Consider the following 67,500-nt stretch of genomic DNA (forward strand, 5'->3'; position numbering starts at 1 on the left):
GGAGGGAGACGAAAAGGTTCCAGAAGGGTGGTACGTCGGATCTCCACTAAATAGGAACCAGCCTTGCCTCTCCTCTTTTGAGTTAGTGGAGATTCCAAGGACCCCGCTTTACCAATTTTACAGCCTTAGCACCAGCATCGATCTGACCGGTGCTGACTCTGCACTCAGCACCCCTGTGTATTTTTGTACCTGACACACGCAAAAGGTTGGAGTTGTTTATAGTTCCTGGAAAAGAGGAGCAAACATTCCTCCTGTTTCCAGTCCTGGATCCTGAGCACTCTCTGGCCCAGCACAAACACCTGTTGAATGAGGGAACGCCCCGCCGTCGCACCTCTGAACCCCTCCCTTCCTCCTGTCTTCTTGGCTGGGAAGCAGACTGAGCAAGGGGCTTCCCCTAGGTTTCCCTGCCCTCTGTCCTGCTTTTGTTTAGTTCCGGGGCCTCCCCCTCCAGCCTGGCCTATCAGCTGACCTTGCAGCCGAGAAACTCCACCAGGGGGCAGGGTGTGACCAGACTTGGTCGGCTCTGTCTTGTCTTCCCAGGGGCCCTCTGGGCCCAGTCCTCGGTTGTCTCCCAGACACCCCTTCCCATCCCCCGCACCTGGAAGTGGAGGTGGCAGGATGCTGCCCCCACTCCTTCTTCAAGGGCCAGGTGCTCCCTGTCCTAGACAATTGAGTGCTGGCTGCCCAGGGCTCGCCGCTGAGCCCGTCTGGAAGCATTTGTGTGACTGTCCCATGACCGACTGGTGCTGGGCACCCAGGCCAGAGCGGCTTGCTTACATTTAGCAAGTCTGCCGTCCAGGCCCGCTCTAGAGCTCCTGCGCATCCCCCAGCACCCTTTCTCCCTGACCATCTTCCTCGCTCCCTTTGAAAGCCGCCGTACCCAAGTCTCCGTCTAGGAGTTTGTTTCCTGGGGAGGGAAGATAGCTTTACATGCAACTTGTTTACGGCCTGTCCCCATCTCCGGGCTGTTGTTGCTTTCCTCCACAGCTGAGCCAAAGTGCGCTTTCCAAACTCAAGTCGTGTCCCCACTGAACACCCTTCATAGCTTCTCGCTGTTCTCAGGACAAAGCGCAGGCCCTTCGCCCGGCCTGTCTATCAGCTGGGCATGCCCTGCGGACTCCTCCAGTCTCACCTGTTACCCCTCTGCCCTACTTCCTTCCTTCCTCTTTAGTTACATTGATCCCCCCATCCCCCCCCCCCCCCATGAAGAAGCATGTCTACCTCTCTCGTTTTTGTTTGTTTGTTTTTTGCCTCAGCACCTTTGTGTACACTGTTCCTGACACCTGGAGTCTCCCTCCTGGCCACACTTCCAGCCATGGCCAGCCTCAGTTTCCTGAGACTTCCTTAGGAATGTTGCCACCACTCCTCCCCCAGTCTATTAGGATGGACCTTCCAAAGAAAATGTAGGCCCTTTCCTAACACCCGTAAGACCTGGGACAAGAGTACAAAGAGAGGTCCACCCAGCTTTTGTTTTAAATATTAAAAACAGACAAATCCAGCGAACAAACTGTTACATATACTCTGCACTCCGACCTTGACAAGGGGACTGTCATAGTGTTCTGGAAGGGCAGGTTGAACTGTGGATTTGTCGTGACATTCTGGCCATTCTGAATCAGAATGTGGTATGGGGACACCAGCCGTTGGCCACTGGCCCTCAGCTAGGCCCCCCTTTTCTCCCTTCCTGGATACCACCTTGAATTTCTAGTGGCCTTCTGTGTAGTCATGTGGGCTTCCTAGTTTGCACATCTAGCCTTTGTCTGTAACTTTCTGCCAATAGCCTTCTTTGGGGTTACGGAGTGTAGTCTGCCCTTGAGAGGACAAGCCAAGGGAAGGGGTCCATGAGGACCGTGGGAGGAGTCCCTTGGGCAGGGAGTCTGCTCCCGGCAAGAGGGACATGCTCAGAAACACCAAGGGGCAGTTCTACTTGGTCTTCTATGGGTCTCTAACAATCAGAGCAGACTCAGCGGCAGTGGGTGGTCAGATGTGGGTGTGGTACGGGTGTGGGCGGAGGAGGGCTGGGCTCCTCTCCTCATGCAATGGGGTACAACCAGAGGTGGACCAAAGTGGAACCTCCCCAAGCATAGGCCCCAGGGCAGCAGCCCCTCTTGCCTGGGCCTAGGGGCAATACTGTGATGCTGCTCTACTCCGTGAAGGCAGAGCCAATGGCAGTCTGTTTATGGAAGTATCCTTAATGCCTGACACAGTGGCTGGCACAGAGCGGGCGTTTAATGAATAGTTGTCAGATGAATGCATATGGTAAACCAGGAAGAGGTTTGAGGATTTGGATCCACTATGGAAGATCTACATACCCCAATCCTGGAGTAGGAATGAGACTGCTCTGAGAGTGTTCTCAGAACTGGGGGTATAGGGTTGAAGAGCTGGACTGGCATTCTGAATGCTGACTCTGCCTAATCGCTTCTCTTTCCCATTCATTTTCTGCCTGTGGAGTCGCCATGAGGCGGCATCGACTTGATGGCAGTGAGTGGTTCAGCGGTTTGAAACCACCAGCTGCTCCGTGAGAGAAAGATGAGCTTTTCTACTCCTATCAAGATAAACAATTTCGGAAATGCACAGGTGCAGTTTTACTTTGTCCTATAGGGTCTCTATGAGTCGGCATCGACTCAATGGCAGTGAGGATGGCCCTCTGAGCATCTCTTCCATGTGCCCATGTTCCCTCTGCCTCTTTAAATCCAGGACACTGTCCTCACTAGTTCCCCAGGCTTCCTTCCTCTGTGCAGCGTGCACCCGGGATTCATCTTTTTCATTCTCATTTCTCTGTCCCCAGATGTCCTTGAGTAAGTACATTCCAGTATCCATTTCCCAGCTTCCGAGTTCCCACTCTGGGCTGACCTCCACCTCCCTGGTCCCTGCTGGCTGCCGCAGCCTCTCCTCTCTGTCCTTGGCGCTTTCCTCCGGCTCTGTCCAGCTCCTGCCTTTACTCTCCACACTCCGTTCCCTGCTCAGCGGCACCTGGCCTGAGCCTCTAGCCACACAATTGGCCTGAGCTTGTTTAGTCTCACTCCTTTAGCCCATTAGCTGCTTAGCTCTCCCACCTCCCCTAGTAAACAAGAGGATCAGCCCCGGGCCTGACAGCTGCCGGGCAGGGGGCAAGTGTCTGACCACCTGGGCTGCACTGGACACTCCCCACCACCCCCAATCAGGGAAGTCCTGGGGTCCCTGTCCTGAGTGTCTGTTTTGGAGCAACCGTGTGGCCTTCCTCATTCTTGTTTCGTGACTCTGCTCCCAGACTTGGGGGTGTTGATTTTCCTGAGGAAACAGCATTGGAGCCAGGCGTTCGCCGAGACAAAGCTTCTACCTGGACTACACAGATAGATGGGTTGAGCTGCCCAGAATGGAGAGAGTGACATCATTGGCACTCACTCACCATCTTCCCGTCAACACTGACTCATAGTGACCTGAGAGGACAGGATAGAACTGTCCGTGGGCTTCTGAGACAGTAACTCTCTATGGAAGCAGAAAGTCTCATTTTTCTCCTGAGGATCGGCCGGTGGTTTCAGACTGCTGACTTTGCGGTTAGCAGTCCAATGTGTAACCCACTGAGCCACCGGGGCTCCTGCTATCTGATGTAGGTCTTCTTGTGTGCTCCAGAGATAGCATGCACATGTGTGAGCACACACACACAAACATGTGAATGTATATGCACACACCAAGAAAAATTGAGTTGGCCGTTGGCATTCATATAATTAGTGGGTATCCGTAGTGCCTGGAAGGCTGAGTCAAAGACAGATCTCAGATTCAGTAGGTTTGTCGTGAGATCAGAGTATTTGCATTTCTCACACGTTCTCGTGGGATACTGGTGCTGCTGTGGTCTGGGGACCACACTTTGAGGTGCCTGTCTTAGATGACCTGCTTCTTCTACCAGCTCTTCACCCAATACCTGAGGCTAGGCTGACCCCAGGTTAACGTGTGTATTAACTGGTGGTGACCAGGATGACAGACACCCAGGGCTACCGCTCAGTGAGTTGGGACTGAGGACCTGTTAACTCGATGGGAGTGTTTGGGTCAGGTTGGGAAGAGACCATTGTTCCCGGAGTCCTGCTCTAACACAGGCCCTAGTTAAACGGCTTCCGACAGGTTTAAACATCTTGGCTAATTCCAAGTATCTCTGTTCCAACTCCTACTTGGAGCTGATAGCTCTAAGAGGTGTTAGGGGATTAGGCTGCATATGTAGGTCATTCCCCAGCCATCTGGAAACAATGAAGAGAGAGGAAGAGAGACTGAGATAAATATGAGGAGATGGCAGGAGGACGCTGAGGGCACCCGAGGGCAGTTACAGAAGTGGCTGGGCTGGGTGGGTGGTGGCTGGATTTCAGTGTCCTGCAGTGTCCCGGAGGGAGGGAACGGAGCTGACCAGTCTATCTTCTCCTGCTCCTTTCCCCAGGTTGGGCTCCCAAGTTGGGCTGGACCACCCTGAGTGGGAGAGGCTCAGGAGAGGTTAGCCTAGTCCTGGGGGATTCCTATGGGGAGAGTTGCTCATCTTTCAGGTGTGATGGCTAGAAGTAAGCACAAGGCCCATCGGGGGAGAGTGGAGCTGGGTATAGGAGAGGCCAACTGAGAATGAACAGAGGAAAACTGGTGCTTCCTTAAGACTCCACCCTGGAGGATGGGGATGCAGGGAGCTTGTCTGGTACTCTTCCCCAGGCCCAGGCATCAGAGAGCCAGGAGTGTTCATCTGGAGAGGCAGTGGTCAGGAGCCAGGGAGGCTCTGGGTACTGATCAGCCCATCACTGAGAAGCTTTGTTGGGCAGGAGACCAGCCTCTCCTTCCTGGAGAACACCCATACTTGGCCTCTTGTCTCTTCTAAATCGCCCTACCCCCACCCCAGTCAATCGGATATGCAAATGATGCCCTTACCTCATTGGCTGGAGGGCAGAAGAACACAGATGACCTCAGTGTGCTGGCCCTTTAAGAGTGCCCTTTGGGCTCTGTGCCCACAGCCCCTGGTCCTGAGGAGAGAGGCACCAGGCCCTGCTCAATGGGGCCTCCAGTCTCAGGGGAAGCTGTGCCTGCCTGCCTCTGACACTGACCACATCATCTCTGCCAACTTTGAAGTGAGTATGTCCCTAGGTTCACCTGGGCACCAGGTCTCTCACCTAGTGATCTTCCTTGTCTCTGCTATTTGCTTTCTGCTCTGGGATCTTCACACCATCCCATTCCCACCTACCCTGATGGTCATCACATCAGAAAGATAAAGATCCCTCCCCAGGTACCTTTTCCCTCACACCCATTTCTCCCTGGGCACCTCTTCCAGGGACACTTAGGTCAACGTCTTGCCATCTCCTTCCCCACCGAGGACAAGTTCCTTAACTTGCTGTCTTTGTCCCTATCTCCCCCTGCCCCCACAGTGGGCAGCAATATTTTCTTGGGAGAGGAACAAAGACCTTGTGCGTTTCCCCACTTCCCTGGGCAGAACCTGGGTAGGAAAGGGGGCTAGCTAGGCTCAGGGGATGAAGATGGAGTCAAACCCTACACTCTCGGGATGGTACTGCCTGCCTTTGTCCCTTCTGGGGATGGGAAGGAGACTGTTGGGACTAGGAGATGGGGCCAGAGCTTGGGGTTTCCAGGCCGGGAAGCTCTCTGAGTCCTCTAGCTGGAGGGGTCCCAAGCTGTCCTCTGAGCACATGGTTGCTAACAGGAAGAGAGCTCGTTGGGGACAGGAATTTGAGACCGTCTGCGTTAAAGTGAACGGAGGGAGTTCTCAGACGAACACGCTGCCAGTACCTGGTGAACAGCTAAGCGGTGGGCATGTAGTTGTTATTAGGCACGGCTAATGAGTCGCTTCTGACTCACAGCAGGCCTACGGGCAGCGGAATGAAACACCGGGACCCTGCACCGTCCTCCCAGTCGCTCCTCTGCTTGAGCTCAGTGTTGCAGCCACTGCGCCAGTCCCTCTCGCTGAGGGTCTGCCTCTTCGCTGGCCCTCAGCTTTACCAAGCATTAGGACGTCCTTCTCCAGGGAACGGTCAGTCCCCTGCAACATGTCCACAGTAGGCGGAAAGCCTGGTCGCCCTCACTGAGCAGAAGCAAACATTAGGATCAGAAGGGGGAAGGCGATCTGCTTAGGTTCACATGACCAGCAGGATTGAAGAGGAGAGGGACAAATCGTGGCAAGTTGCCCTTGAAGAGGCTGGCCGCGGGCTCGATGGTCACCACGTAGTGCTGTCTTTCAGGAATGCGTCTTGCTTTCATTGGAAAGTCTCTTGCTTTTGGAAAGGGATTCCCTGCCTGGTCCAGTCACTGGACAGAGGCCTTCTTTTTGGAAGGCCCTGACCGCGTTTTCCGAGAGACAGAATATGGGCAATCACACAGTATCTCTGATAGCCCGACCTTCATCACAGCGATGCCTTCCCACCGTCCTAAGATACACACGAGCCCGTCACCGTTAATTAAGCAGCATTTTTTAATTGCTTGGAAATGGAATGGTACCTCTTGAGATGACAGAGTGTCTCAGCATGGCTCAGCACCAGCACTGGAAGCATGCCTTACCGCTCATGTTTTCATAGACATTACTCAGTGGGGCCGGGGGCCATGCTGCCTTCTTTCTTGTTCAGGTCTTTGGGTTGCTTTGCCTCTGCCAGGAGCCCCTCTTCCTCCAACAGTATGGCCCCGCCCCACCTTCTTCCTGAGCCTGGGGGTGACTCCATAGGGAACCAGGCTGCTCCTTCACTGACTGCAGCACCCTGGCTGCAGGGCCTTGGGGAAGTCTGTTTGGTGAAGGTGGCCGGCAGGCAGGCTCCGGGTGCTCCAAGCCTCTCCTCTGTTTTCCAGGAGCACCGCACCCAGCCCAGTCTCAGAATGGCACTGCCCCCCAGCCCCCTGGCCATGGAATATGTCAATGACTTTGACTTGATGAAGTTTGAGGTCAAGCGGGAGCCCCCAGAAGGGCGAGCTGGCCTCCCCATGGCCTCGCTGGGCTCCACACCCTACAGCTCGGTGCCGCCTTCACCCACCTTCAGTGAGCCAGGTGTGGTGGGGGCCCCCGAGGGCCCCCGGCCGGGCCTCGAGGAGCTGTACTGGCTGGCCACCCTGCAGCAGCAGCTGGGGGCTGGGGAGGCCCTGGGGCTGAGTCCTGAGGAGGCTGTGGAGCTGCTGCAGGGGCAGGGCCCGGGGGTCCCTGCTGAGGGGTCCCAAGGCTACTACCCCGAGAGCCCAGAGGAGCCGGGAGCCCAGCATGAGCAGGTGAGTGAGTGAAGGTTTGAGAGGGAGGCAGGCTGAGGGAGGAGGGGTGGTGTCAGGCCAAGGGGACAATCAGGGAAGGGAGGAGCAGGCAGCAGAAGGCAAGAATGGCCTTTGGAAGAAATGAGACTAGTACATTCTGTTTCTCTCCCCTGTCCGTGGGCTGAATGGCAGGGGGTGGGGGAGCGTGGTTAGAAGGGGACAAAACGGGGAGAGATTGAGGACTGAAGGGCACAGGGAGCCCTGCAGGGGAGGTACGGAGGCTGGCTGTGTGTGATGACCAGGGAAAGGCTGTGTGTGGAAAGGGCCGGGGTTAAGACTGTGGGAACCCAAGGGAGGGAGGTCTTTCCAAGACAGGATGCTTCCTCAGCGGCTCACCTTCTCAGGAGGGATTGGGAGTCATCCTATTAAGTATAGACACAGATGGGGGGCATTGAGGGCATTAGATAGGCTGTAATCCAGATCCTGTGAGGGTCACACGGCTGTGGCCTTAAGGACCGGGAGGGCTGGGCGGCAGCCTGTGTGACCTCGGGAGCCGCTGGGCACCCTTGCCCAGAGCCGCAGCTGCGCACTGGAGGGTGGTGCTGGGTTCAGGTGGTGGCTGACACTACAGCGAGGGGTGGGCCTAAAAGGACACAGCTTGTGGTGATTGCCAATGGGGCGGGGCGAGCCGGGGCCTGGGGAGGGGTCCGGACCGCGGGATGGACTGGCCAGGCCCGGCGCTGACCGGGTCTCCGCCCTGCTCTCTGCAGCTGGCCGAGCGGTTTTCGGACGCGGCGTTGGTGTCCATGTCGGTGCGGGAGCTCAACCGGCAGCTGCGGGGCTGCGGGCGCGACGAGGCGCTGCGGCTGAAGCAGAGGCGCCGCACGCTGAAGAACCGCGGCTACGCGCAGGCCTGCCGCTCCAAGCGGCTGCAGCAGCGGCGCGGCCTGGAGGCCGAGCGCGCTCGCCTGCTGGCGCAGCTGGACGCGCTGCGCGCCGAGGTGGCCCGCCTGGCCCGGGAGCGCGACCTCTACAAGGCTCGCTGCGACCGGCAGGCGACGAGCGGCCCGGGGGCCGGGGACCACGCCCCCTTCTTCCTCTGAGCCGCAGAGTGCGTGCGGGGCGCGTGGTGGGGGTTGGGGGCTGGGGGGGCGGGGGGACAGGGGCGGGGACGAGCACCATCCAGGAGGCGATGACTCTTTGGCCTGCGTCTCTGGGCACCAGGCACTCTGTGGTTGACTACACAAATGTCCCCAAACTTCCCGAACCCTTGGGGAGCGTCCCAAGTTAGAAACTGTCGTTTGCTGGCAGAGCCGGTTTTCTATGCCTGGAGCAGGCTTATACAAGGAACACGGCCCCCACCCGCCCTGCCTTTCCACCCCGGGACCAGACAGGTCTGCAGGGGTCAGTCCCAGACTGGGCAGCTAGACTGAGGGTGGTGGTGGTGGGAGGTGGCAGGGGTGATGGAGTGACAGGTGGGAACTCCACCCTCAATTTGAAATGGCACCCTGCAGTGCTGCAGGGCGGCAGTTTGCAAGGAGGCGGTCTTTTCACTGAGGGTGGCCGGCTCCCCTCGGAGGACGGCTGTACCGCATTTTCAAGAGCTCAGCTTCCCACAGACAGGCAGACTGTATCCAAGAGGGCCCTCCCGCATCACCGCAACAGCCTCCAGGGCCCATAGGCTCAGCAAAGGCAGAGGCATCGCCTTGGGGGTGACAGGTGCGACTGGAAGAGAACCCAGGTGGAGTCTGGAGACTGGTGTCAGCCCCCAGCTGGGCCACAGGATCACCCTGTCACCTGGAACAGATAGGTCCCTTTCTCGTGAGCCTCAGTTGCCTCACCCAATCCTCCTTTGGACTGGATGACTCCTGACCAGTTCCAGTTCTGGCATCGCCTGATTCTAGGGCATGGATCCTCATGGCCCTCCTAGAATGCACCCCAAGGCCTCATCCAAAGGACCCTCAACTGTGCTCCGGTTTCCCGAGATGGCCGAGGCATGGGGAGAGTGGTCCCAATGAGGAAGCCCAGGGACTTCGCTTCTGCTGCTTCACAGCAGACCGGAGTCAGGTGTCCCCAGGACTTTCTGCCTCTCCAAGGGCTGAGGTGGACTCTCCCCAGGATGAAAGAAGCCGAGAGAGCGCAGCTTTTGTGAAGTAAAGCTTGAAGCTCAGGTGGATCGCTAATGCTACTGGCTGAGTGTTCTTATGATTAAAGAAGCATTCATCCTTTAGCCTGCTCTAGGCCAGTGTCTCTCTCTCTCTCTCTCTTTGTGTGTGTGTGTGTGTGTGTGTGTGTGTGTGTGTGAGAGAGAGAGAGAGAGAGAGAGAGAGAGAGAGAGAGAGAGAGAGAGAGAGAGAGAGGAGTGGGAAAGACTACCTGGTGTTGGCTGTTGAGTTGCCACCTGAGTTCTGGAGTACCAATGAAAATGGGGTGGCATGGTAGAGATGGGACCAGATGGAGAGCCTCCCCCCTCCCACCACCACGTGGTAGCTAGGGAACAGTTGCCCAGCCAGGCCTTAGTGGCTATTTGAGAGGCCTCATGGTTGTCATGGCAACCCAGCCCTCTAGCTCTGCAGCCTAAGGGGAGAAGGGTGAGTGAATGTCGCCGGCAGGCACCAAGGTGGAGCAGGCAATGAGCTGGGAACAAGCACCTCCCCAGCTACTGACTGATGAACGTGAGTGTGTATGTGTGTGTTGGGGGGGAGGCTCCCATATGCTTCCCTTCCTTTCTGTCCCTCCTACCCACGCCCTCTTTCTTCTACCACCCCAGCTGTCTCTTCTCTCAGTACACTTCCTGTCCCTTCCGCCTCCTTCCCTAGCCAGCTCAGGCCCCTCCACTCAGGAGCCAGCCCGTGAGGGGTGGTCCCTGCTCCTAGCCTCTCCTCTACCTTCCCACCACATCTGCTGCTGGCTCTGGATTCTCTCTGAGGAGCTCACAGCACTCTTGTTGCTGTTGGGTGCTGTCCGGTCGGTTCCAATTCATAGCGACCGAATGTGCAGGAGAAGGAAATGCCTCCCCGTCCTCTGATGGTCCCCGTGTTTGAGCCCATTGTTGCAGCCCCTGTGCTAATCCATCTCCTTGAGGGCCTGCCTGTTTTTTGCCGCCTGCGTGCCTCCACTTTACCGAGCATGAGGCCCCTCTCCAGGGACTGGTCTCTCCTGACAACATGTCCAAAGTACGTGAGAGGAAGTCCTGCCATCCTTGCCTCTCTGGAGTATTCCGTTTTGTACTTCTTCCAAGACAGAGCTGTTTGTACTTTTGGCAGTGCATGGTGCTCGCTCGATATCCTTCACCAACACCATAGTTCAACCGCATCGATTTTCCTTCGGTCTTCCTGCCTCCAGGTCCAGCGCCCACGTGCCCGTGAAAGGTGGTTGTTAGGTGCCATCGAGTCAGCTGCGGCTCGTAGCGACTCTGTGTCAGCAGAGCACTGCCTGCTCCATCCTCACAGAGCTGGCTGGGTGTGGGCCCATCGGGGCAGCCGCCGTGTCCATCAGTCTCCTTGAGGCGCCTCCTGGTTTTTGCTGACCTTCTACTTCACCCAGCACCATGTCCTTTCCCGGGGACTGGCTCCTCCACAGCACCTTTAGAAATCTGCTTCGTGTCCGTCCCGAGCTCATGGTTGAAGGGAGCAGCTGGGGCGGAGAGGGCTTCCACCCGCAGCCCAGCTTTTCTTCCCTCCATTGAATTGTACCCCCGGCCTCGCCTGTTCTCTGGACCCACTACTGCTTTTGCACGCCTTCCTCATCTGGCTGGGACTCTGCATGGCACACATGGCAGTGGAGCCCAACCACAGACAACTCCCCCGAACACACAGCTGGCACAGGTCTATAAAACATGTGGGTCTCCTGATGAGGGTCACGGAGGTCCACCTTAAACAGAGTGTGAGTCTACGCCTGTCAATTCTTTGACAATGGGTGCATTCCAGTTGAGCTGTACTCCCTTTGTCTGGGAAATGGGGAAATAATGGTACCTTGCCAAATGGACTGAAACCATTGAAAGAACTTACACAAAGCCTGACACAGGCTAAACAGGGCTTGGTGTCGGTGTCCACCTTAAGAGTGCGCGACTGGACTTCCAGGCCCATGGCAGCCACCCTGATGAAACTTCAGGGTTGATATGGACATCCGAATTGTCACCCATGTGAGGCAGGCTCAGAAGACCCCAGGGCCTTTCTGTGCCCGGAATTCATAGCAGTTGAGACCTGCTGCGTGTCTCAGGGCCCCAGACACACCCTTTCCCAGCCCGCCCCACAGCTGTGTGGGGGCTGGGTTCAGCTCCTGGGGTGGGGGCTCAGCTGGGCTTCTCTGGAGATGGAATAAGCCTGTGCCCCTGACAGCCCCTCATTACACACCCCCATGTCCTGTAATTAACCCCCATGGGGTCTGGACTCCCTGGGGTGTGCGTGGGGGCTCCTCAGGCTCTATCAGCATGTCATTGGGGGAGACTGTTGAGGTAGCAGCTTGCCTGTCGGAGCAGCTCTGTCTTAGATGTCAAAAGGTGCTGGTGTGTTTGTGTGTGTGTGTGTGTGTGTGTGTGTGTGTGTGTGACTGCAGATGGCCCACTAGACAGCTGACACAGAGGGAGAGGAGCTGAGGTGCTTGGACTGGTCTCCTTTATTCAAGACCAGAAAGGAGGATCACAGAAGGAAGTCACCAAGGGGCCACAAGGCTTAGGGGCAGGAGGCCTGGGGAGGCGGGGGCAAGGCCCACCGCTGGATCCCAGAGCCCAGAGGAGCACAGCTTGTCCAAGAGGCAGAGGCACTGGTCACTGGAGTCACAAGGGTAGGGACAGGCACCTGGGAGGGAGACATGCCCTCAAAAAACGCCCCTGTACTGCCCCCAGCCAAGGGCTCCACTCTCCACCCCCTCTGCCCCCAGCCTTCCCACTCACTGAGAGGCTGTGGGAGAGTCGGTCAGGTCCAGCAGTGGCATCATGGACTAGGACTGGGTGTGGTGGCCGGTGTGCAGGGCCTGGGAGCCCCAGGGCTGATCCCTTGACTGGCATAGTACTCCACCACCTGCCGGGGCACCTCAGCCAGGACGCACTTAGCTAGAGCAGAGGGTGGGGTCTGGGTATGGAGAGAGAGCTTGGGTTAGCCGCTGGCACGGGGGAGGTGAGGCCAATGAGGGTGGGGAGGGGAAGGGCAGTTGGGCTGCAGGGCCATTGGCTGGAATCAACCCGGTGGGAGGGACAAGGCAGAGTTGGAAGGAGAGAGGGGCGCTGAGGAATCCATTGGTCGGGAGGGGGCAGGGGCCCTCACATCCTTGAAGTCCCGGAAGGGCACGAACTGGACGATGTCTCGGGCGGCGGGCACCCCTCGGGGACACCGCAGGGGGCCGTCGTCTCCGTCCAGCAGCCGCATGTCCGAGAAGTCGGCGTTGCCCACACCCACGATGATGATGGACATGGGCAGGTGGGAGGCGCGGACGATGGCCGTGCGGGTCTCGGCCATGTCGCTCACCACGCCGTCCGTGAGCACCAGCAGCACCGAGTACTTCTGAGTCGGGCGGGAGGGGAGGAGGGGTCGGCTCGGTTTGAGGAAGGGCTTTGGCACCCGCTGTGCCCAGGTCCTGGCGCCCACCCTGGCCGCCTCACCGTGGCTTGGCCGGTGCTCTGCTCCCGCTGCGCCGGCTCGGCCACTCGGTTGATGATGGGAGCCACGTTGGTGGGCCCGTACAGCTGGATCTGGGGCAGGCAGCGGCGGTAGGAGGTGATGACCCCGGAGATCTCTGCGGGCAGATGGAGGAGATGCTGATCCGGACTCCTTCCCGCGCCCCCTCAAGTCCTCTCTCGGGACAGCGGCGCCATCAGAGTGAAGGGCACCCGGTGCACTCACTCATCGTGTTCTCAACCCCCAGACCTGTCAGTCAACCCCTCTGCTGGTGGGCAGATCCCCCACCCAGGCCCGCCCCCACGCAGGGCCCCGCCCACACAGGGCCCCGCCCCTCACCATCCTCCCGCGATCAAGGCAGAGCCTAGCCCCGCCCACCTGCCCCTAAGTGACTGGTGATGGGGAATGGTGGTGTGAAGTCATCACAGTGGGAGTGGGGAGGGAAGGGAAAGGACCTTACGGGGTGATAGGTGACATTAATCCTAGTGACCCCTCTGCTTGGTGGACTCACCCCCTGTGGCACCCTCCCACCTGCTGCTGTCCCTCCCTAGGATCATTTTGGAGGGTTCCCCCCCCTCTGATACTAAGGGGATGCAGTCAGTAGTTCTCCCCTCCCCATTCCTGTCTAGTTACACCCCTGTCCCAGGGATCCTCTCCCAGTGCCTCACTGAGTGGCAGAGAGGTGGGGGTGGGGCTGGAAGTCTTACCAGCTGAAGACAGGCTGTGGAGGGCCAGGTAGTGGTGGTGGTGGCGGTGGTGGCGGTGGGTGGGGGGAAGGGCCAGAAAGCATGGCCTAAAGGACTCTGGCACAGAGTGTATGCCAGGCAAGGGCAGCGAGGTGTGTGCGTGGCAGGTGGTCAGCCTGCCCACTTACCTTCACATTCAGGATTTTCTGGGTCGAAGTTGATGGCAAAGTCATGGGACACCTGTGAGGGTGTGGAGTGGCAGTGGCAGGTGTCTCTCGTCTCTGCCTGACTCTCTGCCCTTCCTTCCCCTCTCACCCAGCCTACCTCAAAGTTGGGAGGGATTCTCGCCCCAAAGCCAAATGCTGGGAATCGTTTATCACTGGGGAGGAGAAATCACTGTGGGAAGCCCATCGGCCACGTCTCCCAGCCAGGTGGTCCCCAGCCCCTCCTTCTACCTGTCATAGTCCTGGCAGATGCCGCCAACTGCCCGCAGGGCCTGCAGGTAGTGGTTGGGCTGGCGGGGGCTAAGGCAGTGTAGGGACTGGCTGCTCCTGGGGTCCCCATTGGAGGCAGTGAAGTCAATGGCCACCTGGACAGGGATGGGGGCAGAGGAAAACCAGGCCCTAGCTGTGAGGGCCATCACAGGCTAAGCCAGACCAGAGGCCATATAGGGAGGACTGAGATGTGTCTGGGGGCCCACAGGGAAGAAGCCATGATGTAGGGGTGCAGGCTGACAATATCAAAGCTCCCAATAGAAGCCTGCATAGGGGCAGTGGGGCTTCCAGGCCCCTCCATTTCATCATGGGTTCAGTCTCTCCTTCTCCTGCATGTCTTTACCGTGAAGCTGATCTGGCAGCCGCCCATGATGTAGTCCAGGAAGGTGTGCACTTTCTCCACCTGTGGGATGGGGTGGTCAGGGGCGGGGCGGGAAGACAAAGTGGAGGGCAGGTCCTTTAAGAGGGAGCTGGTTGGGGCTTCTCTGGGGAGGTAGAGACTTTGAGGTGGACTTTGGCGGTGGAAGAGGGCAAGAGTTCCTGCCCAGTTCCCAGAAGCAGAGAGAATGGTGTTTGAGGAGAGGTGAGGCATGGCTCTGAGGTGGGGGCGGGGCAGGGATGGGGGCGGAGGCAGGAGCTGGGGGCAGGATTGAGGGTTACCGTGCACTGGGCCAGCACTACGGTCCCTGAGCTCTTGTAGTTCTTCTTCTTGTCTCGGTATTTGGGGTTGATACAGTCCCACTGCATCTAGACCCCCCACCCCACAAGCCCAGGGTCACCAGGCCATCAGGGAACTCTTCTCCCCACCCACCCCTTATAGGGGCAGGCAGGGTTCCCAGGACTTTGTCCTTAGGGTGAGCCAAAATGCTTCCAACCCACTCCCACTCCGCCTCGCCTCGCCACCTATGGCGGTCTCTGCAAGATCACCCTCAGGATTCTCCCAGGGATTTGGGTGGGATTCCTTGTGGCACCTCTTGCCCAGGGCTTGCTGTCCTTTCCTGCATCTCCTGGAAGCTGCTGGTGAACTCGCCGATAAAGTCATGCTTCCCACTGGAGTCATAATCATACACCAGGAACTGACAAGACACAGAGGGCCAGAGTCAGGGTCAGGGGATGCTTTGAGGGGGTTCCTGTTGGGATGGCAGGGGGGGCAGAGACTCAGGGAAGGTGAAGCCCAACGGGGTCCAGACAGACTGTCCCAACCTCGCAGAGGGGCCAGCTCATGAGCTTTGTTCTCGGCTCCATCTGGCAGGGCCTTTGGCCTTGATAAAGAAGCTCAGCCCTGAGCTGGGACGGTCATTGACCCCAGAGTGGGAGGGTCGGATCACAGGTGTAGGGGCTCAGTTGGGGGCTTCACCTTGAGAGGCCGCTGGACGTCACAGCTGCACAGGGAGTGCAGGGACAGGCGGAATGGCTCCCAGCTGGGGTTGAGGTTGTTTTTCACCACCTTGGAGAAGCATCGGGCAGCCGGTCACTTGCTGTCCCAGCGTTCTTGCCTCAGCTCTCCCTCCTTCCAGACCCAAAAACCCCAAGCACCAACCTCGGTCCTCCAGACCAGCTGGTCATTCTGATCCCCATTGGTCTTATAGATCTCTAGGAAAGGGTCGGACTTGCTGAACAAATCCTGGGGAGACATGGGGTGGGGGGTGCTCGTGGGTCTGGTGAGGTCTCCAGGGAGAGCCAAGAAGTGGATAAGCACTGGTAAGGGGCAGGCTGGGATCTCGAGTGGGGGTCAGGACTGGGGGTTCCCAACCTTGTTGTCCAGTTTATGAGCTCTGAAGGTGAGCTGTACGTAGTCATTGGTCCCGGAGACTTCCTCAGCCACGATCTGGGAGGAGGACACAGTGACAATCTCTCCCCTCCCCTCCCAGCCCCCATTGCCACTGTGCCCTCCTCCCTCTCCAGTCTCTTCCTCGAGGTCACCCTGGATTTAAAAATCTGGGGTCACCGGACGGCTGGGCAAAGGGTCTAGGTGGCTTGCCTACCGTGATGGTGGACTTGCCCGCCGTCTTCCCGTTCTTTAGCAGCAGTGGCTTTGTGACCTTGGTTTGTGACACAATCTGGGGAGAGAGGTGAAAGGAAAGCCAGCAGTGACCCTCTCCATGCTTGGACTGGGCTCCTGGGCTCGGATGGATAGAACAGTTAAGTGTCCTTTGAGGAGCCACCAGGCATTGGGTCTGGTGAAGGAGCCCTGGTGGCATCGTGGTTAGATGCTGGGCTGCTAACCAAAAGGCCAGCAGTTCAAAGTCACCAGCTTCTCCATGGGAGAGAGACGAGGCTTTCTACCCCCATAAAGAGTTACAGATAGGGGAACTCACAGGCCCTATAGGGTTGCCATGAGTCAGCATCGGCCCGGGTGACAGTGGGTTTGGCGTTTTGCTGGAGGGTTTGACTTGATTTCCACAGCAGCCTTTAAGCATCGTGAGATTCCCATTTTCAGATGAGGAAGGGGAGACTCCCAGAGGGGAAGTGTTTTTCCCAAAGCCACAGCACAGCCAGTGTGGTGGAGAGAGGCTCTGAGCCGGCCAGCTGAATTGAGCTCCAGAACGCAAGCTCGCTCTCACTTCAGGTGGAAGGAAGCTGATGGGCGCAGGGTGGGGCTGGGGTACCGACCTGGCCCAAGGTGCACTCCGTGCAGCCCAGGAAGGTGTCGTTCCGGGGGCTGGTGGAGCCATCCTCGGCATCAAACACGTGGAACTGCAGTGGCTGCTTCTCCTCAAAGAAGTACTCGAGGGCCAGTACCCGGGAGAAGACGGGGCTGGAGCAGGAGCGCAGCACCTCCGTGCGCTCCACCTGGGGTGCAGGCGGAGAGAGGGGTCCGGCGAGCACCTCTGGGGCTGAGACCACCTTCCACCTCCTGGACCTCTCTAGGCAGGCCAACTCTTCCCCAGGGGTGGCAGGAGGAGGGGCGCATCTTTAGTGACTAGCTCATCCTTCCCTAGGCTGGACCCCAGCTTGGCATTGCTGACCTACCAGCCCACCAGCCTTCCGAGGCCCTCATAAGACCCCGGAGCCTCCCAGACTCTCCCTGCTCCTCAGGACCCTTTGAGATGGTGGGCCTCGGAAGCTGTCAACCAGTGTGTTTTTAATGACGGCACGGCTATCTTCAAGGTTACCCACAAGCCCCAGAAGAGAACCCCCACCTCCCACCCTGGTGCCCTCTCATTCCCCATGAGGCTGGGTCTCTCTCACTGACCCACCCATCCTCGCTTCCTCCAAGGCCCCCTCTCACCTCTACCCACTGCTCATCGGAGCAGAGCTTGAGCAGCACGCACGGGTGGGGCTTGGTGAGTGTGTCTCGGTCCAAGAGGCCATGGCAGGAGACCCGGAGCTCCACCCTGGAGGCCCCCAGCGTCATGGCTGGGGGCTCAGGCACCCATCCCATTTCGGGGTCCGACATGTCACCGTGGGAGCAGAGCAGAAGAGACACCTATGGGGAGGGATTGGTTCTCACTTCTGGTAGGGATTCCAGAGACCTGGTGTGGGGTAGGGGTGTGCTCTGGGGCTGTGCCCTGCCCCCCTCCTTTGCCCTCCTTCCTAAGACCTCTGCTTCCCGGTTTGGCACTGGTGGGGTGTGGCAGAGGACCCAGGTCTCCCTGCGCTTCTGTCACCTACCCTCTTGGCCTAGATGTGCAGGAAGGGGGTTGGGGAGGACTCAGAGATCAGGGTGGGGGGTGTTTCTCGCCAGACCTGGCTCCTCAGGCCATCGATTGATTCCCTGCTTTCTGCTGGCTCAGCACCTTCCTCTTATTTCCCGACTGAGGTTTGAGCCAGCCCTGCACTCAAGCTTGGCAGCAGGGAGCTGAACTGGGGCAAGGGGGTGGGGCTGGGGGGTGAAGAGTCCCCTGAACTGGGGCAAAGGGGGTGGGGTGTGATGAGGAAGAAGGAGTCTGCCTAAGGTAGGAGGTAGGCAGGAAGGATCCCCGCCCTCCCAGCTGGCTGATGGAAAGGTGGGGTGGTGGACTTTGGGTGGAATTAGGGGTAGGGGCCCTGTCCCTGTTGACAACTCCCCAAGCTCCTGGCTGGGGCTTCCACCAGGACTGGCGTTGCATCTCTCCCTCCCTCCCCACCCCACCCCCACCCGTTCTCACACTTCTTGGCAGTAGCCCTGGCACCGTCTCTTAGCGACAGGATTTGGGGGGAGCCACGGCCCCCTCTGTGCTGCCTGTGGGATTTCACTCTCGTCCCCCTCCCCCAGCAGTGGGACGGAGCCTCAGGCAGCAGCCGGCAGGGGTCTGCCAACCTGGGCTCATGGCTGGTCAGGGTCAGGCTACCCGTCAGCATCTGTCCACATCTCAGGGGGAGGTGGGCTCCGCTCAGTGTGCCTCTCTGAGGAGCAGGTGCTGGTGTGTCTCGGTGCCCCCACCCTGTGTGTCTGTCCTCCAGTCATGCGGCTGTCTTCCGGAGGATGTGTTCGTTTCTGTCCCTCAGAATGGGGACCCCTCCCTAGTTGGGCGCCCACCTACTAGTAGTGGACTCTTTCAAGGCATGCGAGGGAGGGCCCAGGGTTGGGTTGGGGGTCTCTGCCTGCTGCAGTCAGGAGTCTCCCAGGAGTCTCCTAGTGTTCGTGGGATCCTGGAGACAGGCGGGGGCTAGGCGGGGCTGGGGGGATTGCTGGGGGGGGGGCGTGAAAAGAGGTACGCCTGGGCCAGGGAGGAAGGGTGGGCTCACCTGCACTCAGTCCGGGCTTCTCTCTCTGGCGCTCCAGCCCTGGCCCTGGTTTCCCCGCTGCTCCAGCCGCTGGCTAGGCTCCGGCTCCAGCTCTGCTGCTATTTATGGGGCCTGGATGGGAGGGGTGGGGGGGCCTGCAGCACCAGCTCCCCCCCCACAGCCTGGGTGGGAGGGAGAAAGGAGAAGAGGGGAGGGGCGGGGCAGCTGCCTGGGAGGCAGCCACAGAGCCGGGGGAGAGGGGTGGGCTGGGGGCAGCTCTGAGCAGGACCCCGAGACACAGCGACACAGTTCTTCCCTTCACCGCACCCCACGCCCAGAATTAGAGATGCTCACATTGCGGTGGTTCATGCGCGAGCACACTCTCACACACACACACACTCACACAGTCACACAGAAGATCGGTGGAGACACAGGCTCCCACGACTCACAGACTCACACGAACCTCAACACGCACAGGCGTCAGTACATAAACTCAAGGTGGCACCCGACACTCACAGCCCCACAGAGGCGAACACACCCAGTCTCCAACCCCCTCAGCATGGAACTTGTGAGGGGTACTCACAGCCACACTGTAAAGAACCTGTGCTGTGCTGGTCTCTCTCTCTCTCTCTCTCTCTCTCTCTCTCTCTCTCTCTCTCTCTCTCTCTCTCTCTCTCTCTCTCTCTCTCTCTTCCAACCCAGAATACTACAGGGTGTATGCGGATCTCCACGGATGCCTTACAAACCATCATGTGTCAGGCTGAGCCTCCTTATCTTTGAGAACAGAATGATGCCCGCTTACTTCCCCAGCCCCCTTTGCTATTGGGAGACACCTGTAAGCAGATCCAAGGGCTTAAGGACACACACTCTCATACCTTGGTCATGAAATTCCCAGAAGCGTGTGCTGTGGAGTCCCCTGCGTGCCCCCCACCCACCGGCATGGGGGGGAGGGTGGGGGAATTTGCATCTTGCTGGTGCCCACAATGCCTGCCCTCCCCATCCAGCCCATATGGGCACATCCTTGCGGGATGGGCCGTGCCACCCACAGAGCTTAAGAAAATAAGCTCTCTATTCATTCCTGATGGGGGCAAGGGAAGTGAGCGATTGCCGGGGTGCTGCCAGCCACACGCAGACATTTGACGTGGTGATGTGGGATGAGGGTGGGAGCCCTGCCACCAGGCTGTCACCATCCCCCCCACCCCAGTCTCTTAGCGGTTCATACCCCATGGGCGTCGGAGTGCAACTGTGCTCCATAGATTTTAGGTATCTTTTAATTAACTTTTTACTGTGAATTGGGTACAGGCTTGCAGAGCAGCTCACCCTTGTCCATTCAACAGCTCAGGCATCTTCTGGTCCAGCTCATCCATGCCCCGCCCCCCTCAAGGGACCATCACTTCTCCCTCCCTCAGCCTCCGAGTTTCCCATTCCTCCTCCCTCCCAACCATCATCCTTGCCTCAGTGCCACCTGCCCCCAGGGTCTCAAGTGACTGGTGTCTTAAATGTGGGGTTGAGTTCCCATGGACCCCGACCGACTGGGAGGGGAGGTGCAGAGCTGAGACACGGTCTGTCAGCAGTAGGTCACCAGGTGCCTATGAGTGGACTCGAACTGCCAATCTTTAGGCTACCAGGCAAATGTGGTAACTGCCCTGCCCAGGCTACTACAATTGGTAGCAGCCATTGATTATCTCCAGGGTGTCAGGCACGGTGCCACATCAAGACCACCCCCTTAGGGGGCTGGGGGGGAAAGGGGGGAAGGGGAGGCGAACTTGTTGAGTCCACACAGAGAGGTAAGAGGGCAGCACACAGTATCCTTTAGTGTGACTGATGCAGGGAGGACGCACTGGGACACCGTGAAGGAGGTGTAAGTCGGACAAGCAGGGCGAGAACATCAGGAAGGGCCTTCCCGTGACCAGAGCCTTGGACACCCAGGTGGACTGTGCTGGTACCCCGAGGGGGGATGAGCTTCTTGATCTTCGCACGCCACGGCCACTGCTGCTTACCTACAGGCCACTCGATGGCAGGGATCTCTGCGTACTGATGGTGCTCCCAGGACGGGACAATCCGGTCTACCGCGAGCACATGTGCCCGGGCATCCCGCCCCCCCACCCCCCGCCCCCTTCAGCTGCACCTGCCTCCTCATCGGGCGCTGGAGCCCGCAGGTCAGTACCCTTTCCATCTGGCACTTCTCTGGGGGCTCTCCTGAAGGCCCAGGACAGGTTCCTGCCCGGTGGGGCCGGTCTCCGCTCCCTCTGACTGTGGCCAGGCCCTAGGGGCTTGTGGGAAGAGGAGCAGATGGTGAGGGGTGGGGACAGTGAGTGGGGAAGGCAGCAGAGACTGGAGGCAGGTAGTGATTTTGTTTTTTTATTCTGTACAAGTGGGGAGCGAGCCCCCTGGGGCTAGAGGGACAGAGATCCGCCCCTCTACCCCAGGGGAGGAGACAGGCCCCCACCCCAAGATCTCCTTGGAGTGAGACAGTGAGCATGCCTCTCTCCAGGTTGCTCCATCCCTTCCTGTTTCCCGTCTCCCACCCTCCCTGAGCTTGCTCTGCCCTTGTGGAGCATGGGGGCTGACAGAGAAGCCCAGGGCTGCAGGGGTCCATGGGGAGGGGGTTGCTGACTGCTTGTGAGGCACATGTAGAGAGGAGGGCTGGGGAGGCTGCCGCAGCTGTCAGTCTGTTCCAGGCTCGCTGGTTCCTGCTGGGGACAAATTCAGGAGTGGGGGAGGCTGTTTCCAAGGCAGGGAGAGTCAGCCGTGTTTGGGAATGACAGGTAGATGGATGGGCAAGGGACCCCCGTCTCTCTCTCACCCTCCCCACGGCCACCTGTGGGGTCAGGGGGCCGCCTCCGATCAGGTTCTAGCTTGTCACAGGACTGCGCGCGACGTGTCCTCTTGGGCTTCAGTGGGGCTGTCCGGCGGCCCAGCTCCAGGGGCACTGGAATGACAGTCATTTTGGTGGCAGGCCTGGCACGTGAGTGCCTACCCGCCACTGAGACACTTGCTCCTTCCAGGCCCCTGGGCTCAGCAAGGTCCTGCAGGTGCCCTGAAGCGTCCCCCCCGCCCCCAGCCAGGGTCCAGACCTTGAGCTTCCGGCTCTTCTTGGTCTTGCTGGGATCCCAGCCCCAGTCGGGGTTTGCTCCCTCCGGGGGCTGCACTCCCCACCTCAGGCTCCTCCCTGCCCCCTGGCTCCTGGGGAGGCCGGCGGCCCCTGGGCACAGCCACTGGCTTGGGGGGGCGTGGGGCTGGCGGGGGCTCCTGCAGTCAGTGGGCAAGGCAGACGTTGGGTCAGTTAGCCGCTCTGCCTGCCTCTTGTATGGGTGCCTTCCCCACGCCCCCTTTGCTGGCCCTCACCTTGGCGTTCCTAGCTGGCACCGTCCTCTCAGGGCACAGGGCCCCCTCCTTCTCCTCCCCATCTCGGGAGGCTGGACTGGGGCTCTGGCAGCTGTGGTGGGGAGCACTTTCCTCAGCTGGTGGGGGGATGGGAGGAGAAGCTGTAGGAAAGGCATTCTTACGCAGCACCCCTCCCTGCCCACAACCTCCAGCGGTGGACACCAGGACTCCGCCCCTCCAAGCTCACATGCTCCCACATCTCAATGCCTCCTCATCCTCAGCCCATCATCTCGAGGGGTCTGGGGCTCTGGCCTGGATGTAGAGCAGAACCCCAAGTCCTTTCTTTCTGGGACAGAGCCAGAGCTCAGGGCCTCCTGGGTCCACAGGCAAGGCTGGCCCATCCAGAGCAGCAGTGCCCTGGGCCCTGCCAAGGCTGACTGCTGCATTCCCAGAACTGTCTGCCAGTCTGATGGAGATGAGGGGAGGCTCGAATGGGGGGGGGGTGCCCTGGCAGCATCTCTCCCTTCCACTCCCATGACTTTATGCAATGAATGTGGGTCCAGTGACTGACACCGGAGTGTATTGTCCATGTGCACCTGCGGGCTATGTGAGAGAGGCATGGGGTGCTGACAGTAGGGGGGGGGTGCAAGGCCTGACTACTGTGGTCTTCTGAAGGCTAGGTGGAGTCCTGCCGTGGAAGGCCTGGCCACTTTCTGGGTGGGATGGGAAGCTTGGCCCTGGTGCTCCAAGTGCTGAGTTGGCCTTGGAGGATGGGACAGCAGCATGGGCACTGCCAAGCCTGGTGCTGTACCCAAGGGGGCAGTTCCATGGGGAATATGTAGCCCAGGCCCGAGGCCCAAGGTGAGCTCCTCTCTGAGCTCACCCACTCTGGCGGCATGGCCTGGGTGGGCGGTAAGTGGTATGTGTGTCTGCAGGGGGGTTTCAGCCAAGCCAACAGCCTTGGAAGGTCTCACTCCAGGACGTGTGCATGGGACGGAAGTCGATACCGGACTCGGCCCCCCACCCCCATCCCCCAAGCTGGAAGGAGTTCTGAAGCCAGCAGCCGAGGAGGATCGCCACACTGGAAAGAATCCTCCCTCCCCTTTCTTCCTCCAGGGCCAGGAAACCAGAAATGACGTGATCTGTTTACAGTGGGGCTGGCCTGGGGCAGATGCTCAGCGTTGCTGATGGTCAAGCCAGGGCTCATGCTTGTTGGCGGTGCCCTGCCATCCTCCCCCCCCCCCCCGCCCTGCTTTGAGGGCTCTGAGGACAGGCTGGGGAAGAGGCCGGAACACTGAGGTGGGCATGGTGTTGACGGCACTCGCCAGTCTCGCTGTGGCCAGCCTCTTAGTTCACAGTGGGGCCGCTCGCGGCAAAGTCGGCAGTTCCAAACCACCAGCCACTCCTCTGGAGAAGGATGGGGCTGTCTACTCCCCTTGAGAGTTACAGTCTTGGAAACCCACCAGGGGCAGCTGGCAGTGTGTCGGGAGTGTGTAAGGTGCAGGGGGAGCCCTCTTCATGGGGAAGGCTCTCTGCTGACGGTGAACCACCAAGGGCATAGGCCCAAGAGGGGCCGTCCCTACAGTGCAGTGGGGAGGCAAGGCGAGGGCGGGGCCCCTGGTGCTCCGGAGCCCCGCCTTTGGCTTGGGCTTGGAGTTCTTCTAGCTGCAGCTTTCTAAGCATGCCCAGGTATTTTCACCTGGCTGTGACCCCCCCACAGCAACCAGTGCAGGGCCATGGCCACACTAGCCTGTGAGTGCTGAGCCCCTCCCCCCAGGAGGGGCTTCTCATACCTATGTGCCACGTGGCCTCTGCTCGGCGCATGGCACTGAAGCCTGGCTTGGAACTTTGGGGTGGGGGTGGTGGCTTCCAGGCTCCAGGCCCTGGAAGTGGGAGTGGAGAATGGAAAGGAGGGAAAGGCAATTTGGGGTACCCCCCCAACCCCCAGAGAGGGGATGGCTGGCAGGGGAGTGAGAGCAACCATTCTTACCTGCGTCATCGGAAGAGCGCCGTTTCTGCCAGGCCTGGGCACTGCCCTCCAGGTCTGGGCCCAAGCCCTGGAAGGAGCGCGGACTCAGAAGGCAAGTTGCCCCCCGCTCTCCGCCCCTGGATCCCATGAGCACAGTGACCCCCAATGTTCCACACTGACCACTAGATACTCAGACTGTGCTTTCTAAGAGGGCCGCCAACCAGCGCCACCCGAGGGGCACAAGGAACGATGTAAATGGATTCATTTAGTGGGTGTGCGTCTGTTTATGTGCAGTGGATACAACACAACACGCACACACCACACGTTCTGCCGGTGTGAGGAAGACAGTGCTGAGATCCAGACCGAGACTGAGTTAAAGTAAGAAAGACAGACAGACAGAAAAGGAGGATGTCACGAGAACACGGGTGGGAAGTGGAAAGGAGAAAGACCAAGCCACTGTTTGGCGTGAGGCCGCCTAGAGGTATTTAGGGGGCGCATTGACAACAGGTCACGAGAGGCTGCACCGGTAGGGAGGTGCATCAGGGACCTCAGCATGTGTGACATGGCAGGTGAGCTAATACCTCCCCATGCCAAAGCCTCGCTCTCCACTCAGCTGCCACCCTGGGGGCCGGACCCGGCAGACAGGGGCCCGCGGGCTCCTCACCTCTCGTTTCCCGTCGAAGCTCCAGCCCTTGGCTCTCCCCAGTCCCGGCAGGGCAACACCGTGGACTCGACTTGGCTGTTGTGACATCCCAAGGGCAGGCACCCCCTCCCCAGTCTCCAACACCTCTGTGCCCTGGGACAAGGTTTCAGGGTGACTCGCAGTCCCAGTTGAGTAGGACCCCCCCCTAGCCCGCTGGGCAGCAGGAGGCCACCCCACTGAACTCCCAATCCCAGGGGGTGGGGTCGGAGGCCCTGCCCAGACCACCAGACAGCGGCCCCTCCAGCCATCCTCCTTTGCACATCGCACCCCCAGCATGCTCTGGGCCACAGCGTGGTATCAGGGTGACGCTCATTCTTTGCTTTGCTCACACATTACGTTGGGTAGGAGTCGGGGTGGGGGTGTGGGCGGGGCAGAAGAAGGGGAAGACACCCCACCCCTGCCTCGCTTACCATCTTCCTGCGGAAGGAAGGTCCTCGGCCAGCTCCAAATCCGGGGAGGAGGCTGCTCTCCTCCTCCGGGCTCCAGCAGGGAGTGGGGTTACTGCTCAGGCTTGGGGTGTCTGGGCTGGGGGGGCTCTCCTGAGTAGGGGGCGGGGGAGGGGGCGGGGGGAGGAGGAGACCGGCAGTGGGGGACCCGGGCCCTCTCTCGCCCTTGAAGCTGCGGGGTCGCCGGAAATGAAACAGGCCCCTGCGCCTCTTCTTCTGGAGCGGAGGCAGCGGTGCTTCGGAGAGGCCTGGCCGAACGGTTCTCAGAGTCCGCGGGTAGCTGCTGGGTAGAGCGAGGGGTGGGTTAGTGATGCAGCCAGGGGCTTACCTGAAGCCACTCCAGTTGGTCCTGCCTGGCCTTGAGCCCCTTTGCGATCAGTTTGGTTCTCCTGGGCTGAGAATTCCTTCCCTTCCCCGGCCTAAGCCTCCAGCAGCCTCCCCCTCCCCCATCTCCTGTCCCTCCAGCAGCCTCTCCCCACCCCATCTCCTCCTGTGGCACCATTCCTTTGGAGCAGATGCGGAGGGCAGGGAGTCTGTCTCTGCAGAGCCAGAGACATTCCCTTGGCGCCTCTTCCCGTTTGCCATCACCCCCTCTGTCCCCACCTTCCCACTGTGGTGGTTCCTTCTGACCCCCTCCTTTCTAGTGGTCACGGAAATGTCCCAGTGGTGAGGACACGGGGAGCCTGAGATGCCTCAGGTAATGGGGTCTAGTGACCCACCTGGAACTTTCATCCATGACCCTTCGACTGAAGAAGTCCTCTAGCCCCTCGTCCAGGCGTGTGGCCATCCCGTTCTCCTGACGAGGCCCAGGCCCTGCCACCTGCCAGGAGCCAAGGCCTCTGAACGTGGACTAGCTCCGCTGGCTCACGGAGTCCCAGACTACTCAGGGCCTTCCCCCCTTTGAACATCGTGGCCTGTGGCTCCTCCGGGCCCCATGGAAAGGTAGACTTCAGCCCGCCCGGTCACTCCTTGATTGGGTGGCTCTGGGCTCTGTCCTTCACTCACATGAGAAACCCCACTCTCTGGCAGACTGAGACTTCCCTTCTGTAACAAGGTCTAGCTCCCATCTGAACAGGACAGTCCCACCTGTTTGGTGACCTGCCAGGGCTCCTGCCATGCCCCCAAGGCATGTTGCTGGCCTCTGTGTCCTGAAGCTAAGATCAGTGGACTTCTGACTCTGGCACTGCTACGTGAAAGCAGCATGCTTGTGAGGCCCTGGAGACTCACGCTGGGCCGGCCAGGTCCAGGAGGGGTGGTCCTGGGGGGCCGGGGTCGTCCTTGGGTTTGATGCCTCAGTTTACAGCCATGAGTGGGCAGCTCCGATAGACCTTCCCAGGAGTCACTACTTGTGGGTTGGCTGCTTCCGAGGCCGGAGAACCAGCCAGGGGGGATTCCCAGGCTCCCCAGCTGGCCTTCCATGTCCTGAGGGCTCCCACCTGTGGGGAGAGCTGTGTGTTTGAGGGCCCAACGGCAAGGACAGGATGATGGGAGCAGGGCTGAGGGACAGAGGAGACAGGAACAGGGCTGGGTAGAGGCACTTTGGAGCCTGGCTACTCACTGATGAAGGCAGACACTGGGCGGATCTTTCGGCAGCGCTTCTGCTTCTTGATGGCCATGGTGTCCTGCGGAGATGGAGGCCAGTGGTGAGGTCACCGCACAGCTTCCCAGAGCCTCCGCTCCTCATGAAGGTTTTTTTCCCAGGAAGTTCATCTGCCTCCTCCTCCCCGGTGGGAGGCGGTGAGAGGCCAAGCTGGGTTGGGGCTGGGGACAAGGCCTGGCCCCAGAGGGGTCGAGTGTAGTCCATGCAAGTAGATGGGGGCAGTCTGCGGCAGGGTCAGGGCTAAGGGTATGGTCCAGGCTAAGGTGGGGGAGGGGGGTCACCCGGGATGGACTCACAATGTTGGTCCCAAGTTCATCATCGGTGGTCTCCTCATGGTCATGGCTCCGACCCCGGCCCCGGGAGGACAGATCCTGTCCTTGGCCTGGGCCCCCTGGTGGATCTGACAGGGTCCTTAGCTGGGCGAGGTGCCGGGCCTGGGGAAGAAACACGGTGACAGGATCTCCAGGCAGCTGCCCACCTCCTGGAGCCGAGTGTGCATGGGTGTGTGTGTGGGGGTTAAGTGAAAGGGTGCAGGGGTGCTGTGCAGTGGTAGGCAGGGCCCAGCCCAGCTGGGGCTCAGAAGTCTCACCAGACTCTTGTGCGAGTGGTACAGCTCCTGCAGGATCTCGTCCACGATGGAGTTGGTCAGGTAGGTGACGACAGAAAGCTTCACTTCACTGTGGGTGCAGACACAGCCACTCAGCGCCTCCCCTCCCAGAGCCTGGGCCTGCTGCTCTGGAAGTCCACTCACAGCCCCATAAACACAGCCCCAGGCCCAGTCAGTAGTTCCATCGGGCTCGATTTGTGAATATGGGGAGTGGGCACAAGGGGACGTGGAGGAAAAGGAGGAGGAAAAGGCTCCGGGTTGGGTCCAATGCCCGATGCGCCTGGGGGCTTGAACGCCCTGCCATCAGTCTGACTCGCAGAGACACCCCTACAGGACAGGGTAGAACTGCCCCTGTGGCATTCTGTGACTGTCATTCTTTGCAGGAGTAGAACGCCTCATCTTCCTCCTGCAGGGCAGCTGGTGGCTTCAAACTGCTGACCCTGTGGTTAGCAGCCCAAAGCAGAACTCTCTAGGCTGCTGTCGGGGAGTAGAGCTAAGGTCAACTGGGGTGCCGAGTGCATGTCAGGGGGTTGCTGCTATGGGAGGAGGAGCCTGGGCTTCCCAAGTCTGGTGTTTCAGGGTGTACGTCATGATCCTCTGGCTCTGGTGAGTCAGCATGGAAACCGGTTCCACATGAAAGGTTGAAAAGTGGGGGGAAGGGAGCAGAGGACATGTACCCCCTTTTCTTGGCCTAGACTTTAGAGGGGGCCACCCTTTGTCCCTAAAAGGGGACTCCTGGTGTACATGTGGGTCTGTGGGCACACCTGTGCACTAGTTATCCTGGCTCCTCCATCCAGATTCCTAGGGCAGAGACCCATCAGATCCTAAGTAGCAAGGCTGCATTTGGTTAAAGATTTATCCCTAGTAATGGAGGCTGGCCATTCATTATTCATCGCTGATAGCTCCAGGGCCCCAAGTTCCTAAGTACTTTGGGCCAAATCCAGCTCCCCCCCCCAGCCCTGGGGGGCCCGGCCCGACTCTCACTCCAGCTTGTTCTGAATGTCCTGCCCCGCCTGCTCCAGCAGTGCCCCTCGGATGAAGTTCCGGGGCACAGTGACACGCTCGGCCACGTTGCTCAGCATCTTGTTGTGCCCCTCCGCCACACGCATGGCCACGGGGCATAGCTCCTGCGTGAGGCTGACCATGGACTCCAGGATCACCTACAGTTCAGGGGAAGGGAGGCCAGAGCCCCAAGAGGTGGCGTCAGGGCCGGCCCTTCTGCCCACCCTGTCCAAGGTCACAGCCCCTGAGCAGGGGCGGCGCTGCAGACAGCACGCTTTCCCACATTCCGTCTGCGTTCCCTGTTCCCTTCATGCTACCACATGGGCGGGGGAGAGCCAGTCCAAGGATCAGACTCCTCAGGGGAGAGTTCAGAGTTCAAGGGCCAGGGGTGCAGCTGCAGAAAAACAACTGAGCCTGGTTTGGAAGCAGTGCCTTGGCCCAGTGGGAATGTGGGTGGTTCCAGCCCCGCCTGCCCTTCCTATCCTCTGGGCTTGCCACCCTGGCTCCCTCCCTCCGCCAGGACTTGCCTGCAGCTCCTTGTCCACGGCCTTGGACACCTCACTGGCCACTGACTCCAGCCTCTGCCGCACAGGCCCGTCATTGGCCAGCACGTGGCCCAGCTCGTAGAGGCTGGGAAAGAGCTGAGGAAGGAAGGAAGGGGGTGCCTTCAGGCTTTCCAGGCTCCCTGGGGTCCCTGGGGAGGAGGGGCTGGTTTGCGTGTGTGAGGGTGTGCACAGCGAGCCTGTCTGAGTGCTCACCGCCCGGGAGTTCTTGGCGTCCTTGATGAGGTCCCGTGCGTAGAGCAGCTCGTCCTGCACGGGCTCCAAGGGGCACAGCCGCAGGGCCCGCACCTCCTCCTGCACGCGGCCGCACAGCCGCTGCAGCATCTGTGGCAGGCCAGCGCCAGTGTCAGGGGGCGGCTGGGCACCAGGCACCCCGTTTCTGGGGAGCTGCAGCCGATGTCCCTGGATGGCCCGCTCTCTCACTCCTCCTTGCATGCCCATCAGGCACCCAACAGACCCGCATGCTCCCTTGCCTGTGTGTCCCCTCGGCAACCCACATGCCAGTGCCTGTCTGGGGCCCAGCGCTAAGAACGACCTGCCTTTCTGTTCCCTGGCACACCCAAGCTCAGTCCAGTGGATGCCAAGCAACCCCTTTGACACCCCCCCCCAATGCTCTGTCCCCTAAAGCTGTGTCCCGGGTGCTGCATGCCAGGGCTCCCCGAGGGAAATGTTTACTTGCTCGGCGCTGCTGGTCACCAGGCCCTGTTGCAGCCGGAAGGCCTGCTCCTGGGGGCACGTCTGTGAGTGGTTGTTTCTCACCAGGCACCACTGGATCTGGGATGGAGGGCAAGGCAGGGTCAGGGAAGGGTCTGGGGGCTGCCCCTCCCCCTGGCGCTCCAACTCTGCCTGGGCCACACCTTTTGCCAGATGTCCTCTGTGCGCTCCGGGGCACTGCGGTATGCTTGGGAGATGTCGCTCACCGGGAAGGACATGAAACGCAGGGTGTGGTTGCTGTGGAATACGGCAGCACGGCCAGGCGGATGGCAGGTGAGGCGGGGGGGGGGGGGGGGGGAGGAGGGCCACCTCTCCCGCAAAGGCCCACCACCAGTTTCTGACCACACCTTCTCCACCCTTCCAGCTCAGCCCACTTTCCAGCCTTTGCGGCAAGTTCTGGACCGACAGGCTCAGTGGGTTGGGGTGGGCCACGATGTGGACCAGGTCCAGGGAGGCTGGGGGCTTGGGTCTGTGCCTGCCCTGGCCCCCTCACTCACCTCTCTAGAGCCCTGGCGATGTCCAGGAAACCCAGTGCAGATGTATTGTTCCGGTCCCACAGGATGGTTCTGGAAGGAGGGCGAGCTTATCACCCCTTCTTCTAGGGACCCATGGGGGGAGGAGCTACCCCACCCCCCCACTTTCCTGGGGAAGTAGGCTGAGATGGTGTGGGGCCTGGTTCTCCTGGATGCTCGGGTACAGAAGCAGGAGGCCTGGCGAACAGGGCCCAGGTGGGCAGGCGGCCGGGCTCCGGGCCCCACCTGAGGGAGGAGTTGATCTGCAGGGCTTTGGACAGCATCTTGGCACCAATGTCCTCCATGCCATTGCCGCTCAGGTCCACCTTGGCCAGGCAGGTGTTGCTGCCCAGGGCGTTGATGAGGATGCTGGTGCGAAGCTTCAGCCTCGAGTCAGCCACCGACAGGGACTGCAGGGACTGTGCAGGGTGATGGGCGTGGCTTGGGCCTGGTCCCCTAGCCCACAGGGTCCCCTCGCATCCCCCTCTCCCACCCCCTGTTGTCACTCACACAGTCCTCTTCCTGGATCAGCTGCACCAACTTGTGCAGGATCTCCTCCAGGGTCCTGCTCAGGGGGAGGAGTGGGTGGTGGGGGGTGGGGTACAGGAGCGGAGCCAGGGCAGGGCCGGGAGGGTCTGTGGGCCTGGGGAGGGCTCTTACTTGGCCTTCACATTGAAGTTCTTGCCCAGGAACAGATGCTTGAGGGACTTGTTCTTGCCGAGTGCAGGTACCAGCGTCAGGAGGTCCTGATCAAACCCTGACCGGTAGGCAGGAAAGGCCGGGCCTTGAAGCCCCCTTGGGGGTGCTCCTCTGGCACCAGCTCTTCCACCCCCACCGTGGGTTCCCACTCACCATTGTCTGACAGGTCTAGGCTGCCCACGCAGGTGACCATGCCCAGCTGCTCCTGTAAGACCTGGGCTCCGGCTGAGCGGAGCTGCAGGGATACACCGGGGGTGAGAGATAGAGCAACTTAAGGTTCAACCCCGGACTCAAGGTCATACCGGGTCATGCTGGGGTGGGTGCCGGAGAGGGAGGCAAGCCCGGGGCTCTGGCCCCTCTGGTCAGAAAAACCTCCTGGTAGTGGCCACTCCTAAAGCAGCTTGCTCCTGCCCCCTGGTGGGAGAGCTTGGTATCGCTCACCCCAAGTGTTCAGTGTCAGTGGGGCTCAGGAGAAAAGTCCTTTGGAAAGAGGGGGGCGGATTCTGAGGCACGGTCAGGCCAGGGGGTGGTGGGGGTGGGTCTATGGCAGGGACACATGAAAGCAAGATGGAACTGGTCTTGGGCTTAAAGTCATGGTCAAGGGGAGGGTGGGGGGGGGCGCAGGGGGCTCACTTCACAGCTGCTGAGGTCCAGGTGCATATCACTGAGGTGACTGTTAAGGGAGAGCCCCTGCAGCAGCGCCCTGCGGAAGGAGGGTCAGCAGGCTTGCTGTGACTCCTCTCCCTGCCCGGCCAGGCCCCACCCCACCCCTGCACCCACCAGACCTGAGGGCCTCCAGGGGCAGCCGTGTGGCCGACAGGTTGACGTGGCTCAGCGTGTATGCGCTGCTGAAGAACTGTTTGAAGGCGGGCAGGGCGTCCCGGCCCTTCCTGCGGAGAGCCCTGGGGTCAGCAAGGGAGTGGAGGGGGGGGGGCGGGCGTCCTGGCTTGGCCAGCCCTTCCCTGCACCCTGCCGACTCCCACCTGTGGGAGCAGCTATTCCGCGCCAAGTTGAGGTAGGTCAGGTGGGAGGAGCAGCCGTGGAGCAGGGCGCCCAGCAGCTGTGGGGAGAGACAAGGTGGGAGCCTGGTTGTCTGTGCTTACTGTCAGCCACCACTGAGGGGGGACCCTTGTTCTTGGTGACCCGCACACAGCAGAGCACAGTGCTCCCCGGCCCCGCGCCCTCCCCAAGACCAGCGGTGGGTCGGGCTGCGGTGATCCTTTTGCCAGTTTTTACAGGTGGATCACCAGGCCTTTCCTCTTGGCCTGCTGAAGTCAGAAACTCTGCTGACCCATGACAGCAACATGCAAGTCCCCACTGGCAGGTGGGACCGGCTGGGAATCAAACCCACGCCTCCCTCTACCGCTAGCCACCACTGCCTCCTGGACTTAGCCTGCCAGAGCCTCAGTTCCCCCTTGGCGGGAGGGGGTCTACTCCCCGATGGGTGGCGGTGAGTTCCTGTCGAGTGGGTCCCCCGGGTGTGCGGGTGGAACGACTGTGGGTCTGCAAGGCTGTGCTTTCAGAAGCAGAGCTCCTGCTCGCTCTCCCACAGCACCGCCAGGCGGGTTGAAATGCAACCTTTTCCCGCATAGGTTCAAGGGCTTAACTGCTGTGCCACCTATTGGTGGCAGAGAGGCTCAAATACAAGTGGGTACACGAAGCTAGGGCCACCACCAGCTGATCTGCCCATGTCAGGGAGCCCCTCCTTTCCTGTAGCTGGTGCCAGCACCCACTTGCAGGGAGTGGGTGGTGGGGGGCAGCTTTCCGGGGGCAGCCGGTGCAACCTCGGGTGGCAGCTGAGATGAGGGGCATGGCAGGGGAGCCACAGGCATCCTGTGTATGATTCACTGCCCCGAGAAGTCAGCCCACCACGTCTGCCCTGCTAACTGGCACCCCCCCCCCACTCCCACCCCTACTTCCAGACTCACCAAGTCGATGGCACAGTCAGTTCCCGACAGGTCCAGGTGTACCAGGGCGTTGGGCTGGGCCAGGAAACTGTAGAGGACCTGGGGAGGGCAGGTCCCAGGGGCTGAGGGGCCCAGAAGCCTTCCAGGCCCCGAAGACCAAGCCCACTCCCACAGGGGCTCGAGGCCACATGCCACCGACTCACATTGGCTTCCTCCGTGGCAAGCAGCCCGGGGTTCTTGCTCAGGTCCAGGTATCGAAGGGAGCTGGCGAAGGCTGGATTGGCCCCGAAGGTCTGGCCCAGCGCCTGGAGCCCTGGGCACAGCAGGCAGTGGGCTGGGTTGGTCCCCATTCCTACCTATCCACACGCCATAACTGGGGCCTCCTCCCATGAGGTGGTCCTCTCCCCGCTCCTGCCTCTGTCCAACCCTGGAGCCTTGTGTGAGTGCAGGAGGATGCCGCAGGGGTGAAGGCATGCGAGGCCAGGGGTCAGGGCGTGAGTACCTCGAGGGGAAATGGCAGTCTTGGCCAGGCACAGTTTGGTGAGGCCAGTGGGGAAGCAAAGCAGCTGCTGGCTGAGACTGAGGAAACCTGTAGGTGGAGAGCGAGCCAGGTGGTGCTGAGGGGCAGGTAGGGGACGCAGGTGGTATGAAGAAGGCTGGGGGCTGGAGGAAGGTCGGGGTGGAGGTGGGGGCAGAGTCAGACTGGAGAGCCCCTGGTTCAGACCCTGACTGGGCTCTGGGTGAGGGCGGGGAGTAGAGAAGGACCCAGGGCTGGGGCTCACCCTTGTCCTCGATGGGGTTGTGGGACAGAGTGAGAGCATGCAGCACACAGCTCCTGTTCTCGCCAAACACTCCGGCCAGCTTCTGGACAAAGTCCCTTCAGGGGAGAGGAGGAAGGATCTGGCCTGAGCTGGGCCCCTGGGCTTCCCCTCCTCCGCTTCCTCCACTGGCCTCCCTGCCTAGGGCTGCCTGGGGCAGAGGCCCTCACAGGTGGGAGGTGGGGGCACAGGAGGCTGCCAGAGAACTTGGCACCCCTCCAGAGTGCCTGAGGACATCCCACACCTGGGGAAGCCCAGCTCCAAGTCCTCCAGGGAGGAGCAGTCCATCCTGTCTGGGGAGGGGGCCCTTGTACATACTGGGGCAGGGCCATGGGGCTGGGGGGCAGGGGGCTTTAGGTCTTAGTCCCGTGGTGACCACTGACTTGCTGTGTGCCCTCTTTGGGCCCCGTGTCCTCTTCTGCACAGAGGCAGTCCAGAGGCTTAGCATGCTAGGAAGTTCTGGAGCCCTACAGCTGGCTACCGAGGGGGACTGCTGCCCAGCCAGGAGGCTGGCCTCACGTCTTAAGCCCGGCGCTGTCCAGCACCAGCTCTTCCAGGCTCCCCGACTTGCTCAGGGTATGTAGCACCTGTTCCAGCACTTCGGAGCCCTGAGGACCCAGAGGGGCCTGCAGTCAGGAGCCGGGAAGGACGACTGTCCCCGCATCACAACCCTGGCCCCTCCAGGTCCCTACCAGCCGCAGGTCCTTGCAGTAGAGTTTGGTGAACCACTGGTTATAAGCCAGGGCCGCCACCATTAGGGCCAAGTCCCTGTGGACAGAGGGAAGGGATAAGACCCGTGGTGAGCGGGCGGCTGGGCTGGGCGAGACTGGCTGGGTAGGCAGCAGTGGGTGTTCCCTTGGGGAGGTAGGGCTGGGGCTCTGGGTGGGACCAGAAGGGAGATCCTGGGAAGGGTCAGGCGTAGCAATGAGACTGGGGACCTGGGGGTTGAGCCTCCGCCTGTCTCTTACCGGCTTTCCAAGTGGCTGAAATCCAAAAGGTTGAACTCCCGGTTATCCTCAGCATGGTAAATGGTGTCCACGTCCTTGGAGAGGTGGAACGGGCTCACGCCTGCTCCCCTCCTCCTCCTCTGCCCCCTCCCGCTGGGCCCCACCTGCCCGCCTGCTGGGCCCCTGCCCAACGCACCCACTGCACCTCCTCACGGCAGGGCAGCCCATTGTAGTCACACAGGGCGGCGTAGGTCTCGGAGAAGCCACCTGTGAGGCCGGAGATGCGCTGGGTCCATGAAGGGGAAGGGGGCAGGGTCAAGGAGAGCTCAAGGCCACTTTTGTCCTCATGCCTCTGTGTCCCTGTACACCACACACCTACAGAGACCTCACGGGGTCTTCAGCTTAGGCAGGCTCCCCAGCCCCCTCCAAAGGGCTCTGGACATCAGCTGGGGTGGGGACAGGGGTGGACGCTGGGGGCTCACCGCAGACACTGTGGGTAGTAGACGTGGACGTTTCAGAGTTGGGGGATGTGTCTCGGGGCCCCTCTGGCGTGTCTGCATTTCCACGCCGGATCAGACACCTGCGAGACAAAGAAGCCCACCAAGAGAGGAGTGGGAAAATGTTCTGTCCTGTTTCCCCGGTGGTACCTTCTGGGCCCCCGGGTCCCCCAGGAACAGCCCAGGTCCAAGGGTAGCAGAGGAGAGACCCTCTGACTGTCCAGCCCCTTTAGACACTCCTCCTTTGGCACTCACCCAGGGCCTGGGCAGACCTTGGAGAGGGCAGAGCTCACGTGTCGGGTCACCTGGTCCACGCTCTCAGCCGAGGGCAGCCGCATGCTCACCAGGCCACGCTCCGTTTCCACCAGGATCTGAGGATGAGGGAGTGGCAGGGCCTGAGGCACCACCTCCTCCTCTGGCAGGCCCCCAAGGCGGGCGGGTGGGTGAGTTCCGAGCCCCAGGGTCTCACCAGGTTTTGGCTGAGCGTGTTGAAGGCGCGGATCTCCAGGACATTGAAGGAGCTCTCCACCTGGGAGGGCGTGAGGACCGCTCAGCTCCCGAGGTGGGCCTGACTAGCCAGGCCCTGGCAGGGAGCAGGCTGGGCATTTCCCTTCCCTAGTCCACCTTACCTTGGCTGGGACCTTAAGGGGGAAGAGGTGGAGGCGCCAGGAGGTCAGGGCCTGCAGAGAGAGCAGAGTGTTGCCACTGGCTGAGCTGCTGCCTGGGCCTGGGACTCCTGCTGCCTTGAAGTTTCCTTAGCCCGTCTGCACCCACTGCCAGCAGCCTCCCGGCCCTTGGCCTGAGAGTGCTTTCGTGCCCAACTTCAGGTTTCTGGACGTCAGTCCGGTGCAGCCCAGGCTTGGCTTTCCCCAGCCCTGGCCTGCCTCTTGCCTCCCAGGCTTGCTGCCCTCCCAGTCACGGACATACCTTGGCCCAGCCCCAGCCCCAGTGCCCTCACCAGCACGCGGTCTTCAAACTTCTTGGGCTTGGTCTCCAGCTTCACGCGGTGCTGTTGGAGCACAGCTCTTTGGCTCAGGCACCTCCGGATGCTGTCTGCAGGTGTGTGTGTGGGGCACCTGCTCAGCGCTCCCTCCACCCCTGCCAGCTCCTCCCTCGCCTCCCCAGGGGTCTCCGAGGGAAGGCAGGGCAGGGAGCTGGGGCAGGCGCACAGAGAGAGAAACAGAGAGACGGGGGACAGTGGCAGGCAGAGTTCTTTCCTCTTCGGGCACCTTTTCTCTTTGCAGAGATGGGTAAAGTGTGGAGACAATGCCGGTGCCTGATGTCCCGGAGTCCGGGGACAGTTGCTGAGTGCCACTGTCTGTGGGAGGGTGTGTCTTACACTTCTGAGCGTGTGAAGGATAATTCCAACCCAGGCACGGCAGTGGTGAGTCAGTGTGTGGGGCGCGGGGTGTCCCGGGTGTTCGTGTGTTTTACTACGAGGATGCGCTAGCCATTGGTGGGATGGGAAGTGTGAAGGAGTCTGCTGTGTTGCTATTGCAAAAGGGGCTTAGAGCCAGCAGGTTCTGGCGGTGTGTGTGTGTGTGTAGGGGGGGGCTGAAGGATAGGGAGGTGTTAGCGTTCCAAGGAGCCCCATGCCCATCTGCTGGCAGAATCGTCCAGATATCCTGTGTGTATGCACCAAGCTCGTGAGTGCGTGTGTCCCTGAGTGCGCCCGTGGCGGTGCGCACTCCGGGTGGCCGTGTGTACACACATCTCACTATGGTGCGGGGGCGTGTGGAACTGTGGGGACTCCAGAGGGCACACCATGCCTCTGAGTACCCTTGAGCGTCCTGGCTAGCCTGCGCTCCTGCCGCTGGGAGACAGGGCTCTGGGCGCGCTGGGCCGTCCAGGGCTCGGTTTGGGCCGAGTATGGGCAGCATGCAGAGAGGAGAGAGAGGACTTGAGGTGATCAGGGGCTGTGCATCCAGGGGCGGGCTGGGCCGGGGGCCGGTGGGGGCAAGCTGCAGAGACACCACTCCTGGTTCTCGCTCGCATCCAGGGCCCTTTGCCTGACTCCCTTCTGTGCCCGGCTCTCCAGAGCGCTGCCCGGCTCCGTGGGGACGGCCCAGGACCAGTTCCGGGGCGGGGCCGGGAGGAGGGAGGGCGTGGAGCCGAGCACGGTCAGCACCAGGGGCAGCTCCCACCGGCGGCGGCGGCGGCGAGGCGGCCTGGCCCCTCCCGGGCGGGAAAGCCGGGGCTCTCGGAGAGGACAGGGCCTGGAACACGGAGAGTCAGCCCCGGGGAGGGCAAGGGGGCTGCACCTGTCGCCGGCCAGCGGGACGGGCGGTGCGACCAGGCAGGTCCTGGCAGGGTGAGGCGAGAGTGGGCAGCGGGGGCTGCTCCGGGGCCAGCAATGCCGAGCTGGGACGCAGGGGCTGCGGCGGAGCCGGGCCGGGGTGCCCGCGCGTGGGGAGCAGGCGGGAGGCTCGGCACGGGGCTGGGCGTACCCGGGGAAGAAGGCTCTGGGTTTGGGCTGTTCCCGGACGGGGCGTCCCGGAGACCACGGCAGCCTCGTACCTTGCAGCTCGCGGGTGAGCTCCGCGCTGGGCTTGGCCATGGCGGCCGCTGCTGCCGCCTCCGCCGCCGCTGCAGAGGAGCCGGAGCCGCCGCCGCCGCCGCCGCCGCCGGGGAGCCGCGGCACATGCTAGACCCGGCTTCGGCAGGGCCGGGCGCGGAGCGCTGCAGCAGCGGCCGAGCCCGCTCCCGTCAGGGGCGGCTGCGCGAGCGCTCTCCCCCCGCCCCGAGCGCCCGAGCTCCCGCCCCGCCCGGAGAGGGGTCCGACGGAGCATGCGCGCCGCGCGCCGGCCGCGTGAGACCCCCGCGCGCGCGCTCGCTCGCCCGCCGCCCGCGCCCACTCCTCCCGATCGCCCCCCACCCCAGCCTCGTGCGCGTCGCCCGGTGCCCGGGCCATCTCCGAGCAGGGGCAGCACCCTCGCTTTCGGTGCCACTCCCGGGTACTGTGGGCCCAGCCTTTCTTTTGTTTGTGGGCTTCCAGCCCCCCCCACCCCCCCGCCCTCCCTCCAGTCTCCGCCCCTCCCCGCTGCTGGCCTAGTGCCCGCCCTGCTCCGTCCCGGCTGACCCGGCCGGGGGCTGGGGCCCAGGGCGACTCTGGGAGAGGACGTGGCCAGATCTAGTCTGTCTGCTTTCCCGAGCGCCTGGCCTCTGGGATCCTGGCGGCATCACTGGCACCCATTCAGGGGATGTGAGGGTGAGAGTAGCACTCGGGAGTTCCCGTGCCACCTCCTCCCAGCCGGCGGCTTTGCTGACACCCCCACCCCTTAGCATCGCACTCAGATCTTGGAGATGAAGCGAGTTAGAGGGGTGGAGATCTGGCCTGCTCCACACCTGGGTGCTCTCTCCGCCCAGCTACCACCCCAAGCACCCTGCACAGAAAGAGGAATACGTGGATTCAGAGCAACATGATCATCTGCATTTTATTTGCATCTTATTTGCAAGTTGTTAAATTCCAACTCCACTCCTGGCACACCAGGTTCCTTCCCTCTCATCTCCTTTCAAATTCCCCAGATGCCCAGAAAAATAAAAAAGAAAAAAAAGAATTAGTTGGCTTTGCCAAATAGGCTCAGCCTTCTCAGCAGGCCTGCCCTGCATTCTCAGGGGGACGCTTTTATCCTGGGCAACAGCGAACAGCTACAGCTGGGGTCCTGATAAGACCGCACCTTAACTGCAGGGAAACCAGCTGTTTGTTTTCACAAGGCAGAAGTGATTTTCAGGAGGTAGGGTGCAGTATGACAGGGGAGGGGTGGTGGGGGTCGAGGCTGGTCCAGAGGTCAGAATGGAAGCCAGGAGTTGGAGTCCAGCCTCTGCCTCAGCGCTCCTCCCAGGTCATCAGAGCCGAGAGGGGGCCCCTCCAGCCACCACCACGGTCTCCCCAGAGATGTAGCTGGCATCTTCAGAGCACAGGAAGGACACAATGCCGGCACACTCCTCTGGCTTGCCTATTCTGGGAAGCAGCAAACAAAGAAGAGAGAGACAATCAAGACAGGTCAGGCCCTCTGACGCTGTTCGTTCGGCAGCGACTGACATCTGCCTCCTGAAGACTTATGCATCATAGAAATGGCAAGTGTTCTGTTCCCACACACCCCTCTATTGTGACCCGAAGGTTCTGTGACTCAGATGCCTATCATAATCGACCACCACAACCAAAGAATGACCAGATGCCTTTTCAGGACCGGTGAGCGGCTTCCCATCCATCATGTAGTTACCATGAGGATAAGCCGTTATCATTGAGTGTGAGCATAAATACTGTACTTTGTAAACCCACGATGCGTTGTGATAATATAGAAATACTGTTGTTTTTTAAAGAGAACTCAGCACACGAAGCCCGAAGTTCTAAAAGATAACACGGGGAACAGTTATCTCCTGTTAGAAGAATTTGAACCACGTGTGTGCACACGACTCAGATGCCGGTGAGTGTGTGACAGTGAATGGTGTGTCAAAGAATGATTCTGCTCGAACGGGTTCAATTGGCAGAAACCTTTCCGGGAGTCTACCTCTGCCCCTCCAAGTCCGGTTCATTTTGTGAACGTGTGCTCACGCTGAGGGGTTGTAGGAGTGACCGCATTGCCATGGAATACTGCCACTGGAATGCCTCAGAGGTAGGCAGCGTGAGCAACTGAAACTTAAGAGGGTCTAGCTGCACGTGTGGCCCTCTGGGCATTTAACCACAACAAAAGGTGGCCAGGTCCTATGCTGGAGGAGTGAAGGGGCATCTGCCTCTCAGGAAGCTGCCTGAGGAGCAGGCGCGACATCATTCACCATTCATCATGGAGGCTGTCCATACCCCGGCGACGGCTGAGTTGTGACGAGGGCTGCAGAGCTCATGGCTCTGACATCGAATGGCTAGAAGAGGGCTTGAGGGAATCTGGAGTGTCTGCCCAAGTAAAACGTGGGCATCTGTCCTTGAAAGCTACAAGGTGAAGAAGCGTGGGACAGGAGAATATACCTGGAAGCCAACTGGTAGAGGCAGGAAGCTGAGAGGAAAGAGAGCCACAGCCCATTGGGGAGGAGCACTTTTCTTAGGCAAAGGGATTCCTAAAGACCTTCATTCCTTTGCTTTAATTGTGGTTGTAGAACCAGCAACTTGAGCTTTGGAAGCACGACTCTTTGTATTCAAGGGGACGAAAAAGCTGTGTGTCCCTGGTGGAGATGGATGCTCAGAGGGTAGAGGCAATCCTCTAAGTCAAGGCCTCTTCCAGAGCTCTGTGTCTGGTTTCTGCAAGGGAAGCCGACTCCGTGCACACTTCTCTGCAGTGGCCCACTGTGTGTAGACTTGTCCCGTCGCGTGTCTGAGCAGGGGGGAGCGTGCCCACTGTTGGTGGGGCTGATGACCAGCAGACTCTGGGCTATGTCAGGGATCAAGCCCTGCCATCTGTATCCGTTCAAGGCCCCCGTGGCGTACTTACCTCCTTATATGCATGATCTCTTTGATGCTTTCCTCTCTCGCCTCATCCATCCATAGCTGTAGGAGGAAGGAAGAAGCTAGGAGAACTCTTATTATGTGAAAGAGGAGGAAACAGACAGACAGAAGGAGGAGACTGCTTTGTATCCTTCACTGAGAGGCTGCCTCTTTTCCTCTCTATCCCTTATTAGGTCCCCGTCTCCCCCACCACCCTTTGCTGTTTCATTCTTATCAGTGAGGCCTTTTGCTGGGTGTCGGGGGAACAGTCTCCCCAGGTCTCATCGCTTCTGGAGAAAGGAAATGTTGAGCAAGTCTGGATTCCTCAGCCTTCAAGACAAGTGTGTGTGTGTGTGTGTCTGTGTGTGTGTGTGTGCGCGCGCGCGCGCGCATGCCTGGTCTGGGGACAGTGACTGACATGCAAAGGGAAGATAGAAAACCCTAGGGAGGTGAGATAGAAATGGTCGGGGACTCAAGAACCCAGGGAGATCCAGGCAGATGGATAGCCCTCAGGGGTCACCCAGGGAGTGGCACGGCTCCCCTTCCTCACCACACGGCTGAAGTTGGTCTTGATGAGCCCGGGTGCCAGGCAGTTCACTCTAATGTTCTTTGTGGCCAGCTCTGTGGCCAGGTTCTTAGTGAGGCCCACCAAGGCTGTTTTACTGACATTGTAAATGCCCAGCCCCTGAAGAGAGAAGGGAACGGGTCAGCGTCTTCCCTTGGTCCAAGTTCATTCTGGGTTCATATCCTTAGACAAAAGGGCAGTGGTCATGACGGCATCTCCTGAAAAGGAGGGCCACAATTAGGGAAGTGACCAGTGGCTAGCCCTCCCTAGGTTAGGGTTTGTGCAGGCAAGGCATCTGTTTTGTGGGGAGGAGTTGGTGATAAGACTCCAAAGGGCGCCCAGGATTTCTGAGGGTAACAGGATGGGTGGGAAGGCATGGGGGGCAGAGGGAGAGAGGGAAAGGAACAGATAAAGGGGTTCTTACAGGAAACGGGGTATAGGCTGCTAAGGAGGCCACAATCACCACTGAGCCGCCTCTGGAGAGAGAAGAAATCGGATCTGGTCCCAGCATAGCCCCTGGGCCGCAGCCCCGCCGGCGGTCCCCTGCACCCAGGCCCCGTCCCTCCCTCCCTGTACCCTTGCTTCTCCATCTCTGGCACCACTGCCTTTGTCATCAGGGCCGAAGCCTTCACATTAATGTCCAGAATCTGAAACCGAGACGCGGCAGAGAAACAAGTTAGAGGAGGCGGGGCGATGAGGGCCAGAGGGTTTCTCGGATCTGGGGGTTAAATCGCAGAGGTGACCAACTCTGACCTTTCAAGTGAAGGAGCCGCCTCAGGGAGAAGTGCCTTTTACCTCCCCCAGGACACACGGGGCTCCTTCCAGGGACAAGGAAAGGAACTGGGTTCATCTGGTTTCTTAACCGGCAGAGTATGACTCAACCCAGAATGGACACAAACACTGGCCTGCTTTGGTTGGGAGTGGGATTTCTGTGTCTCTCCCAACCAGGGAGAGGCTGAATCTGGGTCTGCCTGTGGGCCTTCTCTGAAGGGCCGTGCTTCTCAGGGAAATGGCGGACCTTGGCAGCAGGGGCGCTGCCAGCATGTCTTGGCCTGGAAGATTAAGGGGTGAGGTGCCCTCGGCCCTCCAGGAAGGATCGGCTGGCTGGACACCTACTGGAAGGCAAGATCAGGAGGAGGCATTTGGCGGGGAGGGCTGGGCCATAGTCTATCATACAAACCCTCATGTCCATGGCTTAAGTGACAGTTGTTTACATGGTTCTTGAGACGGCCGGGCTAGTCCCAATGCCTCCAAGACAACTTCATCTTTTGAAAAATTTCAGTCTCACAGAAAATGTGAAATATATACAATGATTCTCTAGACAGCCTTCACCTGGATTCACCAGTTAGTCACACTTTGCTCACATGATCTCTCTCTCTCTCTGCTTATCTTCTTTTCCTGTGAACCACCGAAGGCCAGATATCATAATATTCTATTCTTATTCTTCAGCATATACAACAGGGCTTCAAAAATTCATGGAAAAACAGAATGAAAAGATAATGAAGAGTCTCCTTGAACCTTCTGAAGCTCCCGCATATATCCTAAGAACAAAGTATTCTCTTACACAACCATAATCTACTATCATAGCCCTCAAATCGAACATAGTTCTCATAATAGTTCTAATCTAGTAAAAGAAATTTCTCAATTCTCCCTAAAGTGTTGATATTACAGGATCTTTTAAAATATTACAAGCTATCAAGAAGAATTATCTGACTTAAAACTGATTTTCATGTGGTGTCTATTCAGACTGTTCATAAATGAAGTTTCTCTAAAGAATATCAGAATCAGGAACTGATCACCGAAGAGCATTTTGGCCCTTTGTGTTTATGCTGGTGACACCGATAAACTATCATATTTTATAGTATCCTTCAGTGTTAGTGGGTGGAGCCCTGGTGGCACAGGGCTGCTCACCCGAGGTCTGTAGTTCAAACCCACCAGCTGCTCTAGAAGAGAAAGATGAGGCTTTCTACTGTCCTAAAAAGTTAGTGTCTCAGAAACTCACAGGAGCAGCTCTACTCTGTCCTACAGGGTCTCTATGAGTCAGCATCGAGAAAAGAACCTTCTGTGGCAGTGAGAAAAGAACCTTCTGTGTTGGAAAACTATCGATGAAGCCATGGGAGAGCAGACAAAATGAAGCACCCCCGGATCATGTGGGAATGTCAACCTCAGTGAACAAAGGTTTTAATTATCGCTTTATCATGAAAGAATGTAGGAATGTGAACTGTATTAGAAATTTAATACAGCTTATACCTGTTCAAACAGCAACCAGTATCCAGTCCCCAGATTCAGACATCTGGGTCTTCATGCTCTCGGCATCGTAGTTGACAAGGAAAAGGGCAGGGCTGTTTCAGGGGCGGTAAGTTATATAAAGTGGCACCTTCGGTCATCTCACTAGAATTCCTACCCGGGCAGCATACTAGACTGGATGGCAGCGCTTGCTTGTTTGCAGCTGTTTCCATTAAGTTTCCCAGCTAATGAAAAGACCTTTTTTCTTTTTCCCCTAGCAGCTGAAAAGGGGATGGGTGTGAGTGTGTTTATGAGTGTATCAATGACTGGCAGACTGGCAGCCATGCATGTGTGGGAAAGAGACCAGGAAGAGCAGCGTGGACAAGCACATTGGGAGGAGGGGGCAGGGAGGGCAGCGGGAGAAAGCCGAGAGAAGCCCCTCCCACCCCCCTTTACCCGGTGGGGGGTGGGACACACACACACCGTCATGGTTCCTCACGTCTATATTGCATGAGGCACACGCGTTGTAGAAGCACACTGAGTACGCACTGAAAGCTGCCCGAGGCCCGCCACCTGCTGCCTGAAGTCCACCTCACCTTGTCCCACACCTCCTCGGTGGCATCTAGCAGGTTTCCAAAGAAAGGGTTGACCGCTGCGTTGGAGACCAGGATGTCTACAGCCCCGTGGAGCTTCACAGCCTGGAGAGGAGGGTGAGAGGCAGGTCAGGAGGGGCGGCACATTCACCGACGTCGCCAAGTTCCTTCTTAGGGACACTGCTTCTGGAACATGCTTCTCTCCAAAGCTCCCGTCCGTGTTTCGAGGCGGCCTTTCTTTGGCAGGCTTTCCTGTCTCCCTTCTCTTCTCCTAAGGCTTTCTCGCACCCCTTGCTCCTTTCCGGCTCCCTTCCTTGGAGCACTCCTTCACCCTCACCTCAAACGAGATGGTCCCCCACCGCAGGTTTTTTATTTTAAAATGGGGGTAAATGTACTGTGAACAAAGCCAGTTGCACATGGACGGCTCAGTGACATGAAATATGCTCACCCATCGCCAGCCGCCATTTCTAAATGTTTCCATCACCCCCATCGGCTTAGTGTCCCCAGTGTTGTCTTCCTCTCCCCCTGCTTACCACAGACACATGCTGACCACTCTGTACTTACTCGCCAAAAGGTTTTCTGCATCAGTACATTTCCTCTTGAAACGGATTTTGTTGAGAATCTATCTATCTATCTATCTATCCGCCAGTTCCAATTGCTACCTGTCATGTAGGGACTCTGAGTGTGTTCTATGAGTGGGGCGCAATTCTTGTTCTCCTCTCCCACTAAATGCGTTGCCCTAACGTGCCCATCAGAAGGCCCGCTGGCCTCCTGGTTATGCGCCGGGCTGGGGTCCACCGGCCAGCAGCTGGAGCTGGAAACCACCAGCAGCTCCTTGGGAGAGAGCCGAGGTTTTCTGCTCCCGTTGGCAGTTGCTCAGCCCCGGAAACCCACACAGGTACGTCTGCCCTGTCCCATAGGGTCACCGTGGGTCGGCACTGACCGAGGGCAATGAGTGAAAGAAGTGCTTGTCTAGTCTTTCGTCCTGCCACTGTCCGTTTGATTGCATCTAGAGAGTTCTCAAAAGAGCTTAATGCTCAGAACAGACTTTTTTCTTTATTTTTGGTTAGTTAGGCTAGACTGTATCTTAGTTTTAGGAAGACTTCGGGGGATGGTTTTGGTTTAAAGTTTCAAGATTATCTCAGGGCAGTAGTTTCAAGGGTTCATCTGAATTACATGGCTCTCGGAAGTCTGTTATGGAGAATCTGAAGTTCTGTTCTGTATTTCCCCCTTTTAGTTGGGATTCTTCTATTGACTCTTTGATGGAGATGGTTGAGTTCCTGGCAGCTGGGCACCATCTAGCTCTTTTGGTCTCTAGTTGTTGATGGAGGCAATTAGCCCTCACTCTGGATTCCCCCCTCCTACTATTCCATTCCCCTCTGTTGCTCCAGGCTAAGAGCAGCCAATTATACTGTGGATAGTTGTTGGCAAGCTTATAAGACCCTGGTCACTACACAACAAAGAGGAGGTATAACATAAACACTAGGCATGTTATTAAGCCCATTAACGGAAAGTGATGCCGCACCTGAGTGTGGCTGCTTTCAAGCCAAGTGGGTGTTCACCTCATCCTGGCTTACCTGAGTAGTTAGCGTCCACAGACTCCATGTAACCGTGACCCCCAACTTCCAGACCAAGAAACCAAGTCCGTGAGCATGCTGGTTGTACGTTAGCAGCTTCCGCAGTCACTCCGTTGTTGTTGTCATACATCGATAATACAGCTTTGGCGAATTCAGTTTTGACAGTTGTGCGATGTACTGACAGCAATCACTACTCTCAGGCAGTGTGACGTTACTGCCACCATTAACCTTTTATCCTTTCTTCTTGCCCCGGGTAGGCACCAATAAGGTTTGTGCTCACGCCACACACCTCTTCTTGTCACTTTATGTAAGTGAGCTCACACCATAGTTCTCCTTTCCTTGTGATTAACTTATTTCACCCAGCATGTCTTCCAGACCGAAACAGAGTTTGGACTGCTTTCCTCTCTGACTAGCCAGTTCTTCTTGGATGATTCACCATGACATCCAACTCAACCTGTCCACACTTGCCTTCAGGGAGAAACCAGTTCAAGCAGACTCAGCTCATTGAGCCACAGGGTTCGCACATCCTAAGCGATGCACGTGTAGTACAAGGAGGTTCATTTCTTCAGAGCATAGCTCAGTAACGCTTCTTAAGGGTCAGCAAAGCGCAGGAGTCCTGCTCATTCCATGCTGGGAGAGGGAAGAGTGGGGCAGCACTGAGGAGAGTCTTGGTGGTCTACTTCCCAGTGCTACGTTGTTTCTATCACGGCAAACAAACAGCCATGTTTGGGAGGAGGGCGTGGGGCATTCTGTGTGTTGCCTCGAGACAGAAAGCAGGCTGCACAACATGCAGGGAGGGACAGTCGCACAGGGAGGGACTCCTGACTCATGAGCAAGGGTCCTCAAACTATGGCCCGCGGGCCACGTGCTACCCGCCGAGGACATTTATCCGGCCCACTGGGTGTTTTTGCCCCGTTTGTTTTTTTACTTCAAAATAAGATATGTGCAGTGTGCATTAGGAATTTGTTCTTAGTTTTTTTTTTAACTATACTCCAGCCCTCCAACGGGTCTTAGGGACAGTGAACTGGCCCCTGTTTAAAAAGTTTGAGGATCCCTGCTCATGAGAGTCCTCTTTAGGAAGCTGGCTGCCCAGGTGGACCACGAGAGAGAGGATACCCGCCTGGCTTTAAAGCAGTCTGCTACTAAGGCACGGTGCCACTTTCTCGATCTTTTCCCTTCCAGTCAGAACACATGGAGGACACAAGGTAGAACTGAGATTTAAACTGGGAAAGACAAGAGCCGTGACCTCTCACCTCCTTAGTCACCTGTAAATGGGTGGTGAAGCATGGGTTTACCGGAGAACTGACTGGCCAATCAGACTCTGCTCCCGAGTCTTCAATCCAAACCTACCCCGACACCAGACCTTGAATGTTCCCAGAAGTGGTCATTTTGGTGCCTTGGGCACGTGGCGCTATCGATCCACAACGCGCTTCCCGATCTGGCGCACAGAGGGTGGCACTCACAGTGTGTGTGCATGGGCTGTTAGCTTCCCTCTGTAACTAAGTATTCTCGCTAACTAGGTGCTGCAGAAGGAATGCCTGAGCCACCGCCATGTAAACTGGACCGCATTTACCACCACGCACTCCTGTAAAACCAATAGCGGCACTGTTTTACCCGCAGTTTGGGAGCCTTAGTACCAAGGCCCCACCACCTGCCTTGGCTCTGCGCAAGACTTGCACGTGGGCTTCTGATCAGGCAAGTGCAGATTACGCTCCAGACGGATATGTTGTGCTCTGTGTGTATTTGCAGGTGGAGGGGAGATGGTGGGCGGCGCCAGAATCACCTGGAGAGCTTTGCATGGCGAGTGGGGAGAAGGCTGGGTTTTGACTGAATAGAGACAGGCAACCAAAGACCAGTGAGAAAGGTGCTTCGGGTGTCTTCTATGTCTTCTTCTTCATTGTGTAATAATCATACTGTAGCAATTAAGAGTGGTTTGCTTTGTGTTTGGAGATATATGTGTATACATACATAATTCTTATTTTTAGAAGTATTACAGGTGGTACAAGTGGTTAAATACTCAGCCACCGCCCTCCTGGGTGGTGGTTGGAACCCACCCGGGGGACTACGGAAGCAAGGCCTGGTGACTTGTTTCTGTAACGACTGCAGCTGAGACAGCCCCATGGATCAGTTCTCCTTGGCTGCACGTGGCTGACTCGGAGGCCTGCTTTGGGCTTGATTATCAAGTGGAGAAATGGCTGATGCAGTTTCTGCTCACTGTTTCCCCTGAGAAGCCGTGGCAGAGATTAGGGTCCATGTAGTCACCAGTCTCGAGACAGCGGCTTTGCTCATGGCCGGTGCACGCAGCAGCGCAGAGGGCGGGCGGCCGCACTGTGAAAGGCCCTCACTCCCCACCCTGACGGACACTGGTCACACACACACTATCCGCGTGCCGTCTGGCCATTTCTGAATCATCCCTTTTACTTCTCACTTCTTGATGCCCTGGTGGTTGGGCGCCATCACGTTGCTGCCGACCACAGCGACCCTCTGTCTGAAACAAGGAGACTCTGCCCCGTCCTGCGCCATCCTCACAAATGTTCCTGCGCCTGAGCCCGCTGTCGCGCCCGCTGTCGCACCCGCTGTGTAAGCCCCCTTCTCTTCCTGCTTTGCAGTGCCCTCTACTTTACCGAGGATGAGGTCCTTCTCTGGGGACTGCTCTCTCCAAGGACACGAGACGCAGTCTCACCGTCCCTGCATCGAAGGAGCCTGCTGGCTGCACTCCTTCCAAGGCCGCCTGCTTTGTCCTTTGGGCCGGCCGTGGTGCTTTCAGTACTGTTCAGCTCCATCGAATCCAGGGGCACCGTAGTCCTCAGAGTAGCATCCTCACTTTTCGACACTGCCAAGGGGTCTCGTGCAGCGGGTCTGCTCAGTGCAATGCATCCTTCGATCTCTTGACTGCTGCTCCCGTGAATACTGACTGGGGATCCAAGCAAGGCAGAATCCTTGACAGCTTCAACCTTTTCTCCATGTTTCCTAATGTGCCTTCTCTTGGTCCAGCTGTGAGGATCCTGGCTTTCTTTACATTGAGCTGTCATCCACACTGCAGGCTCACTCCTTGATCTTCACCAGCAAGTGCTTCAAGGCCTCCTCACTCCGAGCAAGCAAGGGTGTGTCATCTACGGATTCCAGGTTGTTAATAAGCCTCCCTCCAATCCTGATGCTACCATCTTTCCCATACAATCCAGCTCCCCGATTACGTGCTCAGCTTGCAGACTGAGTAAGTATGGTGAAGCTATAACCCTGACACACCCCTTCCTTGGTTTTGAACCACGCATCATCCCTTTGTCTGACGGCACACCTGCCTCTGGAGCCACACACAGGTTCTGCATGAGCACAATGAGGTGTTCTGGAGCTCCCCTTCTTCCCAAGGCCATGCAGAGCTGTTGTGGTCAGTACAGTCGGATGCTTTCACCTAGTCCATAAGACATGAGCACACATCTTTCTGGCATTCTTGGGCTTTCACCCAAGATCCATCTGACATCAGCAGTGACATCCCTCGGTCCATGCCCTCTGCTGAATCTGGCCTCTCCCTGTACTGCTACAACCATTGTTGGATGGTCTTCATCAAAATTTTACTTGCATGGGTTATGATATGATTTTGTTTGGTAATCTGTGTATTGTTGGGTCACCTTTCTCTGGAATAGGTATAAATATTGATCTCTTCTAGTCAATAGGCCAAGTAGCTGCCTTCCAAATTTCTTGGAATAGATGAATGAGTGCTTCCAGTGTTTCATCAGCTTGTTGAAACATTTCACTTGGTATTCCATCAACCCCTAGAGCCTTGTTTTTGGCTCATGCTTTTAGTGCAGCGTGAACTTCTTCCTTCAGCACATTGGTTCTTGCTCACTTGCTACCTCCTGAAATGGTGGAATGTTGACTAGTTCTTTTGGGTACTGCAGCCTTGGCTGCTCTGTTAAGAGTAAGTTTCAGAGTCTCTCTGACAGCTACTTTGATCTTTTCCCTCTTCCTTGTGTTTTTAAGGACTTTTGATTTCTTCACGTATGATGTTCTTATTGTCATTCTACAGCTGATCGGGTGTTCTGTCTCCTGAGACTGGATTAGGCAAATCTTGGTTGAGTCCTGCCCAATATCTTCGCAGCAGGCATTTCCGTTCTACTCTCACCACCACGTTCTGGACCTGTATCGTAGCAACCGTTTCTGAGCTCCTCTCCTTGGCTCCGAGTCTTGTCGACTCCAATATACTCCATCAAGTCAATTCCGACTCATGGGGACCCTGTGTATATTCAGAGTAGAGCTGTGCTGAATTTCAAGATCACTAGGCCTCTCTTGTGAGGTGTCTCTGTGTTGACCTGAACTTCCAACTTTTAGCCCGCAGCTGAGCGTGTTAGCTGCTCGCACCATCCAGGTTGTCGAGCCTTCCTACCAGGACCCAATGATTCTTCCTCAATAACCATTTCAACTCCTCACATCTTCATTATTTCTCAGAAGGAAATATAAATTCGACTGGGAGGTTTTGGAAGTGCCCCTTCTTTATCCTCCTGACCCAACCATTTCCTGTGAGTACTCCTGAGCCTGTGCTCTCTGCACCCCTCATTCCCTCTTTCACTGTCTGCTCATTTGGCAGGGTCACCTGGAACCCCAACCCTTCCTCCAACCCCCTTACTCCTCAAAATTTTGCTTAAAGTCCCCTCCTGGGCGAAGGCTGCAGGAAAGCCAAAGTGGACCTGGTAGGCCTCGGTAGAGCCGCTGATTCTCATCAGGATTTTGATACTAAGGTGCCCCGTGCATTTCAGTGGCAAGCCCCTAAGTGACCCTGGATCCCAATGACTCTTTCCATCCTGGAGATCAAGGTCTCAGCCTCCGATTCTGTGCAGCAGTCTATACCAACCCAGGGGGTCTTCCTGGATGCATGCCTGGCTCTTTCCAGTGCACATTTGGGCATTTTCCTTAAAAAGGGAATAATCTCATACTGTCTACCGTACCACAGTCTCCCCCTGCTCCAAACTGCTGAGGAATGTCTTCTCCTGCTAAGATAACCCAAATTCGTTCTGCCAATCGTCCCGCCTGTTAATACATCTCATTCTTGGGTCGAGTCACTCTTCCAGTGTGAAGAATACAGCGTGTGCCCAGAGCTTGGGGGCATGGGGCTCCCGTTGCCAGAGGTTCATGTTTCCTTGTGCAGCTGAAGGCTGCTGTCCAACAGCACCTCTCATAAGGGCTCAGACACTGTCTTTGAGCCGAAGGTCCAAGCGGGCACCTAAGACCTGGCGCTGTGCTAACAAGGCCCGCCTGGCAGTGTGCTGGCAGCTGACCCAGGACAGGAGAAGGGAGGGTGGTGCGGAAGCGGGGTGTGGCATTCTGTTGTACACAGGGGTGCTATGAATCGGAACCCACCTGACAGCAACAGGTACAGGCTGACTCCTCTCCTTTCGGGCTGTGGGACCAGGGAAAGTTACTCCAGCTAACCAGCCCAGCTCCATAAGCAGTCCCTGCTTTGCTGGGCTGTCGTTAGAAAAAAACTCACGCAATTGCTCAGAGCCCAGTACTCGGTACGCAATCAGAGCTGCTGCCACTGCATCGGTTCCAACTCACAGTGACCCTGTGAGGCAGGGCGGAACTGCCCCTGTGGGTTCCCGAGGTGGTCAATCTATACAGGAGCGGAAAGCCTCATCTCTTTCTTGTGGGGTGGCTGGTGGTTTCAAACTGCTGACCTTGAGTAACCCACGACGCCACCAGGGTGCCTGCCTATGGCACACATCGGGTGGTCGACACGTGGTGGGCTGCCTCCTGTCGGTTCTTCAAGGTGCTATTCTGTCACCCGCAGAACCCCATCTGTGGGCATCAAGTGGATCCCAACTCATAGGCACTGCACTGGACAGTGGAGAACGGATGCTATGGGCTTCTGAGGTGGCCCTGCGGTTACGTGCTGGCTGCAACCCGAAAGACCAGCAGTTTGAAACTACTAGCCGCTCCGTGGTGGGAGAAGGAACAGGCTTTCTACTCCCCCAAACAGTTACAGTCTCGGAAACTCACAGGGGCAGTTCTACCCTGTCGACAGGGTTGCTATGAGTCGGCATGGACTCGAGAGCACTGAGCTGAGGATCTTTCAGGTAAGCCGATGGCCATATCTTTCTCCCACTGAGTGGCTGGTGGGTCTGAATCGCTGTCCTTTTACAGAGCAGCCTAGTGCTTAACCACAGTGCCACCAGAGCCCTGCATCTGGCCAGAGGATTGTTTATGAGCTCATGGGTGACAATGTCCGATTTTGGTCATTGCATTTGTCCTTCTCACCTGTCCCAACACAAACGAAGAAGGATGACCTGTTAGTGCGTGTGCCCCAAGGTTTTCATTCTCTGGAATGGGGTGATTCTGGGTCTTTTAGATATGGATACAACTATGAAAATGTGCTGCCTGACCGGCGTGGGCACGCAGAGAAGCAGGGAAGGAGGCTCCCATTGGCTCCCCTCTGTCACCTACCTAGCCCTACGCTCACATCATCGCCACCTACCGTGGCCACCAGCCGCTCTCGGTCCTCGGCCTTCCCCACGTGGCACACAGTACCGGTTACACTCAGCCCCTCCCTCTGCAGCGTAGCCACGGCCCGGTCCACGTTCTGCTGCTTCCGGCTGCTGACCACCACGTGGGCACCATCCTGGGCCAGGCGCCTCGCGATGGCAAAACCGATCCTGGGGGCAGGGAGGATGACAAGGGTCAAGAGCCGGGCAGATGAAGAGGGTGAGGCTCTGGGGTCAAAGTACCCAAGTCTGAATTCTGGCTGTCTCGGTGTGACCTCCATGTGACCTTTCTGGTACCATAGAGTTAATGGCTTCCTTTTGCCCACTGACACCACTCTTTCTTTCCCTAATGTTTATTGCAGTCTCAGCCCTCAGCCCAGGCCCCCAGGAGGGCACTTCATCTCCCACGGGCATCAGGTGGCTCACTGCTGGGGCTGCCTGCTCCCGGGCAGATTGCTAGTCTCGGCAGGTCTCCCCAGTCGACTCTCCAGGGTGGCCAAGGTCAGAACTGCCCCAAGGGCAGTGGCTCTGCTTTTGTATTAACTGAAAGGTTGCCATTGGAACTCGCCCAGTGGGCCTGAGGAAGAAAGGCCGGCTGATCCGCTAAGAGATCCCGAGGGAGCAGCTCTGCCCTGCAGCACACAGGGTCGCTCCGATTTGGCATCAACTTGGTGGCACGAAGCTGGAGTGTGCAGTGTCCACAGGCCTCACCAGGGGCGACAGGCCCCCTACTCTGTATAGCCGGAGGGGGAACGAGCTGAGGGCCCACCAGCAGGCCCTTCCATGATTTGAGGGTTTTACATTTGAAAGGCCCTGTTCTATAGGCCCGGTCCACAAAATGTTATCCTTTCACTGGGGGTTCTTACAGCTCTTATCACACTTTTATTTGGGGGTGGGCACGAAAGAGCAAATCTCGGGCTTAAAAAAAAGGGGGTCACATGCCCTCCGGTTGTGGCGAGGCATTTCGGCAGGGCGGGCGTGATCAAGTTTGCACACACGCTGTGCATGTCGGTTTGCACAGGTGCGGGCGAGCGGCAAGGTGCAGGGCAGAGGCGCCCCCCCTCCCCGCACAGGCCTGAAGGAAGGAGTGGAGCCGGGTGCAGGCCCGCAGTCCTGTCGGGGCGCCCCATACACTTCCCCGGTGGAGCGGGGCAGCGGGCTTTGGGCGGAACCATCTGGGCAGTTCCCATTTCTGGTCTTCCCAGCCTCTAGGTGGGGCTGGCGGGCTGGGGCAGCCGGGGCGAGGGTGAGGGCGAGCAGTGTTGGGGTGGGGGTCACGGGACTGGCCTGGCTACGGGGGTCAGCCGGGGAGGCAGGGGCGAGCCCCCGTTTCCCGGCGGCGGGCTCCGGACGCCGGCGCGGTCACTCACCCCTCGGTGGAGGCCGTGACGAGGGCCACCTTGTTCGCGAGCGGGGCCCGGTGGGCCATGTCGGAGCTGGCCATCCGCACCGACCGCCACGCTCGGGCCCAGACGCCCAGCAGTAGCCCCGCCTTCCGCATGGCGCCCGCCGGCCGCGCAGGATCTCGCGCTCCCTCGGGGAGGCGTCGGCGGGGCGCGGGCGCGGGGTCGGCCGAGGGGCCGGGCCGCCTCAGCCGCCGCCTCAGCCTCCGCCCCTGGGCTCCGGGCGCGCGGGCAGGACGAGCGGCCCCGTCGGGACCGGTGCGGGCGCGGCGCCCCCTGCTGGCTGCGCGCCCCGCGGAGGCCGACCTGACCTTCACGGCGGGGCTGGCTAGTCGTCCAGCCGCTCCTGCCGCAGCTGCTGGGGGGCGGGGGGCCCATGGGGGGTGGGGGTCCCATGGGGGGTGGGGGCGGTCCTGGGAAAGGGAGAGGGGCCTTGGAGTCGGTTGATTTTGCTTTACAGACGGTTCAAGTTTCCCCTCCGAGAAAGTCCGGGTCTGTCTGCAGGCGGGACACAACCCCAGCCCCCCCACTCCCACCCCCACCCCCGACCGCAGGAAAGCACGTGTTTTGAGATCCCCTCTGGAGGTGAGATCCAACAGATCCCACCTCCTGAAGCTCCTGGGTGAGGGTGGAAGAGGCAACTGCTTCTTCTGATTCAAGGTCTCCTCCATCCTTCTGGGCCCACTTTGGTCTCCATGGTAACAAGCAGCCAGGGATAAAGATCCTGACGGTGGCCATTGGGTTTCATTAGAACCTGCCTCAGGCAGTGCTGGACAGCATCTCTTATGTCCTTCACCCCAAGAATATTCGCCCCATTTTACAGGGAGAACGGTGCCTAGAGCGTCCCTAACCAGTGGGAGAATACAGACAACCCAGGAACCCTGCAGCTCAACGTAGACTCGTGGCCCCCAGGCCTTGTCCTGCATCAGTTCCGGTGTAATAAGGCTTCGTTGACTGTAAAATCACTTCATCAACGGTAGACTACCAAACACACAGTCATGATTGTCACCGTATAGTAATTATTATTGCTGCTGCAGGCCAGCCAGACTTTTCATCTGTAAACTGAGGATGCCGACCATAAATTCCCTGCCCAAGACTTCGGCCTCCAATCCTGTCAAGTGTGCTGAAATGATCTCTCTCCTGGGTTTCCGGGTGCATGGATACACCTGGATGGTTACAGCATGCCATCGAAGGCCCTCAATAGGCCCATGTGCTAGTGGCTGAATTAACGCAACCCAGTGGCCTCTAACTGCCAGCCAGCAGCAGTGCTGGTCCATGACAAAATGCCACTAGTTCAAGGCAAAATGAAAAAAAATAAAGACAGTACCATAAAGCCAAGACCCATGTAAGGTAAAGGATGAAAAAAATAAAACCTTTATTATGAACTGTGCTTCTCCTTGAAGGAAAGATGGTGAAAGTTAGGTGGGTAGGTTTGGAAACGCGTTCTTGGTGAACTCACACGTTTGGCAATCTAGGTTCTTTTAATTTATGCGGAGAGAATCTAGTTTTGGGGCTCATTGTGTAATTGAACTCACAGTCGCGAAAGATTCATTGAGTGCCTGTGTAGGTCATCTGAACAGTGCAACGGGATTGCAGCACTGAACAGGGGGGTTTGTAAATGGCAGGTTATGTAACAGGCACCACGCTAGATTATCCTCGATTCCTCAGCCGAGAAGGTGCATCGCTCAGCACATCCTGATAAGAGAGCTTACGTCTAATTTTCCCCATGTCCGGGGAAAGCAGACTCTGGCTGGTGCCCCTCAGTCTGCGCCTCATGAATTATTGACACCAGAGGCTGGAGAATGTCACACTGCTCTTCCTCCTTCACGGTTCATAGCTAGTGTACTGTGGGAACCCTTCCCAGCCCCCCCCCCCAACCCCCGCAGTGGTGAATGGGGGAGGGTGCCGAGAGGACTGGAACAGGTTGTCAGGGAGATGATCAGGACAGATTTGCTCTCTCTTCACTTCCTCCACAGAGATGGGGAGGAAGGTTAGGGAGATGGGAGCTCCAAAGAGCAAATGTTCCTGGGAAAAGCAGATTCTGGCCTGGAAGCTTGGTGAATATCACGTGGCTTCTCGTGGCCTGGTGTTAGCTGGGTGCCATCCAGTAGGTTCTGACTCATGGGGTCTTAGGTGTGTCAGAGTAGAACTGTGTTCCTTTCAGGGTACTCCTGGGAGGAGATGAACCTCCAATATTTCAGTGAGCACGTGAGTACATTGATTGTCAACTATCAATGCCCAGTGACTCCATGGGATGGGTCCATTTGGTACGTTTTTTATGGGGGGAACACACAGGGTCTGGAAAAGAGAGGAAGGAAGGAAAAAGTGGGAGTCTCGTTCCTGCTCCTCCACGAGTTGGTCTGTTGGAGGAGAGGGTAGGGAATCCTTGGGGGGAAATCCATGCATGTGTAGGAAGAGTGTGTCTTTGAGATGGGGACTGGAGTAGGCAAAGGGAGTGTCTTGAAGGAAATGCCTCTTGCTGTCCCAAAGGGAAATCACCAGGGATGAGGCTTAAGTCTTGCCTTTTGCAGAAGTTGTTCTAGTCTGGTCTGTGACCCATGCACCATTGGCACAAGCTGGCAATGTGAGTGGGCTGATGTGGAGGAGGGGCAACTGCCAAACGGAAGCTGATAGCAGCGAGGCTATATTGAGCATGCATGGGTAGTTCGGACAAGTGTTTCTTTGTGTGTGTGTAAATTTTATTGAATATCTCTAATCTGACAAGGAGAGTATATTTTCCTCCATATATGAAAATTAGTATGAGTCACAACACCCTGACCTGCTGTCAGTATTGTCTAGTTACATTTCATTTTTCCAATGTTGTTGGGAAATGACACTTTTTCATAGATGTTACCTTTCTCTGAAGGGGAAATTTGCTTGTAGTACCAATGTATTTTTGTTTTCATCATTAAAAGTAATATCTATCATTTACATGATAAAAGTAACATGTGTATGCTTTTAAAATGATAAACAGTTTTATGTGACTCCACTCACTGCTACTGAGTCAACACTGACTCCTAACGACCCTATAGGACAGGGTAGAACTGCCTCCGTGAGTTTCTGAGACGGTCCCTCTGGACAGGAGTGAAAGTCCCCTGGACTTTCTACTAAGGAACTGCTGGGAGTTTCCAACTGAGGACCTTGTGGATTGCAGACTAACAGATATCCACCATGGCACCAGGATGCATTAGACCAGTGGTTCTCAACCTGTGGGTCACAACCCTTTTGGGGGTCAAATGACCTTTACACAGGGGTCGCCTGAGGCCACCGGAAGACACATATTTCTGATGGTCTTAGGAACCAAGACACTGCTCCTCTATCCGTCTCCAGGCGGGTCTGCCCACATACAGATGCGCCCACATAGGAGTACCCGGCGTGAAGACTGTCACCCGTGCTATACCATGCTTCCAGACAAAATTTCATTTATTTGTAATTAAAAATAAATATTTCACAATATATAATTACATATTATTTTTTGATTACTCACTGTACTTTAATTATGTTCAATTTGTAACAATGAAAATGCATCCTGCATATCAGATTTTTACAATATAATTCATAACAGTAGCAAAATTACAGTTATGAAGTAGCAATGAAAATAATTTTATGGTTGGGGGTCACCACCACATGAGGACCTGTATGAAAGGGTCTTGGCATGAGGAAGGTGGAGAAACACTGCCTTAGACGATTATATAGTGAAACATCCAAAGTAATTCAAAGGCTTCTTTTATGAGGGCAAGTCAAAAGTGTTGCTACAACATTATAGATACTTTTGCTAAACAAAAACGTCAAGACGTGAGGCTGCTGCTTCTCCTGCCCTTCATGTAGGTCTGCAGATGGGGTTCCCAGCTTCCTGCGAGAGTTCGGTTGCGTTGAATCACACCACGTCCCAGTGGCAGCTTGGGCATCCTCGAGAGGCCCAAATTGTATTCCTTTCTAACGGTCTTTGAGTTCGGGGAACAAAATGAAGGGGGAGGGGCAAGATCAGCACTGCGGTGTGTTGGGGGACGGGCGGGGAGGTGAGCTTTTGAAGGACGTCTCAGAGGACAGCCCTTGGTACACTCAAAGAAGGAACAACTGCGTTCTGAGGTAAAAACAACTCCTTGGTGCGACTTTCTTCTTCTCCTCCTCCTCCTCCTCCTCTTCCTCCTTCTTCTTTTTAAAAATTAATCATCCTATTCGGGGCTCTTATAAATCTTTGTTAATAACCCATCATTTAATAGTATTAAGCACACTTGTGCATATGTTGTGATCAACATTTCCAAAACAATTTCTTGCTACTTGAGCCCTTGGTACCAGCTCCTCTTTTTGTCTCATGCCTCCCCACCCTCCCACCCCTGTGAATCCTTGATCAATCGCATATTATGGTTGTTATTTTGTGTCTTACACTGTCCGCTATCTCCCTTCACCCACCTTTCCGTTACTAGTTCCCCTGGAGGGGGGGCTATATAGCCAACCTTGTGATGGGTTCCCCTTCCTCCCCCTCGCTCCTCACCATTCCCTTACCCTCATGATATCACTACTCCCACTACTGTTCCTGAGGGATTTATCTGTCCTGAATTCCATGTGTCAAGAGCTTTATCTGTACCAATGTGTATACTCCAGGTTAGATGGATTTGTAAGGTAGAACTGAGTCACAGTAGTTGGGAGAGGAAGCCTTCAGGAACTAGAGGAATGATGTGTGGTTTGCAGTGCTATACTGCACCCTGGTTGAATCATCCCTTCCTTGTAATCCCGCTGTGGGGGGATGCCCAATTGTTTACAGATGGGCTTTGGATCACCACTCCAAACCCCCTCTTTAACATTGATATAATTTTTTGTTTTGGATCTTTTGATACCTGATACCTGCTCCTGTCAACACCTATGATCACATAGGCTGGTGTGCTTCTTATTTGCTTCCCCGATAGATGGCTGCTTGTTTAACTTCAAGCCTTTAAGACCCCAGGCGCTACATCTTTTCATAGCTGGGCACCATCAGCTTTCTTTGCCACATTTGCTCATGCACCTATTTTGTCTTAGCAATCATGTCAGGAAGGTGAGTATCAGAGAGTGTCAGGTTATTAGAAAAAAGTGTTCTTATGTTAACGGAGGCCTTGAGTAGAGGCCCAAAGTCCGCTTGCAATCTTAACACTTAATATATAAATATATGTACATTGGCCTCTGTCCCTTTCATTATAAGTTAATATATTTACATATATACTTCCCAAAGTTATACTTCTATAAATAGCCTTTTCCTCCTATTTCTTTCCTCTATTTCCTTCCTCCTTTCCCATGATCATGCTCACCCTCCACCTGGTTCTCAGTAATTCCTCTTGGATACATTGAACTTGATTAACCCCCACCAGGCATTATATGCTCTCCTCACCATCAATTTTAGATCTCTTGTTGTTCCCTTGTCCCTGAGATAGTTGGCTCCCCCTCCCCCACCCCCTACCCCCATGTCTCTCCAGAACTGCCAGTCCTGTTGTTTTCTCCTTGGGATTATTTGTCCTGCCTATCTTATTTAGATAGACACAGGGAGAAAGAAAAAGAAAATAGAACCCCAGGAGAGAGTTCCAGGTCTGTCTGCTGATCCTGATATATGCTTTCCGATCAAGTCTGATGAGGTGTCAAGCCCTGTCCCCCGAGTCCAAAGTCTAATTTCAGGATTCCTTGGGGGACTTGGTTATGTTGCTCCCCTTGCTGCCCTGTTGCCCTCTCTTCGCCGTTCACCCCACTGTGCGTGGGGCAGACCGGGCACCTTTCCGCACAGTGTCTCCAGCGCTGCCCCCTGTAGTGCGATGGGTCAGTGAAGACATGTCGTGTGTCATGGTGGGCCGGTCCCACGCTCCTGTCTGTGCAGTGGCTGCTCCGAGCAGGGATGTCATCCCCAGGGTTTGGTGGGCCATGATGAGGTCCACTCTCTTTCTCTCTCTCTCGGAATTCACTCCCATGTGGGCTGACTTGTCCTTTTTCTTAGCAAGGCATTTCTCTGAAAACTTTTTCATATAAAGCTCCCATGGTCATTCTCTGTCCTTGGAGAGTGTCTTTCCAGATTATCCCTTGATATCCCGAGAAACAACCAGCTTCCCATTCTGAGCAGAGTTTCACTCCACTTTCAATTTAACTGGCCCGGCAGGTGTCCTGGGACTCCACTCTTTAGACTAGACCTCACTCTCCGTATCCTTTTTGTTAAATCCAAGACTTGTCCCTAATTCCTCTGAGCTCATTGATCACTGATCTTCGAACAATCAGCAGGAAGCTTGCCTAGGTGTTTGTTTAAGAGGGAAAATGCGGAACCACGTGCGATCCCAATTTCTGTAGCCCTTCATCTAGGGGAGTCTACAGTGTGCTTTCGCCAGGCTTGGGAGGCCAGCCTCAGTTTCTTCACTTGTCAGGGTTGACTGCCTTCACTCTCTCACCTCCTCTTTGATGCCTTCCCGGCCTTCCTTAAAACGCGTGGTCCAGCTACAAACCGCTGCAAACATGTCAATGAGTTGGGAAGATGTTTACTTATCTCAAGTTGAGTTTTGTTAAAAATTTCGTAGTAGCCCTGTCCTCAAAATTGTCTCGCACTTTCCCACCGTGGGCACAAAACAGGTCCCTTGTTTTGGAAGGCATGATGGTGAGCCTGAGGTGAGCATGTTACTGAGACAATGTGCCCACAGCCATCTGGAGATCACAGCGGCAGGTTTAAACAGGCTTTGTTTGGAATAAACCCATGTGTGTATGAACTAGAACCCTAGGAGGATCCTACTTGGTCCCTGTGTCTTCCCAAGAGTGGGTTCTTGGGAAATCCACATGGAAGAAGCTCACCAGCCTGTGTGATCATGAGGGGTTGATGGGATCAGGTATCAGGCATCAAAGACCCAGAACAAAAATCATATTGATGTGAATGAGGGGGAGTGCAAGGGGAGACCCAAGGCCCATCTGTAGACTACTGGACATCCCCTTACAGAAGGGTCACAAGGAAGAGACGAGCCACTCTGGGTGCAGTATAGCTCTGCTGAAACATACAACTTTCCTCTAGTTCTTTAATGCTTCCTGACTGCCACTATCATGACCCCAATTCTATCTTACAAATCTAGCTAGACCAGAGCATGTACACAGGTACAGATAAGAACTCACAACACAGGGAATCCAGGACAGATAAACCCCTCAGGGTCAATAATGAGAGTGTCGATACCAGGAGGGTAAGGGGAAGGTGGGGGAGGAAGGGGGAACCGATCACAATGCTCTACATATAACCCCCTCCCTGGGAGACAGACAACAGAAAAGTGGGTGAAGGGAGACATCAATCAGTGTAAGACATGAAAAATAATAATTTAGAAATGATCAAGGGTTCATGAGGAAGGGATGGTGGGTGAGGGAGGGAAAAATGAGGAGGTGATACCAAGGGCTCAAGTAGAAAGCAAATGTTTTGAAAATGATGATGACAACAAATGGACAAATGTGCTTGACACAGTGGATGGATATATGGATTGTGATAAGAGCAGTATGAAGCTCCAATAAAATGATTTTTAAAAAAGAAGAAAAATAATTTTAAAAAAAGCAATTAAGATCACATTAGCCATACTGGCCTTTAAATTTCTCCTTTTTCTTATTTTCCTTCCTTCCAAAACAATCTTGGATAATGTACTAAGTTGTATATAACTGATTTATTTTATTCTCTGTACTTTAAAAAAACCCATTCAATATTCTATTGTATACGTATTTAATAATTTATTCAACCACATTTTGGCTTATGGACATTTAACTATTTACCAGTGTTTTGCTGTTTCAAAGAGTGATATAATTAATAGTCCTGGATATATATATATTTATATTTCTTTGTATTTGGAGCAGATGCATTTGTGTCCTGGGCCAAATATTTTAAATTCCTGACTATGGTCAAATTACTTTGAAAAGATTTAAGCATTTTGAAAAGATTTAAGCATTTTTGATGGATTTATTTTTCTAAAATGAATTACCCTGCTGCTTGATGCTTGTGAGCATAGGAAATGAAGCTAGAGATAGCAGAGTTAAATTTTCCTAGACTAACTGCGTCTTCATTTCAACAACATAAGCGGAGGCGGTGCATGTGGATTTCATCTGGTGGAATCCAGGGGACTCGAATCGACTACGTGTGCGGAAGAGCTGATGGAGAAGCTCAGTATCCTCAGCAGAAACCAGGCCAGGGATGAACGTGGAACAGGTCCCCAGTGGACCATGTGCTAGCTCAGGTTGAAGCTTATGAGAAGGCAACCAGATTCAGAAGAGACAGAATATGATCTTAAGTGTATCCTATGTGAATTTAGCAAATATCTCCAGGACAGATTTGATACATCGAACACGAATAACGGGAGTCGTGATGAGCTGTGGATGACATCAGGAACATCTTACATGAAGAAGGCAGAGTTATTTAAGAGACAGGAAAGAAAGGGAAGATCAGTTACTAAAAGAGACTCTGGAACTTGAATGGAGACTAGCCAAAGCAAAGGGAAGGGATGGCGAAGGAAAAGAGCTGAACTGAAAATGTCAAAGGGCAGCTCGAGAAGGCAGAGGGAAATATTGTGATGAATGTGCAGCATCGTGGCGTTAGAAAGCCGTAAGGGAGAACCTGCTCAGTGCATGTTAAGTTGAAAGAACTGAAGAGAGAGAAAAAGAATCTAAGTCTCAAGTTGCAATACTGAATGCTTCTGCGGGAAATATCGAACAGTGCAGGGTGCATCAAAAGAAGATGGAAGGAATGCACAGAGTCACTGGACCAGAAAGAAACGGGTGATGTCTAGTCGCTTCAAGAGGTTGCATAAGGTTACGAACTGGTGGCATTGAAGCAAGAAGTCGGAGCTGTACTGAGGCATGAGTGAGAAACAAGGCTCCAGGGATGGACAGAACACCAACTGAGATGTCTCCACAGGCGGATGAGCCAGGAGAAACACTCTCTCATTTGTGTCAAGACATTTGGAAGACAGCTCACTGGCAACCGCTGCTTTTTGGGTGCCCATGGCAAAGAAGGGGAATGCAACAAGGTGGAAGTTATCAAACAATATCATGGAAGTAAGATTTTATTGAAAAATGGCTGCAACAGTACCTTGACCGGTAGCTACTGTAAATTCAAGCTGGATTCACAAGAGGGTGTGTGTAGTAGTTACATAATTTGAGACTGAAGAGGGAAGGGTGGGGACTAACCTGTCAATCAGGTCACAGTTTGATGACTCATTTGGAGCCACTAAGGTGATAAATAGCTCGCTAGAGGCAGGACACACGCTCACTCCCTGGGATACGCTCTACTGACAAGACACATGGACTGTGCTAGAGCCCTGGAGCTGAAGGAGCCATGTGGAGACCCATGCCAGCACTGAGATGCTTCCATCACCACTGGATCCACAAGACTTTCCACCCACTGACCTGTGATCTTCCTACATTTGGCATCATTGCATTTGTTTTGTGATTCTAAAGAAGAATTTGTGGACTAGTATCGATATATGGGGTAATATTGGACTTATGGACTTGATCTGGACTGGGATGTTTTCTCAATATTCAATTACTCTTGTCTATAAAGTTCTCTCTCACACACAAGTCTCCCTGGATTTGTTTCTCTAGCCTTCCCGGACTGACACAGTGTGGATCATAACAAACTGTGGATGAACCTTGTGAAGAATGAGAACTCCGGAACACTTCATTGTGCTCATGTATAAACCGTACATGGACCACGAGGCAGGAGACACTGAGTCATTCCAAATACCGGAACCAGGAGATACTGAGTCTTTCCAAATCAGGAGAGGTTTGCATCAAGGTTGCTTCCTTGCACCATACTCATTCAATTCATATGCAAATCATTTGAGGAGCTGGGCTATACGAAGATGACAGCACCAGGACTGCTGATTAACCGCCTTTGATATGCCGATCCTGTAGCTTGCTGGCTGAAAGCGAAAGGATCTGTAAGCGCTTGCTGATGAACATCAGAGATAATCGATTTCAGCATAGATTGCCACACAATGTACAGAAAAGGGAAATCCTCACCAGCGGCTCAGTCGACAACGTCGTGAGACGCCGAAGAGACCCACGTTGTCAAGGCCCCGCAGGTGGTGCTCATGGAAGCAGCAGCCGAGAAATCAAAGGACATAGTCATTGCACTGGGTCAATCGGCCGCTCAAGAGCTCTTAGACATGTTACAGAGCGGAGATGTCTCTTTGCGGACTAGGCAAAGGTGCCCAAGCCAACGTCTTTTCAAAGGCCCCCTCTGCATGTGACAGCTGGGTAATGCACGAGGAAGAGCCCAGGGAAGTGAAGCATTTGAAATTGGCTACCGGAAGCATGATGAGCAGCACAAACACATCTATCTGGGAAGAAGTATAATGCGAATCTTGAATAGCAAGGCTTCACCTCAAGTCTCTTGGGCGTGTTATCAGGGGCGACCAGCCCGTGGTAAAGTAGACGGGGCAGCAGAAAAAGCGGAAGGCCCTTAAGGCGATGAATCGCCGGTGGCTGTAACGACGGGTTCAAATATAACAATTGTGAGGATAGTGCAGGACCAGACAGTGCTGTGCTCGGTAATACATGCATAGGGTCGCCATGAACCAGCTTCACGACGCTTTTAACAGCGACAGCCAACAAGAACCTTCTATCTAGAACGTCATAACTTATGGCTGAGTCAATTTCTGTTGAGATTTACAATAGTCTCCTGCCCCTCCACACCCCCTTGCTCAGGATTTAGGCGTCTGTGAGTGGTGGTCAGAAATAATTCCTCCAGTCGTAGCACAAGTCCTTTGCATAAACTCCGGATAACAGCAGGCAAAAGTTCTTACAAGACAGGCACCGTCTCTCTCTCCCCTCATCACACCTAGGATTGCCTTCTGCTGTGTTGGGAAGGAGTGGGTTTGGGGAGGTGGTCTTGTGTGGCTCTCAGGACTTGTTTCTGAGTAGCAGTTGGCTTTCTGGGGGCTGTCTCCTACTGGCCATGCCTATGACCTTCAGGATCATGATCGTTCATGCATGGTTTCCATGTCGATGCAGACAGGCAGGCCCCGGGGCAGTGAGGAGCTGGGGAAGGCCACACTTGGTCTTTTCCTTGATTCTTCACAACACCATTATCCCCAAGAAATGCCCCGAGGAGTGGATTATGAGCAGAGTGGTTTACAAGATAGGACGCCAAGCCCCAGATAGGACGGCAGCTAAGATGACTTCCCACTGGCTCCCTTATTAGCACAACCAAATTCCTCACCCTCTTTTCCTAAATTGTGGTTTCTCCCTTTTCTGCCCTTAGAGACAGTTCCTGGAGTGGATGGGGAGACGCACATCACAGCTCAGATCTGCCCACTCCTGGGAGCGTGATTGGCTGTCAGCTTCCAGCTGTTTAACTCCTTCACATCCGATCCAGCTTTTCAGCCAAGGTCACACTTGTGTGTGTGAGTAACAAGGAACTCACCTGCCATTTCTACCTAACGCGGCCTTCCTCTAGCGATCATCTTTGTTCCAGGTATCCCAGGGCTGCTGTTGGAAGCTCTGCATCTCAGTCCAGCCGCGCCTTCCCTCGCAGGTGTTATCACTGACATGGGTGGATGCTGACCCCAGGTGGCCTCCCGGGTGTCAGAGCTGACCGGTGCCCCACAGGTTCTTAGTGGAGGAGATTTGGGAAGCAGGTTTCCAGGACTTGGTGTGTGTGTGTCCCCGTTCGTTACCAAGTGTGGTAACTTTATTCCACCCAGGGCTTCCTTCTCAGGGTTTACTGCCCAGTCAACTCTCTGGCCTTCCACTGCAGCTGGCCACCTGCTTCACAGAGGACTCGCCGGCACAGTGGCCGTCCATGCAATCACTACACTGCGAGACTCCACCCCTGCCAGCCAGGGGACATTCTCTCAGATGTGCCCTTCTTTGGAAGTGGAGCACCAGGATGCTCTGAGACAGGTATCCCTGCCAGCACAGTGCCTGGCGCCCTTCGAACGACACAGCCACAGCAGCAGGGCAGGGCCTTCGTATGAAGCGCAGGGGGACTTTGGCAGTCCCGGGTGGGTTCATGGCATGCTGGCTGTGTCTTCCTCGTGACTTTTCCTGCTAGTAGTGGAGGAAGCCATGCCTTCTGACTCCTTCTGAGGAATTCCAGTTTCCTGCAAGGAAGTGAACACACACACACACACACACACACACACACACACACCTTCCAAGAACCAATAGTAGTTCTTGGGAACAAGACCGTCTAAATCCGTACTAAGGAAGAGACACACTTCCTTAGAGGAGGCCAGGCTGCCCGCACTGGAGGTAACCTTTGACGGTACTATGCAAAGTGCTTCCAGCTTCCTTCTGCTTTAGAACTGTGCCAGAGGCCTAGAGTCCTTCTCAAATAAATGGCAGAAAGATCTCTTTCTGAGGGCCCTTCGTCATGTGATTGAGCAGTTAAATTGTATGATATGTGAAGGATATGCCAGTACAATTATTCTTTAAAAGAAATAAGTTTTTGTTTTGAAATCTGCGACCCTTAAGTGAGTTGGAATCCTTGGGCGGCACAAGTGAGCAAGTGCTTGGCTCCTGACTAGCAGGCTGTCAGGCTGCATGTACCCAGAGGTATCTCGGAAGAAAGGCCTGGCCATCTGCTTTCAGAAACACCGGCCACTGGACCCTGAGAGCACAGCACTCTTAGTCTGACACATGTGGGGCACCGTGATTTGGAATCAACTTGATGGTACCTGGTTTCAAGAATTTATGTGTGTGTGTGTGTACCTTAACTATTTGTTATGACTTGGAGATTTCAAGTACTAGGTCATACAGGCCTGTGCCATTCCTATTACTTCATTATCGATATGAACTATCATTTATCTAAGCAGATCCCAGATCCTGTTGAAGTCTACTTTCGTTGTTTACAGTTTTTCTAAAATACAGGTGAGGCTGCAATAGCCCTTCTTGCACATGTAGCAAGGAGAATGTGTGCGAAGGCCCAGGTAGGTCATCGAAGTGCTAGGGCAAAGGGTATAAGTGATATCTACATCTATGTATACACACACACATATATATATACACACACACATATATATACTTATATATATATAAACACTTCACTTGTAATTTATTAAAAACAGTTCTGTTGGCACATGCCTCACATATCACACACTGGAAATGGTAAGTCATATCAGGAAGAGTTTGCCATCTTCGCGACCATCCATGTCAGAACCTGTTCTTCTCGGGCTCTCTGTTATTAGCACTTCAACCCCCCCGCCTCCCCTGCCATGCCCTCAGGGAATTATTCATCCAGCTGCTATCTCCATAGATTTTCCTATCCTGGATTTATATACAGAAAATCACACAAAACACAGCAAGACATGAACGGCACCCCCACCTCCACCCCCACCCCAACAATGAGGACTAGACAAAACAGAAAAACCAATAGAAAAGAAAGCAGCAAATATTGCAAACTGAAGCAACTTAAATGTGGTCACAAGGGAGTTTAAATGCCAATTGCCTTCCCGAGAAGTCGCGTCCCTTTCCAGGCACAGGGACCTTCCTGGGGGTGGGGGCTGGGGGGGCAATCAGTTTACGATGGCACCATTTTACCACGTACTCGGCTTTACCAAACACTAGAATTTTTGCCAATCTGATTCAAAATGGTTCTATTGGATCTGCACTTTGACACAGTTGAGTGTTCCCCCCCCTATATTTATAACAATTTCTATTTCTTTGTTCACAAACTGCCTTTTCAAGTTCTTTGCCCACTTTCATTGGGTTATCTCTTTTATTTCCATAGCGATTTTAATAAGCTCTTTATAAAAGGAAATGAACCACTCAAGTGTCACAGCTTCCTTTTTGTTCCTTTCTGTTTGACTTTCGGATTTATGGTTTTTTAATATCTAGAAATTTGACAATTAAAAAAATAATCCAATCAAATTTGTTAGCTCTCCCGTCAATGGCTTCTGAGTTTTGCGTCATGCTTTAGAAAGTCTTTTCTTTTCCTAAAGGTATAATATAGTCACTAATGTTTCCTTGCTATCAATGGTTTTTGTTTTTATGCTTCCCTCTTGGATCCGTCTGAACCGTCTTCTTGGTGGGAAGGAAGCCAGTCTCTCTTACCCCCTGTGGGGAAGCAGGTGCCCCAGCTCTGTCAGAGCCATCCCCCAGCGCCCTGATTTCTTATGCTCCCTCCGTCATTCCCACGTTCATTTGAACCGTTTTCTGTACTGGGTTGCATCTCTCGGATCCCTTGGCCACCGCGGTAGATCCTGGCTGGCTTCTCAGAGGCTTCTCCCCCGACAGCCAGCATGTCGCTTGAGCCCTCAGCCAGGGCTTGTCAGGGCATGCTCATAGCTCTTCTGGCTTCTCCTTTGGTGACCTTGAAGTGTGACCCGCCGTGTCTCCCGCGGACC

The 67,500-nt window shown here is 56.2% G+C and overlaps 4 protein-coding genes across 6 annotated transcripts; 1 reads left to right on the top strand and 3 right to left on the bottom strand.

Annotated features, from left to right (window-relative positions):
* The first annotated feature begins 6,816 nt into the window (after positions 1-6,816).
* Positions 6,817-8,282, top strand: NRL (neural retina leucine zipper). Of its 2 annotated transcripts, none has more exons than XM_075531919.1 (2): positions 6,817-7,200; positions 7,950-8,282. In XM_075531919.1, exons 1-2 carry the CDS (start codon positions 6,817-6,819, stop codon positions 8,280-8,282), a joined length of 717 nt encoding a protein of 238 aa, XP_075388034.1. The 2 variants fall into 2 exon arrangements, with proteins under 2 accessions (XP_075388034.1, XP_075388035.1); XM_075531920.1 differs by having other exon boundaries at positions 6,817-6,882.
* A 3,831-nt stretch (positions 8,283-12,113) lies between these two features.
* On the bottom strand, positions 12,114-17,374 carry CPNE6 (copine 6). Its single transcript, XM_075530966.1, has 15 exons — positions 17,207-17,374; positions 16,588-16,767; positions 15,960-16,034; positions 15,728-15,802; positions 15,515-15,598; positions 15,332-15,421; positions 14,946-15,050; positions 14,635-14,721; positions 14,318-14,377; positions 13,936-14,069; positions 13,805-13,859; positions 13,669-13,720; positions 12,779-12,912; positions 12,444-12,680; positions 12,114-12,251 (listed from the first exon to the last, which is right to left on the bottom strand). Exons 1-15 carry the CDS (start codon positions 17,372-17,374, stop codon positions 12,114-12,116), a joined length of 1,674 nt encoding a protein of 557 aa, XP_075387081.1.
* A 3,764-nt stretch (positions 17,375-21,138) lies between these two features.
* On the bottom strand, positions 21,139-37,492 carry CARMIL3 (capping protein regulator and myosin 1 linker 3). The gene is made up of 40 exons (XM_075531138.1): positions 37,453-37,492; positions 35,894-35,988; positions 35,565-35,615; positions 35,405-35,464; positions 35,191-35,306; positions 34,921-35,018; positions 34,635-34,705; positions 34,460-34,533; positions 34,184-34,259; positions 34,011-34,099; positions 33,456-33,550; positions 33,176-33,262; positions 32,877-32,986; positions 32,695-32,772; positions 31,750-31,826; positions 31,552-31,656; positions 31,400-31,469; positions 30,920-31,001; positions 30,728-30,824; positions 30,578-30,632; positions 30,314-30,486; positions 30,053-30,121; positions 29,699-29,792; positions 29,517-29,615; positions 29,037-29,165; positions 28,806-28,919; positions 28,261-28,436; positions 27,259-27,346; positions 26,966-27,103; positions 26,628-26,691; positions 26,297-26,505; positions 25,789-25,889; positions 25,034-25,349; positions 24,585-24,716; positions 23,942-24,008; positions 23,745-23,834; positions 21,967-22,088; positions 21,702-21,876; positions 21,446-21,556; positions 21,139-21,317 (listed from the first exon to the last, which is right to left on the bottom strand). Exons 1-40 carry the CDS (start codon positions 37,490-37,492, stop codon positions 21,292-21,294), a joined length of 4,119 nt encoding a protein of 1,372 aa, XP_075387253.1. The 3' UTR covers positions 21,139-21,291.
* Positions 37,493-38,343: 851 nt separating this feature from the next.
* LOC142425539 (dehydrogenase/reductase SDR family member 4-like) lies at positions 38,344-53,428 on the bottom strand. 2 transcript variants are annotated; one of them, XM_075530799.1, is made up of 8 exons: positions 53,156-53,426; positions 51,779-51,956; positions 43,739-43,840; positions 41,493-41,563; positions 41,341-41,392; positions 40,902-41,036; positions 40,359-40,414; positions 38,344-38,896 (listed from the first exon to the last, which is right to left on the bottom strand). In XM_075530799.1, the coding sequence occupies exons 1-8, from the start codon at positions 53,284-53,286 to the stop codon at positions 38,782-38,784; spliced, it is 840 nt and encodes a 279-aa protein (XP_075386914.1). In that variant the 5' UTR covers positions 53,287-53,426; the 3' UTR covers positions 38,344-38,781. The 2 variants fall into 2 exon arrangements, with proteins under 2 accessions (XP_075386914.1, XP_075386915.1); XM_075530800.1 differs by lacking the exons at positions 41,341-41,392; positions 41,493-41,563 and having other exon boundaries at positions 53,156-53,428.
* Positions 53,429-67,500: the final 14,072 nt, after the last annotated feature.

Source organism: Tenrec ecaudatus, chromosome 14 (assembly GCF_050624435.1).
Source record: "Tenrec ecaudatus isolate mTenEca1 chromosome 14, mTenEca1.hap1, whole genome shotgun sequence".
NCBI lineage: Eukaryota > Metazoa > Chordata > Mammalia > Afrosoricida > Tenrecidae > Tenrec > Tenrec ecaudatus.

What these genes read in the sequence shown, in the direction of transcription:
- NRL (XM_075531919.1), top strand. Translation starts at nt 6,817, where the DNA reads ATGGCACTGCCCCCCAGCCCCCTGGCCATGGAATATGTCAATGACTTT. An exon ending in CGGGAGCCCAGCATGAGCAG is followed by an intron (nt 7,201 to 7,949) that starts GTGAGTGAGTGA and finishes TGCTCTCTGCAG; the next exon opens with CTGGCCGAGCGGTTTTCGGA.
- CPNE6 (XM_075530966.1), bottom strand. Translation starts at nt 17,374, where the DNA reads ATGTCGGACCCCGAAATGGGATGGGTGCCTGAGCCCCCAGCCATGACG. An exon ending in CCGATGAGCAGTGGGTAGAG is followed by an intron (nt 16,768 to 17,206) that starts GTGAGAGGGGGC and finishes CCTGCACCCCAG; the next exon opens with GTGGAGCGCACGGAGGTGCT. An exon ending in AGAAAATCCTGAATGTGAAG is followed by an intron (nt 12,913 to 13,668) that starts GTAAGTGGGCAG and finishes ATCTGCCCGCAG; the next exon opens with AGATCTCCGGGGTCATCACC.
- CARMIL3 (XM_075531138.1), bottom strand. Translation starts at nt 37,492, where the DNA reads ATGGCCAAGCCCAGCGCGGAGCTCACCCGCGAGCTGCAAG. An exon ending in TTGCCACGGAGGAAGCCAAT is followed by an intron (nt 32,773 to 32,876) that starts GTGAGTCGGTGG and finishes TGCCCTCCCCAG; the next exon opens with GTCCTCTACAGTTTCCTGGC. An exon ending in GCTTCGACGGGAAACGAGAG is followed by an intron (nt 24,009 to 24,584) that starts GTGAGGAGCCCG and finishes CGCTCCTTCCAG; the next exon opens with GGCTTGGGCCCAGACCTGGA.
- LOC142425539 (XM_075530799.1), bottom strand. Translation starts at nt 53,286, where the DNA reads ATGCGGAAGGCGGGGCTACTGCTGGGCGTCTGGGCCCGAGCGTGGCGG. An exon ending in GAGAGCGGCTGGTGGCCACG is followed by an intron (nt 43,841 to 51,778) that starts GTAGGTGGCGAT and finishes CCTCCTCTCCAG; the next exon opens with GCTGTGAAGCTCCACGGGGC. An exon ending in CCAGAGATGGAGAAGCAAGG is followed by an intron (nt 41,393 to 41,492) that starts GTACAGGGAGGG and finishes TTCTCTCTCCAG; the next exon opens with AGGCGGCTCAGTGGTGATTG.